This window comes from Callithrix jacchus, chromosome 1 (assembly GCF_049354715.1).
Source record: "Callithrix jacchus isolate 240 chromosome 1, calJac240_pri, whole genome shotgun sequence".
Lineage (NCBI taxonomy): Eukaryota > Metazoa > Chordata > Mammalia > Primates > Cebidae > Callithrix > Callithrix jacchus.
This window is the reverse complement of record NC_133502.1, coordinates 47924277-47996365: the sequence shown is the minus strand read 5'-3', so window position 1 is coordinate 47996365 and position 72089 is coordinate 47924277. Positions and strand designations below refer to the sequence as shown.

At 35.8% G+C, this 72089-nt stretch overlaps 1 long non-coding RNA gene across 1 annotated transcript; it reads right to left on the bottom strand.

Moving 5' to 3' along the window:
• Positions 1-28460: 28460 nt before the first annotated feature.
• On the bottom strand, positions 28461-59058 carry LOC128928298 (uncharacterized). Its single transcript, XR_008473160.2, has 4 exons — positions 58869-59058; positions 55892-55982; positions 52624-52675; positions 28461-28896 (listed from the first exon to the last, which is right to left on the bottom strand). It is a non-coding gene; the product is annotated as an uncharacterized LOC128928298 (long non-coding RNA).
• Positions 59059-72089: the final 13031 nt, after the last annotated feature.

Genomic DNA, 72089 nt, shown 5'->3' with positions numbered 1-72089 from the left:
TCCTTACTTACCATGTGATCTCTGGACATAACACTTTCCTTGGCTTTCCACCATGTGTGAAAGCAGCCTGAGACTCTCACAGAAGCCAATGAGAGTAGTCTCAGTTTTCTTGGAAATCCTACAGAATTATGAGGTAAATAATCCTCTTTTCTTTATAAATTGCCAAATTCAAATATTTATTTATAGCAACACAAAGGGCTAAGTGTCACTTAGTAAAACTGCCTTACTATTTTATGGAGAGATTTTTCTCTAGACGCTTGTTTATCATCTTTCCAGGTATTACCAGATCTGACTAATTTCTTGACAAGGTAATCCCTCTAAAATTTCTATCTTGTAATATATTACGTACTTTTCAGCCTTGTGGAATGTTTCTAAAAATGTTATTTCTGCTTGGCTCAAAACATATAGCTAAAATCAGTGGTTCCTGGATCTCTAAAAGATCAATGCTGACTTTGCCAATACATTTGCCATGCTACTATTGAGTATAAGAATAGTCTAGAAAAATTGTATTTGCATCCCCCATTTTATTTATTAGTAAATAAATATATTGCAATTGTATTGCATGCCCCATTTTATTTATTAGTAACTCACGAATTGTGTACATTCCAGTCGTAAAATCTACTCGGTCTATGTGTGCCATAAGAAATGCCAAATTAGAGTTTTTTTGGAGCTCTGTAAGAGAACATCAGCGAGAGTGTACCCTGTCTTATTCCTATGTTAGTCGCTCTCATTATGATCAACCTATTATCTTCCTCATTATGTTTCAAATCCTGTTATTAAGTTCATGCACATTCACATTATTATATTTGAAACAGCAAACGAGGCTCTGGCCTTTAGGCAAGCTGCAGCAATACAAAATCCCTCATATGCAGGCAACTGCTTCAACAACGTGTCATTCTGGTGCATAGATCACATGTGTACATGAAACTAATTATTACATAATAATAAATCTGTGCAATTCAAAGATAGTGTCTTCAGACCGAAGCATCAAAAAATAGATTAGTGAACATAATCTGTACACATTTACCCAAAAGAAGGTTCCAGTGACCAAAATTCAGTAAGGCCATTAGACAGTGTTACATCACATTTTTTTTTCAACCGGATTAACCAGAAAGAATTTTGGTAATTCTTTGGTAATTTTGAATCTTCAGTCCAAGTGACATTTCTCAAAAAGAAACAAGATTGCCGATCTGTGTCAGGGAACACAAACAAATTTTGATCATTCTATTGTATCGATACAATCTTGAGAGAATAAAAAATTAGTAAGCTTCCTGGTATTTTCACTCATTTCCAGTTTCCTTTCCTTTAAACTACAATGGTCTCCATTTTTACTTATCTCCTGACTCTTTCTACCTCAATTGCATTGAGGGGTTCAAGTACAGTGCTCAATCATAAAACTAGCAAAAGGAATATCTACACTGATGTCTTCTCTTGTATTCATCCTCATTCTTGGATTTGTGAGCAACAGATATTCTTCCCATCAAGCAATACAGACCAACAGAAGGTATTTTCAACCCACAAATTCCTTTGGAATAAGTACTACAAGGTTTAAAGGCTTTGAGTTAATGTCCTGTGCTAAAATGTCTTTCTTGATAGTAGCCAACCAAATGAAGCAACGTGCTGGTACTATGGGAGACCACAATAAAACAGAAACAACTTGTCAAACGATAAAGACAAAGAGTTTTATTATGACATAATATCCTACACATTTATTCTCACTTCTGTACTGCCAAGATTCTGATTTATATCATCCCAACTTAAGTCTTAAACCCAGTTGTCTGATCACGCAGACAAGTTCTCTATTCCCTTTTTTCATTTTTTAGCAATGTTTTAATTGCCCCTTCCAAGTTCCTATCAAATCACTACTCTGAGAGTGAGAATGAAATATAGTCAAACAATATGGTGCTTTTAGCCCATAACCATATCTCAGTCACTGGGAAGTAGGTCTCTTAAATCTGATAAAATATATATGTGTACTACAAATTGAAATATTCCACATTATCCTTATTCTTCTAAAAGTTTCTCAGCCATGGCTTTAGTAATGAGATTTACAATAAAAAAGTAGAGAATGTACCAATGTCCATCAAATCCTTAAAAATCCTCTGGAGGCTACAGGTAATGGTCTGATTGATCCACCAGATAATCATGGGCTGGGCTCTATCCCTGTGAAATTAATTCCATGACAAGTTTTTTTTCTTAAATCTTGTTTTATTCTGAAAAGTCATAGGCAACTATTGGTACAACAGAAATAAGGAAATATACCTTTATGCAACCCAAATGTTGGTGTTCAGGGGTTCAGGGGCACCCTCAGCTCCCTTGAGAGGAAGTTTCTCCAGGTTTTTGGTTCCTCACTCTCTCAAGAATGAGAGAGGAGACCACGGCACAGTGTGCTTGTAAATTAAATACTGGACTCCAAAACAGCGTTTGCAGAAAGTGATTTATTTAGGTAGAGAAAGAGAAAAAGGAGAGGAAGAGAGAAAGCTTCCACAAGAGAGAGAGTGTGTAGAAGGGGGCCCCAGAGGAGAAATGCAGGAGAAAGAAAGACAGCTTTCACGAAGGGAGTGTTCATGGAAGGGGGTCCAAACACAGAGTCCCAAAGGGGTGTGGAAGAAGGAGACTTTTAACCTGGGAGGAATTCCCACTTTCTCCAAGCTCCCTGGCCAATGAAAAGAGTTTTTTTAAACTTCAGCTGGAATGATTGACTTTTGACCCTTTCCTTTGCCCATGAAAATTAAAACAGAAACAGTTTATTCTCCCTGATGGAGACAGATTGGAGGAGGGGCATGTAAAAACCCACACACCACTCAGAATAGTTTTTGCACAAAACTAAATGTACAATGGCAAGTAATTCAACCTCTTGTACTACTCTTTTCTTCTTTTGCCATGACTTTTTTCTTTCACTAGATGAATTGGTAAAATCCCAAATTTTCTGAGAAGTGCTATACACCCTACCATACACCATGCTTCCAACATTGTTTGATCATGATTAGAGTTATATTGTCAGTTTGTTCTGCAATAGGATATGGGAGCTGGAAGGTGCTAGGGCTGGTTAATGGCTAGGTAAATGGTAGCCAAATCATGTGATTTCCCTTCTGAGGTACCACTTCAGTAGACATGCACATGCGCGCATGCGCACACACACACACACACACACACACACACACTTTTACTTGATACATTAACTGTTGGGAAGCCTCTTCATTAGACTAGCCATTGTTTTCATCATAGGCTCAGAGTGTCCTTGTCTTCATATGTCCTTTTTCTGAAATTTTCTAACCTTTTCCCGTCTTAAAACCCCAAGCAACATAATTTAAAGAGCAAATTCACTGTATCCTGTATTCCATTAGTGATGATTGCTGTTTCCACTAGAGCCTAACATCAAATCAATTGTTTTTATAGAAAGGAGAAACAGCATTTGGTAGCTCCCAGATGTATATCCTTAGTTACCTGTAGCATCTGACTTCTATTTAAAATCCCAAACAGTACGGTGATAAATTGATAGAATATCTAATATCATATGTTCATTTGGATCTTATGATCTCAGCGGTGCTGCACTTTTTACATCCCATATTGTGAAACTGCTCAGTTCTGCACTTGAATTGTCCTCTTCCTCGTCACTTAGTCGTTCTTTCACTGTACCTATTTTAAGTAGGCAATAAGATTGCAAAGATTAGGAATTGGTATAATCTAGAATGAAAAACAACCAATAGATGTTGAACTGTCTTCTTCATAGTCAAAGTCTAGTCATAAGTCTAGTACTTAGAAACAGTACTTTATCTCTAATTGTGGAAAGATTATCTGAGGTATCAGGCAAATGATTCTTAAAATTTCACAGGATTCTTGGCAAGTTCCTGAATTTTTGAAATGTTTGTCTATCAAGAATTATCTATAAGACTCAGATGTAGCTTTTGTGTCGAATTTTCTTTTGCTTCCTTTTCCCATTCCTCTACTGTTTAATGCCAACAACACAATATGATTCAGCCTGCTCTTCACCAATATCATGCCCCAAACTCTCCTCATAAAATTACAGCAGCACATGGTGCAATTTAAATACCTTTGACATTGTGTTGCTGGGAAGTGTGGAAGTCCTTGATTCTCATCTTACTTAGGAGAAAGAATTCAGCCAAGAGACAAATCTTCCAAAGAGAGCAGAGAATTTATTGAAGAAAAGTTGATTGCAGAAAGTTTACTCCAGGGAAGTAAGGAGGTGAGATTTGATTCCATGAGAGGAACAGGCTGGTTTGGCTGGTAAATAGTAGTAGCAGCAAGGGTTAAAAGATACAGGACACTCTGAAAGACAAGGTAGAGCAGACAGCTTAAAAGAGAATGATTCAGCAGTCCCAAGTGTTCTCCACTGTGGTTTTTATTATGAGGGACCCTTGCTTTATGTTCCCACCTCTGTCTCAAGTCTCCACTTTTGTCTTTGTCTAGTTTCCCACTTCTGCCTTAAATCCCCACCTTTTCTCCCAGCTAGTTCCCACCCCTAGATTTGTGGAATTCTCCCTTCCTGTCAGTCGATGCAAAAGTAAAGGCCCAGAGTTGGCTACAGATTTTACCTGATGGCAGCCATGCTCATCACTGCCACCCCAGGAAGGATGTATTGTGGTTAAACCTGTACTTACTGTGCCTGTGTTTCTCTTAGGAATTGCTCCTTGACCCTCCTTTCCCTCTTATCAGCATGTAGCTAAATACATTCTGACAGGTTAACAGTGGAGTGAGCAGTTACTGGGCTTTTTAAGGGGTGTTTTGAGGCATTCCTTTCTGCATAGGTATTTACCTTCCTCTCAGCTCATATCTAGCATACATGTTTGGGGTAATCTCTTGGTTGTGAAATTTTTCAGACCTCCTTTTCTCAGGTGCTCCCTCTCCTGCTCATGTCCTAGCTGTCTTCACACTCTACAATTATAATGAAAATATATTAAGTTTGTACCCACCTAGAGACAATCTGAGCTTTGCTTTCTTCTGCTGTAGGTACAAAAACAAGCCATCAGCCCAGTCACCTTTCCACTGTTCTTTGCTGCATCTTTTGAATAGTTTATCAGATGCTATAGCTCTTATAAAGTATACTGTATAATTCATTCCCCATTAGTCTCCCATCAGACTCCAAAACTTGCTTCTCAATTTCAGACTGTTATAAAATAAGTGCATTGATTATTATTACTCCTATTTCTATCATTTTAAGTTTAAGTTGAAATTTTCTGTTGGCTTTAGGGAATTCTATATTGCCTATTGGTTATCCCTAAATAAGGCTGAGGAAGTTTCACTTTGTATTTTCAATTTCTGCTGGTGGACAACAGATTTGGCTGAAACTTGACATGAAGGAGATAACAGCAATGTTACCACAATCATTGCAAATATGGATTGAGGTGAATACTTTGTAGGTTCTAGCATATCAATCTGTAACTTCATTTTTAACTGAATGCCTTTCAAGAAAGCATCTCTCTAACCACCCAGTTCAACTGGTATCCCTACAGTTTCTTTTCACTGTCACTGGCAGAGATGCTATTGTATTGGGGACCTTTATCCAATAAGCCAAAGAAGAATTGTTCCATATTCCCTTATCTTTAACCTAAAAGTTTCACAGAGACTTGATGTTCATGCTGGAAGTTTCAGTTAGGAATTCCTGGTCTAAATTGAACTACATAGATTAGATGAAATTCTGCAATATGTTTCAGCTCTTCTATTTAGTTCTTCTTTCAGTTTATCTATTTTAAATTCATCCCAGAAAAGACAGATTGAATGTGTCAAAATCCTTTAAGAGAGATGAATTGTAAAGTAGAGGCTCTGTGGGCACCCACCTATTTTTTTTCCACTTTAATCCCTTCCCACCCTATTTAATATACAGCAGAACAGTCCCAACTGACTTAATCTTTTTTTTCCCCAACATTGCCCTTAGGCTCAGAATTTTTCTTTGTTGTTTTTCAAATTGCTCTAACTTTTTGCACTTACTTAAACTCCATCAAAGATAATTGAAGACGCTATTCTACTACTGAGTTATAATGCTTTTTTGTCCCCTGAAATGAAAGACTGAAGTTTCCCTGAAGTATTGTTTCCATCATTGTTTGAGGAAGCAGCGTACCATTGGGGATAACTCTATTTTGATTATTATATAACCAATCCAGTGGGGTTGTTCCTCTTGGCACTTTAATTGTTCAACGGGCATGTTCCATTTTAACATAAAAAGGAAAGAGGAAAATTCTCATTTTTCCCCTGACTCTGGCTTTTAACACCTTAAAGGGGGGCAGATATGCTACATTTTTGTCATTAGTGAATTGAATGCCGAAACCGGAGCTAATTTTAACTAGGTACTCATTCCAAATAGATCGCTTTATTCTTTAATGCCTAAGCATCAAACTATTAAATTAACCTTAATTTTCTTTCAAATTCTTCCAAAGAGTACTGAAGCATCAATATGAAAACTTTTTCAGCTTTACTATACATAAAAATTATATACATATTCAAAGACATATAGATTATGAAATTATTACAATTAAGCAATATATCTATCATCAGATGTTTATAAAAATAGATCTTTTCTTATTTTCAAATACTCAGATTAATTAGCCAGTCTCCAGTTAATAGTTTTATTTTCCCAACACAGTCAACAGCAATCACTGTATTTTGGGGCAGGGGGGGATTTTCACTATTTATTTTCTACTCAATTGCAGTCCAATTTATATTATATAACTTGCATTAAAAAGACAGATCCCTGATCACATGTGGCAATATTTTCACCATCTGAGACCACAGATTGATTGGCAATCACCTAGGGATAGATACTTATCAGTTCCTTTCTCCCTGTGTTGTCTCTCACCTCATAAATCTTTCCCTGTATTTAATAGAGGTTATTGTGGCAGTTCCACTTCTGCCACTAATGTGCCTGCGACATAATCATTGATCCAACATTCACAAGAAATGTTACGTCTCCAACCGATTTTACTTCCATTGAATGACTCACAATAGGCAATACAGTACACAGACCTGCATTTGCTTTGGTAGGTAAAGCTCCATCTCAAGTACAATTTGCTGGCTTCAACCCACAGGTCCATGTCACTATAAAAGACAAAGTTGATGATGGTTTTGCCCATTTTAATTCATTAAACGTATCCCTGCCATTTGTTTCCCATCTTAAACTCTGCTTGTCAAACAGCCCATTAAGCAATATGTGTCAAGGCACATGATTTCCATTGCAACTAAGCTTTACCAGTCAGAAGTTCATAATAAGTAATTCTGACAATGACATGCAATTGCTCACCTTGGTAGAACATAAATGAGGCATCATTTCACATGTATCTCTGAAGGCAGTAGTCTTGGATCATATTTACAGGACTTCCTGAGTCTAGCATAATAGTTTTAAGCATCCGTTGTCTTTTTATTTGCATGTAGTATCTGAATATGTCATTGTAAACCAAAAATTATCTGAGACAGGTCTCAATGAATGTAGAGGTTTATCTGTCCAAGGTTGAGGATACACATAGGTAAAAGGAACACAAAACCACAGGAATATCTGTGATCTATGTTTCTCCAAAGAGGGTTTGGGAACTTAAATATTTTCAATATTTAAGGGAAAAAGAGCAGATAGCAGAGAAAAGAGGAGAAAAAAGCAGGGAGGGTAGGCAAAAAGGGGCAAGTGCTTGCCTTCTTTTGAAGCTTTGATCAGCGCTTACTGAAGTCATGCTTTACATATGAAATGATGGGGTAGAGGAGAAGTCTATTAAGTATTTGTCTGGTTGACTCAGTGAATCTACATTAATATACATTTGTCTCAGGTGGGTGGAGGAATGACTTGTGGTCCTGTCTTGTCTTGTACCTGTGAAGATAAGCTGTTGATTTACATTATCAGGGTGAAATTCAACAGAACTGTTTTATAGTAAAGACCTTGGTCCCTACAAGACATTTCCTCATTAAGCAAATTGTGAAAGTGGCTTCCTAGGATAATATGTGGCCTTTTATCTTTGTAGGAACAAAAGCGAGAGGCTGCTTAGCCTAATTCACTTCCCAAATTTGATTTCCTTTTGGCTTAGTCAGTTTGGGGTCAAGAGATTTTATTTTCCTCTATCATCATTGTTATGGTTATTCATCTTAAGATATATTTTGTCAAAGATATTTTGAAATTAGCAAGTTCAGAAATAGACTCAATATACAAGACGTGTCTGACTAGCAAAAACACAGAAGGCTTATTTGCCTGTTTCAGGGACAATTTTCTGCATATCAAGCTACTCCAAAACTTGCTAGCTTCAAACAACCACCATTTATTTCTAACAGTTGTCAGTTTGGACTCTCAATTGGCTAGCTCTTTTGCTGGTCTTGCCTGTAGTACCTTCTGCAGCTATGTAGACTAGATGATTCTAGCTGGAGTGGCTTTTGCTGGAGTGACTGGACATTTTCGGTCTGTGCAATATCTCTCTATGTGATTTAACATCTTCAAGGAGGCTAAACTGTTCTTATTTGCAGAATGAGGGTGTCAGGATTTTAAAAGGGCATATTCTTTTGATTAAAGAATACCATCCAAGATTCAAAATGAAAGAGAATAGGTTTATTGTCCAGCATGGTGACTATAGTTAATGCAATGTACTGTAATCTTGAAAAATGTTGAGTATACCTCTTAAGTGTTCTCAACACAAACTGATAATGATGTGAATTAATGTATTTGTTAATTAGGTAGGTATAAATTCTCCACAGGGATATACACTTTACAACATTATGTTGCTTGTGATAAATACATGGAATTTTATATGTTCATTTAAAATTTTTCTGTGCTTTATTGTATGATGTCATTCTGCTTTACTAGAAAAAAAGTATGCTGATCAAAGAGGTTGTGGTGGATTGCTTTGTCAATTTTTTTTTGGCTTCTCTGCCACCACAACCTCTTTGATCAGCATACTTTTTTTCTAGTAAAGCAGAATGACATCATACAATAAAGGACAGAAAAATGATTGAGACTGAAGACATGAAGACGCTGGAGCCTAACAACGAATGAGAGAACAATATTTAAAGCAGTGGAGCACTATGGGCAAGATCGCAGCGTTTAGAAGGAATCTGCCTAGGTATGAGTCTTGGTTTCTTCTTTTAATAATTGTATAACTTGGTGGGTTGCTGTGAGGATTAAGTGGCCTAATGTATAATATATGAAGTGCTGGGTCTAGCTTTTGAGGGATTTTAAGTGTTAACTAAATGTTATAAATCATTTTTGGACATACCTTATATTTGCACATTGCTTATCACAAAAATATTTACAACTTAGAGTTGGAAGTTTAAACTTTATCATTTTGCCCTAATAAAGTATTAATTTTATATGCTCACTTTGGCTTAAAAATATATTTTTGATTTCAGATTGTCATGCTATTAGAAATTACTCCAATATGTCTTTTACAACTGATAGAGTGACATACTTAAGGACTTGCTAAAAATGTTACTTAGCTTGTATTCACTTTCCAAAACAGCAAAGTACTACCAATGATTTTGTTTCTTTTGCCTCCTCTTGGATTAAACATTGTTTTTTCTCCTTCTACTTTTGCTATGTTGGAAAGCTATGTACTCTAAGCATATTCTTTAAGTAAATTTTTCCTACAATTTTAACAAGCTTACTTATTTTTTTATATATTTCGAAACCATCCAAGTTACTCAGTTAAACATGTTATGAAATTTGTCTAAATATTCCCCAACCATCTGCTCAGTTTTGATTTTGTAAAATTTCTACCTTGTTTTAAAACAAACAAAAATAGCTTATTTTATAATCTTTTCATACTTAAGATGATTTATTGACATGTTTTATTTATATTTTTGCTCATTATTATTTTTTCTCTTCACTTTTTGTGTTCACATATCTTGTAGTCCAAGTTGGTCATTGAATGTTTTCAGCAAACATCTGGAGCAGTAAACTATCAGTGAAAGTGTTTCTGTTTTCTTTTCTTCTTCTTTTTTATTTTAATTCAATAATGGTAGTTTAGCTAGATGTAGAAGAAAAGATGCATTTATTTCCTGTCACTCTAGTGACTTACAGCATCTATTACTCCTGATAGGAAGTCCTATGTCAGATTATAATCTTTTCATTTTTGTACTTTTTAATATTTTTCCAATTTCCTTCATTTTTAAATAATTTTTTCTAAGCATTTTTTAAAAAATTATATCTATTTAAAGTGTACAATGAAATTTTTCAATATACATATACAGTCATCCCTCGGTATCTGCAGGGGATTTGTTCTAGGACCTCATGAAAACAAAAACCAGGATGTTCTTCGTCTCCTAACCTGGTGGTTGGCCTGCCTCGGCTTCCGAAAGTGCTGAGATTACAGGCATAAGCCACCATGCCCAACCTTGATTTTGTTTTATAGATTTTTTTTTAATTCACTCTGAGCATTAAAAATACACTTACATTAACATCTTTGGTGTACTCTACTATTTTTAGTTCAACATTATTAATTGATAATGAGTAAGTCTGTTTAGTTTTCTCAGTTCTTCCTACTTGTATTTTTTTTCCATATATTGTCATTTTGTTCTGAGGGCCTGCAATTTCTATGACTTTTTTCTTATGTTTTCCTTTCTCTACACTGATTCCAACTCTCAGGCATTTTTATAATTATCTCACACCTCAGCTCCTTCCTAAGGATCATGACTCAGAGACAGTATTGCTTGTGGACACCTACAAGATAGGTGGACTGCATAATAATCTTCAAGAGTGCAGAACATGCACCAGTCTTCCGCACATGACATTAATTTCCTTCTCTTTCATTCCCAAAGGCAAATCCTGAATGACAGTCCCCCAAAATGGAGATATTTGGAACATCTTTTGCCTGCTTTCTCTTCTGGCCAGAGATGGCACCAGTCCTAGACTTCCCTAGGGCGCTTTTGCCTCCATTCTCTCACTCTACTTGGGTCCTGTTTTATCCTATTTTCCTGCCAGGATTGAATTTCCAGTCCCTTTTATCTTCTTCTCACAGTATTCAGAGATTTCTGCCTTCAGCTCCCACTCACTTCTGTGAGTCTGTCCTCTGACCCAAAACAATCAGTTCTGTGAGATGTAGAAGACCCTGGAATCCTTGAAAGTCACATTGAAGGACTGTGGTAGAGGAACTTTTCTGGTCTTTGGGGGGCTAGGGGCTTTTGTTTCCAGTTTTCCCTCCTGTGGCCCGCTAGGGGGCTTTTGTTTCCAGTTTTCCTGCCTCTGGCTCTTACAGGCTTTGTTTAGGGGCAGGAACCTTTCATGCCTCTGGCCCCTGGAGGTGGAGGCTCTGTGACACAAGGGTTTGAAAACAGTAGCTAATCTGTTAAAGGATTCTAAGATCAACTGATCCGGAGAAAGGTTGAAAGAACCTCTCTCACTGGACAAGGACGTGAAAGGGGAGGGAATAACTCAGGGGTAAAAGCTCTAGCCATGGAAGCCTAGAGCATCATCCCCTCTGGGTCCCTTCCACGGCATGGAAGCTGTCCTTTCACTCTGCCTGATAAACTGCACTCCCACACACTCTTTGGGTCCATGAGTTCTATCTGAGCGGTAGCACTCACATTGACAGTGAGGCCCTCTTTCTCATTCTTCAGGCTTAGGGAGGCCAAGAACCTGCAGCTGATCCAGCTACCACATGTTACAAATGCCAGAGGCTGTAGCAGTGAGAGTCTCTGATTTACTCTGTAAAGATCTCCCTCGTGGACCTGTTCAGTGGCTCACTATTGTTACGCAAGCAAGAGGCATACTGCTCTTAGACTGAACCTTCATATATTTGAGATATTGTTATCAGATGCTAGCTTATCTTGATAAATGAACTGTCTAACTTGAACGTTGTATGTCTTTTGGCAACTGCAACATTTCTTTAGGTAATAATTTTTTTATTGCATTATGCTGTTTAAAAGATGATTTTATTTTTTATTTTTTAGGGTGGAGGGTTCTCAGTAGTCATTTCTCTGTTGATGCCTACCTCAAACAAAATCCATCTGCATATGAAAATGTACAAATAATTATATCTCCTGTATAGTACTGTTTAACAGTCACAAAGTTAATTTAAAGTTAGATCAGTATCATTAATGTTAATTAACCTTATTATCCAAATGGAATAAGCTTGTCTTTGCCCCCACACAATCTGAAAATATTTATCCACTGTAGGAAATGTGAAAGACTTTTTACTATTGTTGATGTCCACCCAGAGGTCATAAATTCTTGTCATTCATCTCTAAATATAAGCATTCCTAAATTAGATGACATTTAGTAACATGTTATAAAAGCTTCAGAAGATTCTTTCTAGTACTATTCTAGGTGACCTTATATGTCTGTTTTGTTTTTGTTTTATGTTGCTCATTTGCCCTACATACAGTCTTTGAAGATTTTGTCTTAAAAGTTGGTACCTTTATAGTGATATGGGTATGTTATTTGAAGCATGTCATCCACGCTGTATTTTATATTTATTTGTGAACGTTTGTAATTTATTGCCAATGAGTTTTTTTAAATACACCTTATTCCTTTTGAAACATTAAAAAAAATCAGTACTTGAAACACAACTTCTTTTATCTGAACCTTTAGAAAGCTCTTTTACTTAATTACAAGAGATATTTTCACATTGTTATTTTTACTTTACTATTATAACTTCTAAGATATTATGACTATTACTTGTTGCATTTATTTTACTTTATTACCACTAATCTTTGTGTCTTTTTTTTAGGATTAAGTCTAATTTACGATTGTTCATTTTTGCTTCTCTAAATTTTTAGTTACCAATTACCATTTATTCAAGTTAGTGATGCTGGCAAATCTTGTTTTTAGCTTGTTCAAACTATTACAGAATATGAAGATATTTAAAACCTCTCATTTTGTTCAAAGAACATATCATTACATATATATTTTTAGCTGTGGTAGAAAAACAAGCATTTTGTCTGACCAAGCAGTCAGTACATAATGATGTAGTGTAGTTCAGATCTTTTTCCTTTTGTCCTTTTTAACATCTTATAGAATGCTTTATGCTTGTGAATTTTCATATTAATTCTCTTCATGCAGGTTTGTGTGTGCTTATGTCCTTACCCCAAATACTGGATGAATTATTCTTCAGAGAACATTCATGTGTCTGTATATTTGTTATGAATTCCATATACTAGAAACATTTGCAAGACAGTGGGGTGGATTGACAAATGAGCTTGGGCATCAACCCTTGACTAGCTATGAGCTCTAAATAAGTTACTAAACCTCTCTCAGACACTATTTGGGTAAATATATGTGGAGATATATATATATATATGTGTGTATATATTTAATATATGAATATATATATACACATACCCACATATATAGTGAATATGTACATGTCAATAAATTATAGAAATGTATAAGGTGTCTAGTAGGTCATATTACTTAATAAATATTAACTTTTTTATTTTCTATGAAGCTGTTAAATTTCCTATAGACAGAAATATAGACACCTGAACTATAGAATATTTTATTTTTTCTGTTATTCTCATCCAAAATCACTAAGTAAAATCATCACTTCTCCCCACTTGCATTTCTGATTTTACCTGGGTACACTTTTCTGTCTTCCTCAGCTTAAAATACTGTTGATTAGAAACCAACTTATAGCCAACAATTTCTCCTTCTGATTTTTTTCATAAACACTCCAGTTTTTACCTAGGACGAATTGGTTTCCGAGTATTACACTCTATCTTCTCTATTTTCACCTAAATACTTTTTCTGTATATTTTAACTTATTTTCTCTATATTTTTCAGTCCTAGAGATGGTGTATGAGTAGTAATAAAGTGATCTGTAGTCTGTTTATATAGACTTTTTCAACTTCTAAGATTTTTTTCTTTGCACCACAAAAGTTAATGAATAAATTAAATGACAACAAACTGATGCCGTTTGTTTTTTTTAAATAGAACTTAACAGTTTTTTATTACATTTCCAGCATTTAAAAAATTATTTTAAAATTCAATTTTTTTTGTAGAATGGACTTTAGAACTGAATAATATACTCATAAATATTGATCAGTTGTGTTTTTTTTTTTTTTTTTTGAGACGGAGTTTCGCCCTTTTTGCCCAGGCTGGAGTGCCACCACAAGATCTCAGCTCACCCCAACCTCCGCCTCCCAGGTTCAACCAACTCTCCTACCTCAGCATCCCTAGTAGCTGGGATTACAGGTGTGCACTACTAAGCCCAGCTATTTTTGTATTTTTTGTAGAGACGGAGTTTCTCCATGTTGGTCAGGCTGGTCTAGAACTCTTAAACTCAGGTGATCTGCCCGCCTCAGCCTCCCAAAGTTCTGGGATTACAGGTGTGAGCCACTCCACCCAGCTGTGTTGATCAGTTGTAACCACAGATGGCAGATTACTTTATATTACTTATATTTTGTACTCTCACTCACACAATACAGAACCCAGTTCCTTCCTATGAAGAAATCATTCACTGAACTCAAAGCAAGGAGAATCTATTATTGCACCCTCAGTAAAATATATAATGCCAAGTTTTATAGTCACTGAAAATGGTAATATCTTATGAAGTATATATATTTAAATATAAGTAAAATATATTGTATAATTTAAAGTTCTACAATAAATTGTGATTGGAAATGACCATTCACTCCCTGAAAATCTTTACCCACATCTACCCATTGTGAGCTAAAACAGGGAGGTAGACTCCAGCTTCATATTGGAGGCAATTTTTTTTAATAAATAACGTTTTCAAGTCAGGAAATTGGAATGTTTATGCAATATCAACACAGACTCAGAATCTATTAAGGACATATTACAGGAGACTGTTTATTGATTAAGAGAAGGTTGGGTCGGAATCTCCAAAATATATTTTCACTTTAGCCTTATGGCAATTGTGGTATTCTGATCTGTATTCTAGCAGTTTTTGTACTTGTCTCATTATTTCTCCCATAGATCGCATGTCTTTACACAGAAAAAAGGTGAGGAGGTGGGAATCCAAATATCTTTAAATTATTCATGACAGCTAACAGGATAGCTTACTAATATTGACCATTTAATATATTTTTCTCAAATGCTTTATCTATATAAATTAGAATAAAGTAAGTTAAAAGCAATATTTTAAAAATTTTAAAAATCTAATGGGAATATAAAAAGATTGGGAAGTATAAGATAAAAATTGCGTAAAGAATAATAAAACCAAACATCACACAGACACACAAACACACACACACACATAATTAAAATAAGTTAAGCATCTACTAATAACTACACAGATATGAGATTATTGGGCAGATATTAGTCCTCAAGCATATTGACCAAACCTACCGGTATATTTCAGAATAAATTAAAATGGATCCCAGTGCTTTGATATTATTGGGAAATCTATATTTACCTGTTTGTAGTGCTTTCTGACATTAAACGTTTCATAAATTTTGGGTGCCAATACATTTCTCAGTTTTTCAGAGAATTATGCAGATTATTTTTTTCAAAATTTTAACGTTTTTATGAAAGCAGAGCTGTCTAGTGACCTTAAAAGTATTTTGACCCCTAAATACTGTCAGCAATGACATTTATAGAATAAAATATTTTACATGATAGAAAAATATGACATTTTGATTAATTTCTTCTATTACTCAACTTCAAAAACAATTACTTTTGCATGCTTTTTCACAATTTTTCCTTTCCACTACATTGTGAGTGTACGCGTTTTTTAAAGTTTTCTCCAGAAGAAATGTTTTTTCTCTAACAAAGAAAATTAAAATGTCTCAATTATTTCATCTATCTTAAGTTTCAAAATTGTAATTAATTTTAATATTCCAAAGAATTCAGGTATTTCTAGTACTGTGCTGTATACAGTTGCACAACGTGGCATTTCTATTCTGCTTAACAGTGTGCAAAGTATCTTCACATGGACAATTTCTACAGAGACGTTTTCAAATATAGAAAATATCATCCTTGATGATAATATGGGGGTGATTATTCTGGCATCACTTGAAGAAGCAGTACTTTCAGAAAAAGGAAGTAACTGACTATATCAGCTCAAAATATCCTGATGCTCATATGTATAAAAACATGATTTCTTCTCTGAATATATGACCAAGTTTATGACAATTATTTTCCCCTTCCTTATAAGCCTCAGATTGAAATTTATAATTGCTTTTTAAAATTTAATTTACATTATTAAACTATACTTCACTTATTTAAAAATAGATATATTTAAATCACTAATTTGTTTAAAAAGTCTGAAATATATTGTAAACAAAATATGTACAGAAAATATGCTACCATTGGGAGGCACGAGTGAGAGTTTGGGAAAATGAAAGATCATTTCTCTGCCTCTGGAGGTGTCCTTGACAATAACAACAGCTGAGTAGGGTAACTGAAGGTGACTGCACGTGGCTGCAGACTGCAACTATAGCCATAGCTGCAACAGAAGCAGCAGGAAAACAGGATCCCTGCTCAGTAGCTATGGTGTGAAATAACTGAAGCCATGACAGCCTTATATAATTTCCAGCGACTCAAGCAGGACACGTGGGCTCACGTAGGGGTATATAGCAGCTTCCTGAGTTTGATGTAACTGCCTCTTTTCCCTTTTCCATCTTTGGTTTTTCCCTGCAGATAACTCCATTATGACCAATTCTCTTTCTACATGAAATATCAAAAGTGGTGTCTCATACCGACCTAAGCGAACATCAGCTGATACATGTGCTAATAGAAGTGGCACGGGGAAATAGACCTCTCAACTATTAGTCTGAGGATAGTTATCTGACCTGATTGTAAATGTTGGTCTCAACACATTTGGAAGATGAGACACAGGTAATCCATGGCATGCAAAGGCAAATGGTTACTTAAACTACTACCTGTTGCCAAAGATGAAGTTATCAGAAAGGTCAGGTTTACTTAACTGTGATGGCAGTAATGCCTATAAGGATTATGGATGTGCTGACTACTGACCTATACTGGAGGGTTCACTGAAGAATAATTACCATGATGTCAGGTTGTTTCACTCACAGATTAAGGCCTGATCAGAGAACAAATTAGTTAAATAAGATAAAATTATAATCCTGCAACACAGGCAGAATTCAAAGGCTCAGCTAGTGACTTCTGTGAAGTATTATTTGGAAGGAATTGGGATCTTGAATATGGCAGCTTCCTGAGTTTGATGTAACTGCCTCTTTACTCTTTTCTACCTTTGGATTGGTTATTTCCACCTGCAGATAATACCATTATGGCCAATTATCTTGCTACTTGAAATACAAAAGTGGTGTCTCATATTGCCAAATTGAAGACATTAGGATAGATTTCAATGAATTTAAGAACCTTTCAAACTTCAAGCCACTTGTTGTTTGTTTGTTTATCAAGAGAAGATCCTCTACCCTACAGAACATACTAGCTATTCATTGCCTAAAATTTGTATATTAATCTTATCCTAAGTAAGTACTTATAAGGTTTATTCATCCTTCAGTTTCCACAACCTACTTACTCTTATTCTTCAGACCCATAACTAGAGCAAATCTACAAATATTTTAACAACACAAATACTCTGAATAAACACAAAGAAAAATTGAGAGAAAAGAGCTTATGGACTAAAGGATTTACAAACCTTTGTTGCTTATGTAAACAGAAACCTAGATATTATTTGTGGGGATGGATCTTAAGAGTGTTAGATCAAGAAGGATAGAATAAAATACTGGATCAAGAAAATTCATCTCTACAGGTGCATGGAACAGTTTCTGATTCAGTCAGTTTCTGATTCAAAATGTTAACTCCACCAGCCTGACTACACCACTTTTCTGAATTTTTTTGGCTGAAAGCTAGTCTCAACCGTGGCCTACATTCAATGGATGTGATAGTCAAAATTTCCCTGCTACACTGGAGAAGAAGAAATCCGGATCTTTTTTTTTTTTTTTTTTTTTTTTTTCCTGAGACAGAGTCTCACTCTGTCACTAGGCTGGAGTGCAGTGGCGTGATCTCCGCTCATTGCAACCTCCGCCTCCGGGGTTCAAGCAATTCTTCCGCCTCAGCCTCCCTAGTAGCTGGGACTACAGGCATGCGCTACCACGCCCAACTAATTTTTGTATTTTTGATAGACAGGGTTTCACCATGTTGGCCAAGATGGTCTTGATCTCTTGACCTTGTGATCTGCTCACCTCGGCCTCCCAAATTGTTGGGATTATAGGCATGAGCCACGGCTCCCAGCATCAAAATTCAGATCTTTAGAGAGACAGCTATTTGGTGTATTTTGAGTTATGAATGCTATGTCCCATGTGAAGATTTAAAGAACACCACCTAAATGTCTCTCTAAATGTCTGGAAAATGTGCTGAAGAGAACTTCAACATCCGTACAAACTTCTTTGGCATCTGTTCTTCATAGGCCTGGGATGATGATGGCAGTGGCTGCCATTGACCTTCAGCTTTCTTATTTCAATATGTTTAATTTTAATCCTGAGCTGGCAGATGTGGTGACTGAGTGGACAAAGGACCAGACTGACAATTACAATATTTTTGCCTGCAGGGATAATTATCAATTGGTAATTAATCATGGTGTTATCAGCGGGAAGTCGATTATTGTATTTTTTGCTTAGATGATCAGAAAAACTGTAGGTCTGGTAAGCAGAACACCACTAAGTTACCACATTGGAAAATGAGCCAGAACTGAGCCAGTTAACATTTTAATGATTACCAGAAAATGGGGAGATCTTGTAATGATGTTATAATATGGTATTTGATCTTTATAAAATATTAAAGCAGGACTACAGTTATTATAGAAAGAGAAATTACTTCATTTGGAGAAGAATATAGTAACTGATATGACCTCATATACCTCTTTTTGGAAAGATGTGTACTTGTTCATTTTATGTGGAAAAATTACGTAATGTGAGACCTAAGCACAGGTTAGAGAAAGTTGTAGGAAAGTTTCAATATGGATAGAAGGATTTACAGAGCTATTGAGTAGCCAGAGGAAGGTTTCTACCAGAAAATGTCTCTTGTCTCTCACCTCCATATTCACCCACCTATACTTTTTCTGTGTTGTTTATTAATACAAAGTTTAGTGAGTGTGTGTGTGTGTGCATGCCTACTACTAGTTAATTTAATGAAAATAAATTACCATAGCACCCATGCAAAAGAATGAAATTGATAATTTTTTTGGACTCCCTATTTACTGATGAACAGAGTTTCTATATTTTACTTTTAAAATATAAGCATCATATAAATATTCCTGAATATTTCATGTATTATTTAATACAATAATATTCATAACAGCATTTAAATCTTCTTGGGAGCATCTGGAAATGTTTTGACAACAGATATTTAACTGGAAAGGATTATAAGCTGTTTACCAGGTAGACATGTGGGGAAGGAACAGAGAAAGATTTACTACAGGCAAATGCAGAGACAATCTCAATAATTAGAAATGAGGAAATCTCTGTGTTCACATTATACTTAGGATCTGCACAATTGTATGACTAGTACACCTTTGTATCAGTGATCACCCATGACAAAGACTGGAGTTGATATTTTTTTCTGCTTCCCTGTACACTTAGTGATGAACACAGTTTCTAAATTTTATTTTTAAAGATGTATGCATCATTTGGATAGTCCTGAAAACTTCTTATTGATGAAACAAGAGCTAAGATGGCTTTGGTATGCAATAATAAACCTTTCTAATAAGCTTTGTCTCCTTTCTAATTTCAGCTTTTAAAGCCACCATTTCTCTGCATCTGAAAATCAAAGTAATTTTTCTGTTACATTTTAATCTGACATGAATGAGCAACTTCCTGCTGTTTTAGGACAGGTTCCCGATAGTGCTTTCGAAGCCTTAGGAGCTTTCAATATTATCAGGTAATTACTCAGGCATTCACAAGACTCCTACTATAAATGACAAGTTTAGAAATACTCATTTTTTGTAGTTGTCTAGAGATTTAGAGACCTTTCTGACTTTCTAATGACCGTAGATTTTGACTCTTTTCATAATCAAGGAATCCCACAGTGCTTGTTCTAAACTATACCTCAACAGTTATTACTGATGATAACCAGATAAGATTGAGATTTATTTATTGTTTCTTACCATTATAGTCCCCACAAAAGGAGAGAGCTTTCATATATACTATTTAGGCATTATTTAGTAAGAGACTTACAAGTCAAATAAATTTAATTTTACATTATCCCTATCAGTCTTCCTGCAAATAAAATACCGCATTGCATTGAGTTCACTAATATACAAATGGTGATGGTGGTGGTGGGGTCATCTAAAGCAGCCTGACTTCCCATTTGCATTTCTATATAAGCAAAAGAAGTGAGTTAATCTAAAGAATTTAAATTTAGCATGTGATATTTATTACCACCTTTTTTGCATTCATAATCTATGTAAACATGTGAATGAAAATACCTACGTATAATGGTAAAGAATCTTCAATTGTCAAATGCTTATCAAATACCCAGGAGCCAATGAACACTTCCTAAAGTTTGACTGAGGGTGTCCAAATGCAATTCCATTAAAGATTGCTTCAGTCATCATTCTCCCAAGCCAGGTTCAAAAGGCCAAAGTCAGTTTTTTTTTTTAAAGAATTTTTAAATTATTGCATATGCCCTTTCAAGTCACTGAAAAACAATCACCTTTTCCACTCATCGGGTAATTGCGTTCAATGTCTCCAGAGGACACTAAGCACCAGTAGTTCCAACTGATACATAGACCAGTTATGCTGCTGTTGAATAATGTTCTTATTTTGTATGTGTCAAGGCCAAAGTAGCATGCTTAATTTAAACATCTAGCAAGGCTACAGTTTGTTTTCATTTTAAAGGAGAGTTACCAAATTGAAGGCCTTCTCTATAATAAAACTGCTAAAATAAATCGACAGTCAATATTCATAAACTTTAACTTGATTAATCATGCTCTCAGCAATTGCACGATTGCATTATATATTACCTTTCATTGCCCAGTGAAGAAATAAGAGTAGAATATTTCCTTAAGTGAATTTCAGTTTCATTTGGAATGTTGCAACATATTGATGCTATTCAGAGATTACATATCCAAACTCACAATACATATTATTGTATTTGTCATACTTAAAAACAGAATAAATATAAACATCCTCATGTTTATATATCTCCAATTTTAGAAGGTATAAATAAATGACCTAACTGTGTCATGAAATATAAGAAAATCTTTAATTTAAAAAATCACTAATAAAACTAATTATACTGCCGGTAGTAGTAAATAATTTTCAATTATAACAGCAAGAAGAATGACTTAAAAGATCCAATAGTCTTAGGTGATCAGAACAACTAATTTTCAAAACTAATGATCTCATGAACAAAGTCATACTACAGTTAATTAATAATTTATGATGATAGGGAGAAAATAAAAACATAAGTAATCTCAAAATGCTTCTTTCTACAGTGACATACTTATCATAACTGTGTTCATAAAAATTAACAATAATATATAATGCCTTGTGAATTAAGTACCCTGTTGTAATATTATGTTATTAATTATATATGCTATTACCTACTTTAATAAATAAAAATTTATTCAACTTAGTAAATTACTACCAATACAGAAAAACTAAACGTTGTACAAAGTCTGAGGCTATTGTATCAATATGAATATATTCAAGTTTAAGGCAATGATTCTGACAGATTAGAAGAGTAAATTCATCTAATAGAATGTCATAATCCAGACAAAACTGAGTTCACCTGAGGTAAAATTATGGTCTACCTATTATTACTAGAAATTTAAAGTAATATTTTTTTGAAAGTTAAATTATTTTCAGGGTGATTTTTCTATATGTATTTTTATTATAATATTTAACTAATGGGAAACAATACTGGTTTTCACTAACAAGGCCTGATGTGCAGGATGATTAGTTATATTTACACTACATTTGCCTTCATATTATGTATCTTTGAAAACCAGAACATGTACAATAAGTTGGTTTTCATTTATCTTTGTTATCCTTTATTTAATTATTTGTATCCTCCATTGATACATGATTGTATTACATAATTCTCACTAATAGGAGTATATTTAAAAAGGAAAAGAAGGCTGGGCATGGTGACTCATGTCTAAAATCCCAGCACTTTGGGAGGCTGAGGTGAGCAGATCACAAGGTCAAGAGTTCGAGACCAGCCTAGCCAATATGGTGAAACACCGTCTCTACTAAAAATACAAAAATTAGCCAAGTGTGGTGGGACATGCCTGTAGTCCCAGCTACTTGGGAGGTTGAGGCAGAAGAATCGCTTGGACCCAGAAGGCGGAGGTTGCAGTGAGCCAAGATTGCACCACTGCATTCCAGCCTGGGTGACAGAGTGAGAATTCTTCTCAAAAAACAAACAAACAACAACAACAACAATATGGACTTCAAGTACTTGAATTAAGCAGAAGCATTGTGTCTATTTATTTTGTTATGCCACCTGGGCTCCTCCTTGTTGAACAAGGTAATACAATGGTGCATGCAAACACAGCCACAAAGTAGCTTATTTTAGACATGCTTCTTGATTGACTATTAAGATATTCACAGAAAGCAACAACATCTTAAAATTATATAAGTACGTGTAGATGACTAATATATATTGTGCATATATATATAATTGTATATCGTCAACACTGACAATTTGCAGTACCTCAAATCATTAACATATTCTGTTGTATACAAATTTACATTTAAAAAAAGGAAATTTTAGGTTGAGGAGAAAGATGAGCCTAAATGAAATGGATAACAAAGACTTAAAATACTAAGCCAGTGGTAGTCTATTCTGGAAACATAGCCAAGGTGATTGTGAAGGATGCCAGGTCAAGGTGTTCTTTCTAGTTTTTCATGGGTAGAATTAAGCTGCGTATATGGGAAATGGAAATGAAGAATAGAATTTGTGTTCATATATCATTTTTCCTCTTAGTAAAGCCAACTAATGAATGCTAAGAAAAGATTAAGAAGTATTTGCCTTTGAAAAGGGTTTACCCTGTGTTTCTCTGTCTTTGAGAACTCTGTCACACTAGGGAGGGGCGTTATCAGTGAAGGCCTAACCCAGACTATGGCTAATTATCAGATGATTTGCATAGTTGTAATGATCTCCAAAAAGTTTAGACATGTTCTGGCCTTTGGGTTTCAATTCTATAAGTATATTCCATTCTGCCACATATATGCACATCTAAGTATCAATTGTATAGTAATGAAGTGTAAAAAAATCTCAAACCATGTTTCTGCTGGGTCTGGTTACAGCAGTCCCATAATGAGCACCTTTGAACACTTTTATTCCACTTCACAGTGTATAAATTCATAAATGTTTGGCCTTGTATCTTTTCTATGTTGTCAGCATTCTCATCATTTTGGGAGACAAATTGATATCTCCCTTAGAAATGACCAAATTGAGTGCCATCTGTTACAATGAAGGGCTACTTCAAGGAGAACTTTTATTGAATGTGAGTTGGAATTTTCACTGTAGCAGCAAAATTGAGAAGCATTTCTAGTGGGCCCAAGGGGTGGTGTTTTTCTTTCTAAAATCATTGTTCTCCATTTTTATAGGCTCTGTACTCAAAAACTGTCATTGACATGCAGCAGAATTTGTGTTATCTTTTTTTCAAATTATGTAAGTAGAAAGTGATTGTGAATCAAATTATAAGAGGGTCTAACAGATATTCCTGGAAATAAAATAATATTTTAACCATCAAATAATGAAACAGAGACATCTAGAGTAATCCCTCTAGGAAATAATAGCACTCGAGCAATCTTTTTTAAAATGCTTTTCAAATTTATTTTAATGACATTAATTCTTACATTTGATATCCTCTGTGTGACTAATTCTACAATAGATTATCAACCTTTAAAATGCAAATAATTTTTAAGTAAGCAAACAGAATTGTATACTAGCAATCCTAATTTAATATACATAAACTTAAAAGTTTCTTTTAAACTTGTTAAACATTTAAAATAAATGCTGTCTAGCACCTTTTCCTGCTACATATGGAGAATCTTATATGTAACTACTTTTAAAAAGTATTTATATCTGAAAGAGACAGTAGTATACATAATCAGTTTTTCTAGTAAGTGTATATGAACTACTTTGAAAGAAATAAACAAGAACAGAGTTCTACAAGCATACTGTAGATCCTGCTTCTTTAAGACTTACTCGGTAGGATCTTACATGAGTAGCATTTGACTAGCTATGACTTGTGGGTTTGACGTTATGATGCCGTGTTGAACTCAGTTCCATGTATTATATGAACAACAGGAAAATAAATAAAGAAAATCTAAAATAAGCAGTTATCTTGCCTCAGCCTCCCTAGTAGCTGGGACTACAGGAATGCACCACTATGCCTGGCTAATTTTGTATTTTAGTAGAGATTTTTAGTAGGGGTTTCTCCATGTTGACCAGGCTGGTCTAGAACTCCTGACCTCAAGTGATCTGCCCACCTTGGCCTCTCAAAGTGCTGAAATTACAGGTGTGAACCACTGTGCCCAGCCAAATAAACATGCTTGGTGAGATCATGGGGCACCTTTGATAATTCAACCCTATTTACTGTGATATAAAGCAATACACTTTATACTTAAAAACTGCACAGTTGTGTGACCTAACACCTTCATCTTTGTGAGGCATTTATTCATTTTCTTCTGCTAACAATTACTTGTTTTTGGCAGTTATATACGTAGCCTTTATATTTATTTCATACCAGTATTTTTTATTTTTACACTGAATCTGTATGAAAGTTTTAGCTTTCTTTTTTAAAGGTTGAGGAAAAATTAAGATTGAGGAAAAATTTAGCTAGATGCTAAAGAAATAAGAGGAAAACATGAGAGTTTTTTGTTTGTAGGTAGGCTCATTGTGTTTTATCTTTTGTGAGAGATAGCAGAACAAGAGTAGGGTGAAATGCAAGTGCCCTAAACTAAGCAAATTTGAGAACTTTTAAATGCTAAATTGAGAATTATGCCCTAAAAAGTATAGGCGATACACACACACACACACACACACACGCACGCGCGTATATACATACTTTTTAGGGCATAATTCTATATATGTATATATATTTCCTGTATTCTCAATGTTATCCTAGCAAATATCTTTGCAAATGCATCATATATATATATATATATGATAACACCGGGCTTTCAGAGGGCCAGAGGGCATAAGAAACAGGTATTTAGGGAGGGCTGAAAAACTGAAGAAAATTGAAGGCGGTAATATGTTTGCTACAGAAGGCTTGAGGTTTTCCAGATGGAAGACTGAGGTTCTCAAAGACAAAACATATCAGAAGGAAACATTCCTGCTGGCCTCTTGCTGCAAATCCCAGAAGTTGCATTAACATAGGAAGAAGGCAAGCCCCACATTATTAATAAGCTTAAAAACAGATTAAATTGATCTCTTTTAGGTTATCTGGCTTCTTTTGTATTCTATTCTCTCCCTTGTGTTTAGTTTCACTGGATTTTAATCAGATTACTTTAAAATGTTCTGAACCCAGGTTAGAATTCAGCATGCAAACAATCAAAGAAAAGAGAAAGGGAGTTTTCTGAGTAGGGTAAGTCAAATAACTCACCATAATTAAGATGATGAGGACGCCTGAAGGGCAGAGAGAAGAGGGGAGACTCATGCACTTGACACAAGAAAAGCTGAATAGCCAAAAGAGTTCATCAGAGGGAGGGCTCTGGGGATGAAAGGTTGGCAATGACTCCCTTAGGAATTGCACTCTGAAAACCCAAAGTTCAATATAAGCTACTTTCATTAGTATAAGTGTTTCTGCACAAATAACCTGTCCTTACAATTCAGTTCAATCTTAGAAATTGGAGGGGCCCAAGACCTGTTAGGTCATAGTGCTTGTCACTCCAGTGCAAAATATAAACAATGTCTCTCATAGATAAGAATGCAAAACTTAACATAGAGATGGAAAATATGGAACTATTTTTTTCTTTAAAAATCTTCAAAAAGTAAAATGTTCAGTTTAGATCTTTCAATAAATAATAATTGAGTTACTTGGGCATAGTAGAGCTCATCCACAAAGTCTGAGGGTGAGCAAGTGTTTGAATGTTTACCAGAGAGTAGGAATGGTAAATGGAAGGATAGGCAAGATCTCACAGAAAAGAGATTTATCTACTTTTTAACTTTGATAAAGATGCATAAGCCTTTTCTGCTGGGGTTGCCACTAAAAACAGCAGTAAGGGTAGGATGCAGTGGTTCATCCTTATCATGCCAGCACTTTGGGAGGCTGATGGGGAGGATTGCTTGAGTCATGAATTCAAGACCAGCCTGGGTAACATGGCAAGATCATATCTTTACAAAAAATAAGTATAAAAAAATCAGCAGTGCATGGTGGCACAAACCCTGTCCAAGCTACTCAGGAGGCTGAGGCAGAGGATTACTTAAGCCCAAGAGACAGAGGCTGCAGTGAGTCATGTTTGTGCCACTTTACTCTAACCTAGGCAACAAAATGAGACGCTGTCTCAAAAAAAAAAAATGCAAACAAACAAAACAGCAGGATGCTATCTCAGATCATTGCAATGATCCATAATGAATAAAAGGCAGAACATTAAACTATAAACTTCATTTCAAACTACCTTTTAAGTTCATACTGCTCAAAAATATCCAGATGGTGTAATTTATTTTCCTTCATATACAGTGGGAAGTAATTGGTGTAATTGATAAGAAAATATGATTGATTGATAGGCATACACTGATCCAGAATGCTCTGATCTTATGGTAGCTTTTGTATGCTACTTTACAGAGAAAAAAAAAAAAAAAACAAGAGTTGTTAAATTATTAACAAGATCTATTCAGCTTCCAAACTGCATAAATATGACAGAAGAGCAAATATATGAATTATCTGAAATTGTTTCTATGCTTTGGACTGTAAAACAATGTGGCATTCATAAATAATTTTACCTTTAGCATTACTTGGTCTTTTAAATTTTAAGTTGAAAAATCTCTTTTCTTCTCTAATTTCAGACCGCATTTATTTCCCTTACTTATTCATTTGTCTGACAGTGATAATATGGCTGTAAATATTGCATTTTGATCGCATGTTTGACAGACAGTTTTGTTTCTTTTCCTGTTTCTCCAGGCTTGCTCTCTATCTAGTGATGTGCCCCTGCTGATGGTGTCAGTCATCAGACACTCCAGCAATGACGGGAGATCAAAGGAAGCAAGGAATAGGTTAGGTTATCAATCAAATTTGTTGTGATTGTGCTTTTGTTTGAGACAGGGTCTCACTTTGTCACCCAGGCTGGAGTGGAATGGTGCCATCTCTGCTCTCTGCAGCCTTGACCTCCTGGGTTCAAGCAATCCTCCTGCCTCAGCCCCACCAAGTATTTGGGCCTCCAGGTGCATACTGCCATGCCTGGCTAATTTTTGTATTTCCGGTAGAGACTGGGTTCCACCATGTTGTCCAGGCAGGTCTCGAAGTCCTGAGCTCAAGTGATTCACCCACCTTGGCTGCACAAAGTGCTAGGATTACAGGTGTGAGCCACTGCACCGAGCCTCAACTTTATCTATACTTTTGTTGGGGCATTGGTGGAAATGTTCCAACCAACTGTAGCATCCAAGGCCAGATGTGGATATATTTTTTGTTTTATATGTATATATACACACACAAACACAAACATATATATACATATTTTTTGGTTAAACTCATTAGATTATATGTGCATTGCATATGTAATGAGCTTAACTGAGAAATATGATTTGATAACATATACTTTTTTTTCTTTTTATGCCAGTTTAATTAAACTACTACATTTCTGAGATTCCTTAAGATTGTTCCTTGGGAAATATAGTGATAGACCCAAAATTTCCCCTTCATTGGTTCAATTGAAGAGAATAGGCAAACCCATAGTTTGTATTTGCCAATACAGAAAACATTGCATGTTGACAATAATTTCTTTTTTAAATAGAAGGCATGCAAAGCTTGAAAGCATCACCGTTTAGTTTTCTAACTGAATTATAAGAACTTGTGAAGCAAAACTACAGAGAAGCCTAAGTAAGAGAAGAACTATTCACAAACCCCTATATTTTATTTCTAAGATAAATGCACACATAGGAAATTTTGATTTTAGAGAAATAATGCCAATTGCTAAGATCAGTGAGGTAAGGTTTTACAATTGCAAATGGAATAAGTGTTATTGAGCAAAGTCTGGAGAATAATTGTGAGTTTAAGTGATCAGAGTCTTCGAAGAGCAGCACTAGTTGCATATCAAAGAACAAGCATAAATTGTGATCAGCCTGGGATAGGCAGTTAGTTATTCATTGGTCTTTTCATCCTCACAGAGATAATGATCCTCATCTTAAGTATTCTAGTTGTATTAGAATAAATGCAATGTACCAAATAGATACGGACATTTTAAGTTATTTTGTAAAATCTGCTTAATTTAAATGACTTTTTTTAAAAAAAAGTTCAAATTCCACTGCTACACTGCTAACACAAAAAAGATTATTTACATTTATTTATTATTTGATAGGTTCTAATGTGGAGTGTCTTAGGTCCAGCTGCCTTTATTTGCCTTCTATTATGAATTCATGTGAATCAGAGCTCTCACAAAAGAAGCATAAATGGCAAGGCAGAGCCTGGGGGCTTGCTGTCTAATCTCCAAAACCTTCTGGATGTGGCTATTGGATCTTCTGCCTGTTACAGCTGAGTGAGCATGGAGCACTGCTCTGTTAGGGGTTTTCTTCTCAGTAACATATTAATAATTAACCTGATCTGAAACAAAGACTGCTAGATTTCACAAATTTGTCTCAAATATGACAGGAGTTAGGTATCCTGCATTCTATCTGATAAATGTAAGAAAAGCAAATACAAAATAAGAGGCTTGTTTCTCACTGGGAAAATAAATGGGGAGATTTCCATCTTCTTTATTCTAGAGTATTTCTCTTAGAAAACTTGTAAGTACTTTCCAATCTTTTGTAAATGTATATAAACAGTTTTAAAGACGAGATAGGTCTTTTCCAGCTGGTCTTTCGTGACTTTTATGACAAGAAATGTCTTCCTTAAGAACTTGGGAGTCACCTCTCTGGAACATAAACAGAAGAGACACCAGTGTTAGCGATAAAAGGCAGATACATTCTTAGGCGGACAGGGATGGGTCCCCAGTGAAATTCAATCTTCAAGCCAAAAACAGTCTAAAGCCTGAAAACCAAGCTAAAAATTCTGGATAAAATCCATGGGCTGGATTGAGAATGCCCATTCCCATATGGCATGCTGTCTCCCGATTGGTCCTTATCCTTCACCTATTTTACCTACACCTACCTTCCCTGGATTGTTCTCTCATGCTATTATGCCTCTTTCTAAATGGTGCTTTTTCCATGCCTACCACTAAACCAATCAGCATGCACTTCCCCATTCCAAGCCCATAAAAACCTCTGATCTCAGCCTCATGGCCAGCAATCCACTTTTGGATCCCTTCTTACTGCCAAGAGATTTTCTGTCACTCAATAAATTCTACTCTGCCTTACTCACTCTCCAGTGTCCACATGCCTTATTCTTCTCAGGGGTGGGACAAGAACTCAGAACTCACCGAACTACAGGAGTAAAAGAATTATAACAGCACACTTTATCTCCCAGTTTCTGTGGGAGGGGTAGGAGTCTAACTTTGGTGCACATCTTGCTCCAAGTTGCAAAATGACCTTCTGGTATAAAGATATAACAATTTTTCTATTTCAGGAAAAAGCCAATTAACTAATACAGATGGTCACCTCAATTACTAGGCAACTCTAGGATGAACTATGTGTTATAAATGATATTATCAAGTCCTCTTATTTGAGGTCTAGTTATCATTTATCTTGAAACAAATACATGTAATGGGATATTTTTGCTTGCCTATTAAAAGGGGGAGATTTCTTTCTGTCTTAACAGTCTGTTAACGGATGGCCTGAAATACACATTACATTCTGGTTTAATGCTTATTTAATGATTAAAGCAGCTTTTTTTCTCTACTACCATTGTGGAGAGGCATTTCCGGGTTAGCAAAAGATTCAGGTTTTAATTATACTTTCTCCACACAATCATACCTGAAATACTAAATTCAGATGAGTTTTCATTTTAGACTTTGAATATAATGGTTGTATAGGTGAGACTGACTCTAATTGGAGGCCTATCATAATACAGTCCCACTAATTTTCTTGTACTTTTTTATTTATCATAATATTTATGATGTTGAATGAAGAACAGAATTTATGAATAAAAAGTTACTCAATAAAGAGCCAATGATCCACTCAAAAGGGTTTGATGCCTTTGTTCTCAGACTTCTTTAAGGATCTCTTCACCTACTCAGCTAGAACTAATTTGACCTGAATATGGTTCTACGGCTAAAGCTGACTTTTTATATTGTATAATGTTATCTCAAAGAGGCCAATTAAGTCAAAGTCTCTTCTAAATTATCTGACCTACAATAATAATTGCTTAGAAAATTCTATGTAAATTGAACCATTTCCTTCTATCCAGAATGAGCTAGTTTCTATCTCAAGGATAACAAAATCTAAAACCTATATAAACAGCTGGCAAAATTTTAAAGTTTTAATTATAGAACAAACATGTCATAGTTTCAGAATAGTACAGGCATGCCTTCATTCTGTGGTGATGTCTTTATTATGCTTCACATATTGCAATTTTTACAAATTGAAGGTTTCTGACAACCTTGCATTGGGTAAGTCTATAGGCACCATTTTTCCAATGGTATGTGCTTACTTCATTTCTCAGTGTACCATTTGTTCATTCTCAAAGTATTTCAACTTTTTAAATTATTATTATATCTGTTATGGTGATCTGTGATTAGCGATATTTAATGTTACTATTGCAATTATTTTCAGTCCTATCAATGGTAAATTTAATCAATAAGTTTTTTGTACATTTTAACTGCTCCATCACCAAGCCCATTACTTATCTCTTTTTCTCTCCTTGAGCCTTCCATTAAAATAAAATAACATTTGGATGGTTAATAACACACACCACTAAGTGTTCAATTGAAAGGAAGGGTTGCATGTCTCTCATGTTAAATTAAAACAATAATAATAATTAAACTGAGGAAGGCATGTTGAAAGCTTAGACAGGCTAACAGCTAGACCTCTTGTGCCAAACAACCAAGTTGTGACTGCAAATCAAAACTCCTTAAAAGAAATTAATAATGCTACTCCAGTGAATGTACAAATGATAAGGAAGGAAATCAGCCTAACTGCTAATATGAAGACAGTTTCAGTTGTCTGGGTAGAAGACCAAACCAACCACAGCATTCCCTTCATCCAAAGCCTAATACAGAGCAAAGACCTATCACTCTTCAATTCTATGAAGGCTGAGAAAGGTGAAGAAGTTGGAGAATAAAAGTTTGAAGCCAGCAGAGTTTGATTCATAAGATTTAAGGAAAGAAGTCATCTCCATAGCATAAAAGTGCAAGTTTAAGCAGCAAGTGCTGATGTAGAATTGCAGCAAGTTATTCAGAAAATCTAGTTAACATCATTGATAAAAGTGGCTATACTAAACAAGACAGTTTCAATTTAGACAAAATAGCTGTTTTTTGGACAAAGATGTCATCCAAGACTTTCACAGCTACAAAAGAAAAGTCAATGCCTGGCTTCAAAGCTTCAAAGGGCAGAATGACTCTTTCGTTGGGGGCTAACATGGCTAGTGACTAAGCTGAAGCCATTGCACAATTATAGCATTGTAAAAATCTCAGGACCCTTTAAATTATGCTGAATCTACTCACTGCTCTATTAATGAAACAACAAAGGTTAGATGACAGCACATCTGTTTACAGCATGGTTTACTGGATATTTTAAGCTCAGTGTTGTTACCAAATGCTTAGATCATGATTCCTTTCAAAATATTACTGTCCATTGGCAATGCACCTGGTCAGCTACAAGTACGGATGAAGATGTGCAAGGAGATGAATGTTTCCATGTCTGCTAACACAACATCCATTCTACAGCCCGAAGATTATGGTGTAATTTTGACTTTCAAAAAAATGTAAAAGGTACATTTCATAATGCTGTAGCTGCCATAGATAGTGATTCCACTGATAAATCTAGACAAAAAAAATTGGAAATTTTTCACTATTGTAGGGAGGAGGTCAACCTATCAATATTAACAGGAGTTTGGAAGAAGTTAATCCCAATCCTTATGGATGACTTTAGAGCTTACAAGACTCAAGTGAAGGAAGTAACTGCAGATGTGGTAGAAATAACAAGAGAACTAGAATTCTCTTTTTCTAGGGCCTGAAAATTTGACTAAATTACTGCAATCTTGTGATAAAACTCGAAGTGATGAGGAGTTGCTTCTTATGGATAAGCAAAGAAAGTGGATTATTGAGATGGAATATACTTCTGGTGAGGATGCTGTGAACATTCTTGGAATAACAAGAAGATATTTAGAATATTAGATAAACATAGCTAACAAAGCAGTGGTGGGGTCTGACAGAATTGACTCCAATGTTTAAAGTTTTGCTGTGGCTAAGATGTTATTAAACAGCATTGCATGCTACATAGAAGTCTTTCATGAAAGGCAGTCTGTAAATAGAACCAGCTACATTGTCTTTTTATAAGAAATTGCCACAGCAAATTCACACTTTAATAACCACTACCCTGATCAGTAAACAGCTATCAACACAGAGATCCGACTCCACCAGCAAAAAGATTATGACTTGCTGCAGGCTAAGATTATTATTAGCATTTTTAGCAATTAAGTATTTTAAATTAAGATACGTGCGCTTGTTTTTAGACATAATGCTATTGCACAATAAACAGATTACAATATAGAGTAAATATAACTCCATATGCATTGGGAAACCAAAAATATCATGTGATTTGCTTTATCTCAATATTTGCTTTACTGTGGTGGTCAAACCTAGTACTGAATTTGGTACTGCAAATTCTCATTTTTTTTAATCTATAGATTTACTCCATGTATATGTATCCCTAATATTACATGGGCTAGTTGTATTCATTTTTACATTTTGTATAAATTACTTTAATGTAAATAGTTATATATCTATAAGGGAAATACTATGTCAACACATAATCTGGAAAAAGGACTTCCAGGTTTTCCAAATTTGTCCCAAATATAGCATGAAGTGTACTTATATTGAAAATCATAAATATATATATGTTTCCCTTAGAAATTACTTTTATTTCTCAATATTTTTTTGAGATTAACCTGTGCTCACGAATACTAATGTAGTTTTCACCACTCTGGAGGTCCTTTGGTTAGAATGGCCCTAATTTTTCAATATCCTTTACTAATGATAGAGAGTCTAACATGTCAATTAATTTATCTATGGTTTGAATATTTTAATATTAAATAAAACATTAAAAGTTTAAGGATACATGATGCTTACATATGAAATTAATGAATATTATAAGGCATCAATTCTATAAAATTTGATTCATAAGTAATGTAATTCCATTTCAGTAAAATTCCAAAAAGGTTTATTCATGGTACTTGATCCCCAGGTTCTAAACTTCTTTTGGAAGTGCAAACAGTCAAAGATAAAATAGTGCTTTTGCTATCAAAACTTGGGGAATGAAATATCTACATATTGATCTGTAAGTAATTTTGATCCAGTTTCTGGTTATTTACTAACTCAACAAATATTCAGCTTGGAGAATTCTATATTTCCAGGAATTTTTATCTATGTCCTCTATGTTTTCTAGTTTATGCATGTAAAACTGTTCATAGTAACCCTGAATGATCTTTTCTATTTTTGGGGTGTCAGTGGTAATACCTCCCATTTCATTTCTAACTGAGCTTATGTGGATATTCTTTCTTCTTTTCTTGGTTAATCTTGCTAATGGTCTATCAATTTCATTTATGTTCTCAAAGAACGAGCTTTCTGTTTAATTTATCTTTTGTGTTTTTTTTTGTTTCAATATCATTTAGTTCTGTTCTGATCTTAGTTATTTCTTTTTTCTGCTTGGTTTGAGTTTGATTTGTCCTTAATTCTCTAGTTCCTTGAGGTGTGGCCTTAGATTGTCTAATTGTACTCTTTCAGAAGTTTTGATGTAGGCCTTTAAGGCTGGGAACTTTCCTCTTAGCATCGCCTTTGCTGTATCCCACAGGTTTTGATAGGTTGTGTCACTATTGTCACTTATTCAAGTGGTTTAGAGTATACCCAGAGTACTAGTGACATGAAATAGAACCATGCAGGAGAGACAATAAAAAAATATTGTATTTTGTGGAAAAGTGTAGATTTAGGTTGTCTCAGAATATATGAATAAAATGAAACACAAAACTTGAGGAAGGATAATAGATTACAAAAGATGTGAGAAGAGTGGATATTAATCTCCTTAATTTATATGATTTGTATTAACTTTCTATTTGTTCTGCGACAAATTACCACACACTTTGTGACTTATAGCACCCCAAATTTTCTATCTTACAATTCGTAATCAGAACTGCAAATTGGATCTGACTGGGCTAAAACAAAGGAGCCAAAAGGGAAGCATGCCTTCAGAAGGTTCTAGACAAGAAACTCCTTCATTTAACTTGTATTTCCCAGCTTCTAGAAGCTACCCTCTATCCATTCCTTGACTCATATGTCCATTGCAATCAGCAACCAGCTCACTCAGGCCTCTGGTTCCATATTCACATCTTCTCTGACTTGCTTTTTTCCTTTTAAGAACCCTTGGGATTATATTGGGCCTAACTGGATAATCCAGGATGCACTCCCCATCTGAAATTTCATAATTAAACTGAAAAATTGTTATTTTCATGTATTGTAACATATTCATAGGTTTGGGGATTAGAATGTGGAAATTCTTCTGTCTATTAAAAGACCTAAGACTGAAAATAAACTATGAAATGTGTTACAATTGTATGAATTTCTAATCATACCAAGTTTCTAGTTATGTTAGTTACCATTGCTGCATAAGAAATTGCCACAAACTAGCAGTTAAAAATAAGCTACATTTATTCATTCATATGTTCTGTGGTTTGAAACCTTGGGCATAGAATAAATGGGTCTGTTGCTTTACAGTATCTCACAAGGCTGAAAGCAAGATATTGACAAGGTCAGTGGTCTCACATGAAGGCTCAGTGTGGGAAGGATCTACTTTCAATCTCACATAGTGGTTGGTGGAATTAAGTTTGTAGAGAGCTGTTTGTTGTCAGCCTTAGTCTCCAACTGGCTGTTCACCAGAGGCTGCACTCAGCTTCTTACCATGTGGGCCTGTGCACCCATGCACAGATTTATTGATGCATGAAATCTGAGAAGGCAATGGAGAATAATCTAGTATGAATGAAGTCACAATCATCTAACACATAAACTATAGACTCTCAACATTGCTGTATCTTGTCTTAGAAGTAACTTACTTAAGGACAAGACATTCCATGTTGTTACAACTGCCAAGAGGAAGGAATTAATGGTAATAATTTTACAGGCGGCCTATAACAATAATATTTTCTTCTACTATTATCCCTTCAGTGTATTTTTCACCTCGGATGTATTTTTAATTTCTATGAGTTCAATTTGGGTATTTTTATATCTTTCTTAACATGCTCATGCTTCCTGCTAACTTACTGAACATATGAAGAATATATATATATTAGCTAATCAATACCTTTGTCTATTAATTGTATCATAAATACCATATCCGAGTCTCTTTCTTTTGACTAATTTTTTTTTCACTTCCTTTCATAGCTGGGCAACAGATGATGGGCATTCTGAACTCTCTATTGTTGGGTGCAGATTTCTGTTGTTGTATTTCTTCAAATGATTTTGAACATTGTGCTTAGATTCGCTTATTTTTCTTGGAAATAGTTTCATACTTTCAAGGAAAGCTTTTAAGCTTTAAAGTGGAACCAGAGAAAACTTTAAATTAGCGTTAATTTGTCCCTACTAAGAAGTATTCTTCTCAAGTACTGTATATTATGATGTTTAACAATAGATCAGTTGGGAAAATGAATATCCTTACCCCTTTATGAGCTCCAAAAATTGTTTTGTCTGCTCCTTTCTGTGTGTCTTTCCCTGTCTTTATACTCATAGGCCAATCATCACTGAGGAGATTTCACGGGCATCCTCTGCATATCTTCAGAGCTCTCACTCTGTGCAGCTCTCCTCTTTTCAATACTTGGCATTGTGATATTGATTGCCTTCATCCTTTTAAACACACAACTCCATCTCTCCAAGACAGGGAGACCTGCATCCTATTTTGCTGAGCCTGGAAACTCATTGGTGGAAAAAGCAGAAGTTACCTTGTTTTTCTTTCACTCAGCAATCAATGTCCTTACCTGCCAATTGTTTATATTATAACTGCTTTTTTGAAACTTTTTTTCTGGATGTATAATTGTTTAATATGGGAAGGTTAAGTTCTGTACCTTAATTTATAAGACTTATATTAGTTCTCTATTGCTGTTGTAACAAATTGCCACAAAGGTTTTCCATCTTGGCTAGAGGTAAAAGTTTGGAATATTATTTTCATTATTTTTAGCATTTTGTTTTAAATTAGTATACAAAGCTCTTTCTCTCTTTCCAACCACTCTCTAGCACATAGTTTAGTAGATTATTCATTTTTAAGCTGAAATAAATTATTTTAAATTAATATCCAATTTTTACTATCTCCTCAAAGATAAAAAAATAATTTTGCTGGGGCTTTTTATTGGTAATCCCTTATTTGCATAGATGCAAATGACTGTTTCTTTCATCTTATTAGGATATAACTGAACAAATCAATAGTTCAGCCAAGGCCATAATTGAAGTGTTAAATTTGGGGAAATCTTGCTTAATAAGTATTCAAACCCATATTAAGAGATAGAGATCAACTTTATATTTGGAGACAAACTCCTTAAATCTAAAATTAACTTGTAACCTGGATTACAAGGTCAACCACACAGGTGGTAAGAAATTCACTAATTTAGTAAGTTGAGGACCTTAAAAAAACTCAAAGAATTTTAATTTGAGATAAATGTATACAAATATATAATTTTGAAATCTGAAGGAAAGTGTGTCATGGGCTTTGCTTCCCAGTCTCAGACATCTGAGAGTAAGTCAGAGTGTTTGTGAGCCAATCTGTGATTTTCTTTGAACTTTATCCCCAGAGAGTAAACATTTAGGATTATTAGTTGTCAGAACAGTTTGAGTCTAATTTGCAGAACAAATTCAAGAAGGCATGTTAAGGTAAGTAACACTGTTGCTTTATCTACGAAAATAAACAAGCCAAATCTAATAAGACCAGCTTTTTATGTGATCAAGGATAATCTTTGGAGATTGTGACCATAAGAGGGAAAACTGTCAAAACAAAAATGTTCACTGCTTGTATATAGGTAAGCGAGTTTACTGTGTGTTTTTTAGTGCAGTGCTGGCCTTATTTACTGAGTGACTTTCAGCCTTTTACAGTGATGGTTAACCTGTAAAATTCTATCTCGTAGAGATGTGATACTTATCTGTCCAGTGAAGGAGATAACCTGAAGTTTTATGTTTTTTAAAATTATTTATTTATTCATTTAACTTTTTATTTCCATTGGTTTTAGGGGAACAGGTGGCATTTGGTTAAATAAGTAAGTTCTTCGTGGTGATCTGTGAGACTTTGGTGCACCCATCTCCAGAGAAGTATATTATGGTTTATAACCTTGTTGGACATTAGCCAGTTTTACATTTAATTCAGCAACCTATCAAATGCTGTGTTTATTTCCAGGTTTATTTTATATATATTCTCAAATGTTCTTTATACTATTCATAACATGCTACTGATTCTATCATTAAGTAGTGAGTCAAATATAAACTTTTGACAAATGTTAATTTTATATTTGAATGAGTCACAATTTTTAACCTTTTGAAAATCACGGGTTAAGAAATCTTATTAGAAAGTTTTTATTATTATCCTGGTTTCAAAGATAAATATATTGATGTAGTATCAGGCTTTGCAACTAGCTCAAGGTCACATATTTCAGAATAGATTGGGTAGGGTTCTAATAAAGACATTTGGTTTTACAGAATGTTCCCTTAGTCAGCATTCTATAACTGTATTTTTCTGTTTCCATGCTACTGATAAAGACATAAGACTGGGAAGAAAAAGATATTTAATTGGACTTACAGTACCACGTGGCTTGGGAGGCCTCAGAATCACAGCAGGAGGCAAAATGTATTTCTTACATGGTGGCAGCAAAAGAAAATGAGAAAGACGCAAAAGCAGAAATCCCTGATAAACCCATCAGATCTCATGATACTTATTTATTATCACGCGAATTGCAAGGTAAAGACCAGACCCCATGATTCAGTTACCTCCCCTTGGGCTCTCCCACAACACATGAGAATTCTGGAAGATACAATCCAACTTGAGATTTGGGTGGGAACATAGGCAAACTGTATTGTTCTGCCCCTGGCCCCTCCAAATTTCATGTCCTCACATTTCAAAACCAATCATGTCTTCTCAACAATCCTCCAAAGTCTGAAAGGAGTTATCATTTCAGCACTAACTCAAAGGTCCACAGTCCAAAGTCTCATCTGAGACAAGGCAAGTCCTTTCCACCTATGAGCCTGCACAGTCAACGGCAAGCTAGTTATTTCCCAGATACAATGGGGGTTGCAGGCATTGGGTGAATACAGCCATTACAAATGGGAAAAAACTCCCAAAGCAAAGGGGTTACAGGACCCATGCACATCTGAAATTCAGCAGGACAGTCAAATTTTAAGGCTCAAAAATGATCTCCTTTGACACCAGTTCTCACATCCAGATCATGATGATGCAAGAGGTGGGTTCCCATGGTCTTGGGCAGCTCCACTCCTGGGGCTTTGCAGGGTATAGCCTTCCTCCAGGCTGTTTTCACCGGCTGGGATTGAGTGTCTGCAGCTTTTTCAGGAGCACAGTGCAGCTGTCAGTGGATCTACCATTCTGGTGTCTGGAGGATGGTGGCCCTCTTTTCACAGCTCCAATTGGCAGTGTCCCAGTAGGGACTCTGTGTGGGGGCTCTGACCCCATATTTCCCTTCCACATTACCTTATCAGAGGTTCTCCATGAGGGCCTTGTCCCTGCAGCAAACTTTTGCCTGGGCATCCAGACATTTCCATACATCTTCTGAAATCTAAACAGAAGTTTCCAAACCTCAATTCTTGACTTCTGTGCACCCGCAGTCTCAGCACCACATGAAAGCTGCCAAGGTTTGGGGCTTTCACCCTCTGAAACCACAGCCTGAGCTGTATGTTTGCCCCTTTCAGCCATGGCTGAATTGGCTAGGACAGAAGGCACCAAGTCCCTAGGCTGCAGACAGCATGGGAACCCTGGGACCAGCCTGTAGAACCACTTTTTCCCCTGGGTCTCTGGGCCTGCAGCAAGAGGGGCTGCTGTGAAGGTCTCTGACATTGCTTGGAGACATTTTTCCTGTGGTCTTGGGGATTAACATACGACTCTTTGCTACTTATAAAATTTCTGCAGCCAGCTTGAATTTCTCCCCCAAAAATGGGTTTTTCTTTTCCATCATATAGTCAGGCTGTAAATTTTCCAAACTTTTATGCTCTTCTTCCCTTGTAAAACAGAATGACTAACAATACCCAAGTCACCTCATGAATGCCTTGCTGCTTAGAAATGTCTTTCACCAGATATCCTAAATCATCTTTCTCAAGTTCAAAGTTCTGTAAATCTCTACAGCAGGGGCAAAATGCCACTAGTCTCTTTGCTAAAACATAACAAGAGTCATCTTTCCTCCAGTTTCCAAAAGTTCCTCATCTTCATCTGAAACTGTCTCAGCCTGAGCCTTATTATCCATATTGCTATCAGCATTTTGGGCAAAGCCATTCAACACATTTCTAAGAAATTCCAAACTTTTCCATATTTTCCTGACTTCTTCTGATCCCTCCAAATTGTTACAGCCTTTGCCTACTACCCAGTTCTAAAGTCCCTTCCATATTTTTTGGAATCCTTCATCAGCACCCCACTCTTCTGGTACCAATTTACTATATTGGTTGATTTTCACACTGCTGATGAAGACATACCTGAGACTAGGAAGAAAAAGCAGTTTAATTGGACTTACATTTCCACATGGCTGGAGAGGTCTCAGAATCATGGCAGGAGGCAAAAGGCACTTCTTACGTGATGGTCACAGGAGAAAATGAACAAGAAGCAAAAGCAGAAACCCCTGGAAAACCCATCAGATTTCATGAGACTTATTCACTCTCATGAGAGTAGCATGGAAAAGACTGGCCTCATGATTCAATTACCTCCCACTGGGTCTCTCCTACAACAATTGGGAATTCTGGGGGATACAATTCAAGTTGAGATTTGAGTGGGGACACAGCCAAACCATATCAATATAAATAAACAGTCACCTCAGAACATAGAACACATTTCGTAATACTATTCTAATGAAAAAATTGGAATTAAAAAACAGGCACATTTGCCAAATTCTTACCCTGCACATGATTATAGTATGCTTTACTCTCAATGAAATTGGTAAGCTTAGTTTCCAATGTGATTTTGAAAGCATTTTTCAAAAGAAATTATAAAAGCACAGGTCTCATTTGATAATTGAATGTGGTACTTGAATTTACACATGGTTCTTTAAATATTTTTTTGAATACAAAGTCATCTTCAGATCAAACATATTGTTTTTATTAAATAAGTTGATAAAAATTATTCATTGGATGGAACAATGCTGGAGTCTTGTTGGTTTCTGCTACAACCAACAAGACTTGAGCATTTTTGCTCTCTGAATAAGCATGAATTGTATAGAGACAGTCAATATTAATTATATCAAACAGTAAATGTCATAATTGACCTGACTTTGAATGCAAAATCATTTCAATTATCAAATAAAATATTCACAGAAGACACAAAAAGAAATAAACTCATCACAGTGGTTCCACAGAAATATAAAGTAAATATATTTAAAATCAAGCAATGTAAATTTCTTCAGGAAAATACCTAAGTAATAACACATTTCTTTTAACAAAATTAATATTGTTAAGCTACTTCTATGAGGTATTTTCCATTAGGAGGGCATATAACACTGATATTTAAAACTCAGTTTTGTAAGAAGAGGTATAAAAATTTGAATAAAAATGTCTTTTTATTTTGTTCAAGTATACTCCTTTGTTTACAATCCTATAAATGAGACCACAATTATGAGTCTTCAATTTTATATATTTAAAAAAAATCAAATTGATTTTTCCAAAAATATTGATGGAGTTTTGGAACTCTGACAGCATCCATGTAATCCTTAGTGCAAAAAATAATGAATAAATATAACATTGACTTGCTGAATGAACTCGGAAGTAACAGTAACTTCTGAATGGCCTCTACAGTATATTTCTTATGTAAAGTGAAGGGGATATAGACTGTTCTTGTACTATATCACAAGAATTAGTTTCTTGGGATTAGCATAATGCAATTTTCTCAATTCTCCTTTCCACTTTACTGTTTCTATGTGCCTGTTTGTTTATAAGAAAGCACTATCATTCACTCCAATTCATTAAAGAAATGCCTAAGCAGCATAGTTCTGTATAATTTTGAGCATCGTTTTAAAAATTGTGCATGAGAAAACTGGATCCGTGCAATTTTTTATTCAGCTTTAACACTTTCCATTGAGACATATACTAGATTTACTTCAGTGCTGATTATGCCAAAATATGATCAAACTGCTATAAAAGTGTGTAAAAGCAGCCTCACTTTTCATTAAATAGGTTCATTTTGATATGAATATTGTTTGTTATGGGCTAACAGGGAAGATGTTTTGCTATTTCTATTATGGAAAAATTATATCCAACTGTTATCTAGCATTTTACTGCAAAATATAGCTAAAAGTGGGGTATACATTGCCAACGGGAGTGAAAACCAAACCTGGATATTTTGATCAACTGTAGCTCATAAAGAGAAAAAGTGCAAAATATTCTTTTGATTTTTCAGAGTATCAGTCTGTGTTGATCATTTATAGGGACCACCTTTGAACATTCACTTTTTTATACAGAACTTAGCTTTGTTTATGTAGCTGCCATTTAATTAGCTTTATTTTCTATTGGGTTTTATATATCCAATCTAATCTTGCATAAAACTGCTTCAGTTAGATCTTAAAACAGTCCAACTATCTATACATATTGTGTCTGAGACAACACACATTTTCAGACAAATGGTCACTTAAATTCAGTTATTGGATTGTCAATAGATTCATGGTAGCTACTCCAAAAAGTGGTGGAAAATCTGAAAAAAAAAATATTCGGATTAATTTCAAATTAGATTGCTAACACTACTTGCTATATTTTTACTCTGATATTTCTGATGATTGCTAAATATCTAACAATAAACTCAGCTTTAAACAAATTAAAACAACTTGTTTTTTGTCTCTCCTTACCTCTGGTCTGAAATATTCTATCTGAATTTGCTATCTCTTTAATGATCTTCTGCTGACCTTGCATAACCAATCCATGTTAATTCACTATGTTACCAGTCAATTGCATATTTGTGTGTGTTGCATGTACTCAAGCCATTTATTCAAAAACATTCTATGAAAATTACCTGGTCTTTATCTCTAATGAAATTACCATCTAGATTAAAAAGAGTTTATGTATATGTGATATGAATGTACATATAAAAATACAAAGAAAACAACTATAAAAATTATATTATGCTTGATACAAATTCATTCACTTAAAAAATTTTAACATCTATTTTTTAACAAAGTTTCTTCTAAACTTAGGTGTTAAAAAGAAAAACAATCCTCAAAGAACACAGAAGTCATTAATTCTGTATTGAAAAAACTTAACAGAGATGTTATATGATAAATAGCATTTTAACTAATTCTAGAAGACAAAGTAAGATTTTTCCAGAAAATAAAATGATAAGAGAAAAGTTATTTCAGGCAATGGAAATATGTAAGCAGTACAAAAAAATGGAAGAGGAATAATAACCTGAATTTTGATGGATTACAGAAATAATAACAGGGAAAAGAATTGCAAATTAATTGTGTGGGATTCACAGTCAAATCATTATTGCCAGAACAACATTTTCAAAGGAGCACAATAAAGCAAGGACGTTTTAAATCCTTCCTTCTGATCTATTAGCCCATGAATCATAGAATGGAGGTGGAAGAAAAGAGATAGTTAGATTTTGCTAAAGAGTAAACACAACAGGCTTATTCCAAGGAGTGTAGAAAGGGCAAGGTATTGAAAAAGGAATACAACTAGATAGTGAAACAAGTGTGGAAAGTTCATGTACATTTATAAGATATGTGATCATATTCTTTACAGAAAAGGAGGCCCAACAATTCAAACAGAAAGAAAAAACAAACGTTGAAACATTATCAGTGCATGAAAATAAATAATGAAATATTACTATGTTCAACATTATCAGTAAATGCAAATTGAATTATAAAACATAAAGAACGGCGAAGCAAAAGGGTTGAAAACAAGGCTGCACCATTCTTCCCCTGTAGGAATGCCAAATTTAACAACTATCTACACACAAATTAAGCACCTTCACAAGAACCAAAAATCAGGTGAGCACTTATAGTAACTGGTTTTAACTGCATATTGTTGAAAGAGGCACTAACAAGGGTAGAAAAAACAGTCTAGAATTGCCAATGTCACCCTTCCCCCATTGCCTGGCAGTAGCCACAGGAAAGAGTCTGTGCACTTGGAAGAGGGAGAGCACAGCAATTTTGAGACATGGTATTGAACTCTGTGATTCCTTGTCATAGCAGACTGTGCCAAACTCAGTCAAAGTCAGTCCATGGAGTGAGTATTTAAATCAGCCATAGCCAGAGGGGGAACTGTCTATCCCAGCAGTTGTAATTTGAGTTCTGGTAAGCCTCACCACCACAGGCTAAAGGGATTGGAAGCCCCAAATATACTTGAAAGGCAGTTTAGGTCATAAGGATAGCAACTGGTAGGTGAGTCCTTGTGCTGAATTGGATTCAGAGCCAGTGGACTAGAAGGGCATGGGACCTACTGAGACATGAGAAAAGGAGAGGGAAAGCACATTGTCTTGTGACTTGGATATCAGTTCAGCCAAAGTAGGATAGGGCACCAGTCAAAGTCATGAGGCCCCCTTCCCAGGCCCAAGCTCCTGGAAGACATTCCTAGAAACACCCTGGGCTGGAAGGGAATCTGCTGCCTTGAAGGGAAGGATAAAGTCCTGAAATGACCCATTACATGCTGACAAAAGAGCCCTTGGCCCCTGAATAACCAGCAGCAATACACAAGTAGTACACCATAATCCTTGGGTAAGACTCTGAGTCTTGCTGCCTTCAGGTGAGACTCAGCACATTCCCAGCTATGAGGATACTGGGAGAAATTCCTTCTATTTGAGAAAAGTGGAGGTAAAGTGAAGGGGACTTTGTACTAGCTCAAACACAGGAGTGTAGAACAGCACACAGGCACTTGAGTTCCCAGTTTTATGCCTTGGTTCATAAATTGCATTTCTGGGTGAGTGCTGGGTCAAAGAGGAGCCCACTGTCCTGAAGGGTGAGTCCCAGATGAGGCAATATTCATCATAAGCTGACTGAAGAACTCTTGGGCCTTAAGGGAACATTGAGAGTACCTGGCAGTACTCCAAATGGGCATGTGGTGACGGTGGCCACTAGGTAAGCCTCTTCTGCTTGTGTTAAAATAAGGGGAGAGTGGGAAGGACTGTATCTCATGGTTTGAGTCCCAGCTAAGCCATAGTGCAATAGGATACAAGATAGACTTCTAAGGTTTTTTTTACTCCAGGTCTTGGCTCAAGAATGGCACCTCTGGACCCTCCTGGGACATGAGGGAACTCACCACCCTGAAGTGAAGGAAGCACACCTTGCTGGTTTCAACACCTGCTGATTAGAGATCCCCAGGGCCTTGAGCAAACATAGCCAGTAGTCAGGGATTAGTTACAAAATGCCTTGGATGAGACTCAGTACTATGCTTACTTCAGGTTTGACCTAGTGCACTTCCAGTGATAGTAGCCACAGGGATGCTCATGTCCCACCACCTCCAGCACCAGGTGCCTCAGAAAAAAGAGAGAGAGAGACTTTGATTGTTTTGGAGAAAGAGAGAACAAGTTTTTCCCTGATAATGCAGATAATTCTTCCAGATCATCAAGATCATCAAAGATCATCAAGGTGATACCCCTATGAGTCTGCAACAACCACAGTATTGCTGGGTTTGAGATGCCTCCTAATTCAGATGTGGTTTAGATAACAATGCTCATTTCCTTCTGCATATCTGGAAAGTCATCCCAAGAAGGATAGGTGCAAACAAGACCAGATTATGAAGACTATAACAAATACCTAACTCCTCAATGCCCAGACATAGACAAACACCTAGAGCATCAAGACCATCCAAAAAACATGACTCATGAAATAGACTAAAAAAGCCTCCAGGGACCAATTCTAGAGAAACAGATATATGACCTTTTAGGCTGACAATTCAAAATAGCTGTTTAAAAAAAGACTTTCCCAAATTCAAGATAATACAGAGAAGGAATTCACAATTTTATCAGATAAATTTAACAAATAGATTGAAATAATGTAAAAGAATCAAGCAGAAAGTCTAGAGTTGAAAAATGCAACTGACACACTGAAGAATGCATCAGAGTCCTTTAATAGCAGAATTGATCATGCAAAAGAAGGTATTAGTGAGATTGAGACAGGCTGTTTGAAAATACAGTCAGATGAGACAAAAAAAAAAAAGAATGAAGCATGCCGAGAGGATAAAGAAAAATAGTCTCAAAAGGGCAAATCTAAGAGTTATTGGCCTTGAAGAGGAGGTAGAGAAAGAGATTAGGCTAGAATGTGTATTCAAAGGAATAATAACAGAGAACTCCCAAGCCTAAGAAAATATCCAAGTAAAAGAAGGTTATGGAATACCAAGCAGATTTAACCCAAAGAAGATTACCTCAGGGCATTTAATAATCAAACTTCCAAAGATCAAGGATTAAAGAAAAACACAAAATGAATCTTAAAAACAGCAAGAGAAAAGAAAAAAATAACATACAATGGAACTCCAATATGTCCTGCAGCAGACTCTTCAGTGCAAACCTTACAGATCAGTACAGAGTGGCATGACATTTAAAATGCTGACAGAAAAAACTTTTATCCTAAAATAGCATACACAGGGCCCTTCAAACATAATTAATAAAGACTTTCTCAGACAAACAGAACCTGAGAAATTTCATCAACAGCAGACCTTTTCTACAAGAAATTCTAAAAGAAATACTTCAATCAAAATAAAAGAATAAGACATTATCTGCAGGTGTAAAAGTCATCAATGATAAGCACACAGCAAAATACTGAATTTTATAACACTATAACTATGTTGTCTAAACTACCCATACCTTAAGTAGAAATACTAAAAGATGAACCAATCAAAAATATTAACTACAACAACTTTTCAAGATGTAGAAAGTACAAGACATAAAAATGCACAAGAAAAAGTTAAAAAGTGGGGAGATGAAGTTAAACTGTAGATTTTTTATCAGTTTCTTTTTGCTTGTTTATGCAAACAGTGTTAGGTTGTTACCAGCTTAATATAATGAGTTATACAATAGTATCTGCAAGCCCCATGGTACCATCAAATCAAAAAACATAAAACAGACAGACACAAAAAAATGAAAATTAAAAGCAAGACATTAAATCATGCCAGGAGTGAAAATCACCTACAGTAAAAGAAAGACAGAAAGTAAGGAAACAAGGAAAAGTAGACCACAAGATAACTAGACAACAAATAACAAAATCGCAGGAGTAGGTTCTTACTTATCAGTTATAACATTGAAACTAAATGAACTAAAAATGTCCAATAAAAGACACAGACTGGCTAAATATATTTAAAAACAAAACAAAAACCTCAAAAGACTCAATGATTTGTTGTCTCCAAGAAACACACTTCACGTATAGGGACAAACATAGACTAAAAAGAAAGGAATGGAAAAAAATATTCTGTGCCTACTGGAACCAAAAAGGAGAAGGAGTCGCTAAACATATGTCAGATAAAATAGATTACAAGACAAAAAAATATAAGAAGAGTCAAAGGAGTTCACCAAATAATGATCAAATGACCAATTCAGCAAGAGGATATCACAATTGAAAAAATATATCCATCCAACACTGGCGCACCTGACTGCATAAAGGAAATATTACAGCTAGAGAGAGACAGACCTCAATAGAATAATGGCTGGACTTCAACACTCCACTTTCAGCATTGAACAGATTTTTTAGACAGAGAATGAACAAAGAACTTAATCTGTTCTATAGAAAAAATGAACCTAATAGATATTTACAGAGCAGCTTATCCAATGGCAGCAGAATACACATTCTTGTTGGAGGCAAATGAATCATTGTCAAAGATAGACTGTATGTTAGACCACAAAACAAGTCTTAAAACATTCAAAAATATTAAAATAATATTAAAAATATTATCTGAACACTACTGAATAAAACTAGAAATGAATGGTGAGAAAATTTGAAAATTATATAAATACATGAGAATCCAACAATATGCTTCTGAATAACCAGTGGGTCAATGAATTAATTAAGAACATTGCCAATTTTCTTGAAACAAATGAAAATGGAAACACAACACACAAAAACCTATGGGATGCAGCAAGTAATACAAAAAGAAAAGTTTACAGCTATAAGTGTCTCTTTTAAAAAAAACAAATAAAAAATCTAGAGACACATCTTAAATAAGTAAAAAATCAAAAAGCAAAGCAAACCCAAAATTAGTAGAAAAAAAGAAATGATAAAAATAAGAGTAGAAATAAATTGGAAATGATAGAAACAATACAAGAGATCAATGAAATATAAAGTTGGTTTTTGAAAACAGAAAATTGACAAATTTAGCCAGAGTAAGCAAGCAAAAAAGAGAAAAGACTGAAATAAACAAAATCTGATGAAAAAGGACATACTACAACTAATACCATGGAAATTCAGAGATCATTAGTGGCTTCTGTAAGCAATTACATGCCAAGAAATTGGAAAATCTAGATGAAATGAATGCATTCCTAGATACATACAACCTAGCAGAACCATAAAGATATCTAAAACCTGAACAGACCAATAACAAGTAACAAAATCAAAATGCTAATAAAAATGTCTCACAGCAAAGTAAGAGGAAAACCAGCAGATAATAGGATGGACTAACTTGCCTCCCACTCAGATGGACAGAGCCACATGTGGAGACTCATATCATGAAACTTTTGCTCCAAGACCTACTGCAGAAACATACCAAGAACACTGAGAGGGTCTACAGATCCTTTGAAGGAAGTGGATTGCTGCTGCAGGCTCCAGGAGACAACCAACAAGCTGAGTACCAAAAGCATAAATGTATGAAAAGGGGATCATCTGCCCCCCAAACACACATCCTCACTAGGGAACCTGAAAGTCTAGATAATAGGAGAATTTGACCTTACCTGGAGCTGAGACAAACTTAGAAAGCTAAGCAAAACACAGAGGTAGAGAAAGTATCAGGAAGAACCCTATGGGTACTCTCAGTCCCTAGGGAAGCCATTTCTGACTTTGTCTTACAGAGGTCCTTGGGAGAGATGCCAGTGGAATTGGGGTAAAACCTCAGGGATAAGAAAACTTCCAGTTAAACTTTGTTACAATTTTGACCCAGTGTGAAGTTTCCTGGACAGAACCTGAGGAGGGGGCAAACCAGGGGTGCAGACACAGGACAGAAATTGTGGCAGGTGGGGAGGTGTGAAATCTGAAAGCCCTGCTTGCTTTCTCAGCTGAATGGCCTATAGCCTGGGCAAAGATCTCAGCCCTCCTCAACTGCTCCCTGGAAATAAACTCAGCACTGTTGTGGGGGCAGAGTGGAAGTGAGACTGGCCTTTAGGGCTGTGTGGGAGCTGAGTGAGGCCTGTAACTGCTGACTTTTCTCCACTTCCCTGGAAACTGCATGATGCAGCAGAGACAGCTATAATTCCCTTGAAAACATAACTCTGTTGGCCTGAGAACCACATCCTCATCTCCCACAGTAGCTGAAGCAAGCTCTGCCTTAGGAAAACCTGAGCTCAGACAGGCCTAACCCTGATCTCACCTGATGGTTTTCTCCACCCATGCTGGTAGTGGAAGACAAAGAACATAATGTTTGGGAGCTCCATGGCCCTGCCCACCTGAGAAACTTATCCAAGCGACCTAGGGCAAGCCTGTATCCCTCCTACACTACTGCAGCTGATTCTCTTTTGAAAGCACAACCTAGAGTAAACAGACAACCCAAAGAGTCAGGGAAAATCTTTGTAATCTATACACCTGACAAAGAACTAATATCCAGAATCTACAAGGTACTCAAACAAATCCACAAGAAAAAATAAATCTCAACAAAAAATGGATTAAGGACATGAATAGACAATTCACATAAGAAGATGTGCAAATGACCATAAAACATATGAAAAAATGCTCAACACCACTAATGATCAGAAAAATGCAAATCAAAACCACAATGCAATACCACCTTACTCCTGCAAGAATGGCCATAATCAGAATACAGTGAATGTTGGGATAGATCTGGTGAAAAGGAAACACTTTTACACTGCTCATGTGAATGTAAGCTAGTACAACCACTATGAAAAACAGGGTGGAGATTCCGTAAAGGACTAAAAGTAGATCTACATTTTGATCCAGCAATCATACTACCGGGTGTCTGCTCAAAGGAATAGAAGTCATTATAAGAAAAAGATACTTGCACTTGTATGTTTATAGCAGCACAATTTGAAATTACAAAACTATGGAACCAGCCCAAATGTACATCAACCAACAAGTGGATAAAGAAAATGTAGTCTATATGTACATACCATGGAATACTACTCAGACACACACACACACACACACACACATGCATGCACACACACACAAAGTAGTGGCATTTGCAGAATGCTGGATGAATTTGAAGACCATTATTCTAAATGAAATAACTCAGAAATGGAAAACCAAACACCATATGTTTTCTCTTATAGTGGAAACTAAGCTATGAAGATGAAAATGCATAAAAATAGTACAATGGGCTTTGGGTAGTAAGGGGAAAGGGTCGGGGAGTATGAGGGATAAAAGACTACACACTGGGTTCAGAGTACACTACTTACGTAATGGGTGCAACAAAATCTCAGAAATCACCACTAAAGGAGTTATTCATGTAACCAAATGCCACCTGTTCCCCCAAAACCTATTAAAATAAAAAATTTAAAAATAAAGACAAGAAAAGAAAGAGGAAGAAATAGAATTGATGTTGAATTCTGTCTCATTCTTATAGTAAGTGATATTTATTTAAAAATACATAATGTAATTGGAACCAAAGCCTACTCATATCATTAAATACATTTGCCACAACATTTTATTTTAAAATTAATAAATATAATTATTTGGAATTTGTGAAAAGAAAAATCTCCCAGCAACAAAAAGCCTGGCTTCACTGCTGAATTCTACCAAACGTTTAAAGACAAACTAATATAAATCCTACTCAAACCATTCTGAAAATTAGAGGAGAAGGACATACTTCCAAACACATTCTACAAAACAAGTATTACCCTGATATCAAAACCAGACAAAGACATAAAAAACGGATAGGCCAATATTACTGATGAATATTGATAGAAAAATCCTAAACAAAACATTAGCAAACTTAATTCAACAATACATTGAAAAGATAATTTATCATGACCAAGTACCATTTATCTCAGGGATGCTAAGATGGTTAAAATTAGTCAGTGTGGTACCTCATATTGACAGTATGAAAGATAAAAACCATATGATCATTTATATATTATGGAAGGCATGTGCTATAGGGAATTTTTTAAATGAATTACATGTAACTCCTGTCTTGGAGGAGCTGATACAATGTTGGGAACACAAACATACTTAAACCTCTCATTATAGTGGAAAGACAAACGAGTAAATACACTTCTAAATTACGTGTTTTGAAGGCAGTAAAGAGGAGAAGAAATTTACATATAAGAAAACTAAACTTTAGAGCTAGCTCACAAAATATTATCTCTCTAAGACTAAGTCTCCTCATCTGTACAATGGATAAAATAAGATAATGACAGTGAGGAATAAGGCACCCAGTAGAGTGTGGTCCCACATTGTTACAATGTGATAGGTATACTATAGGAATACTAAGATAAAGTGCTATAGGGCACAGTAGAAAATGTGATTAATTTTGTCTGAGAAAGTTTAATAAACAGATTATATTAGATCTGAACCATGAAGGTTCAGATGTATATAAAATCACCAGACATTAAAAGGGAGGAAAAGCAGCACATAAATAATGCTGTAAAAGCATTTGTCAGACTTAGGAATACAGATATCACGAGAAAGGTGGAGGCTGTGGGAAGGTGAAGGCACTGGAAAGGTGTGCTGAACCAGGAGGTGAAGTGTTTGTTATGACATGGTTGGGCTTTCTTGTGTGTTGAAAATAGAAATTCACCTTATGATCAAAAGCAAATTCTGTATTTTAGAAATGTAACCTTACTAACTTGGTACTAGGTAGACTGAAGGAAAAAAAGGATACAATCAGATATATCAGTTAAGGATGTATTACAATTGCTTGGTCAAGAGGTATTTAATGCATAGGGCAAGTCAATACTAGTAAATCATAAGGAAAAAAGAGATCAGTAGGTATTTAGAAATTAAATATAAGTAAAAAATGCTGGGCTGGGCGCGGTGGCTCAAGCCTGTAATCCCAGCACTTTGGGAGGCCGCGACGGGTGGATCACGAGGTCAACAGATCGAGACCATTCTGGTCAACATGGTGAAACCCTGTCTCTATTAAAAATACAAAAAAATTAGCTAGGCACGGTGGCACGTGCCTGTAATCCCAGCTACTCAGGAGGCTGAGGCAGGAGAATTGCCTGAACCCAGGAGGCGGAGATCGCGCCATTGCACCTCAGCCTGGGTAACAAGAGCGGAAACTCCATCTCAAAAAAAAAAAAAAAATGCTTTCTAGGTATAAGGTGAAAAGAGTTTAGCTATTTTGTTTTGAGATGCTTTTGAAACATCCAGATGGAGATATCTTATTTGTAGTTTGAGATAAGTGGAAATACGACCTTGTGACTGCTTAGCTGTTCGGGGAGAACTGAAAAATTGAAAAATAAACCATGACCTGTACAATGCACCCTGACTTTGAAATAAATTAACCAAATCAAACCAAAACATAATAGTTTTCACAAAATATCTAAACTGCTTTTTAAAAAATACCAATTCATTCAGAGCCAGATGGTCCAAAATATTCACAGACAAATTAGTCTAAAATGTACTCTGTACAAATGCATATATTCTGACAGACTGATTATAAAAATGGGCAGTGGTCAAGTCATGATGACAATAGCATGTTAACTCATAACTTCTGCAGCAATCAGGCCAAAATGGTCACTGACTGCATAATTTTTGTCAGTACCTCCAAGCAGAGAAAGACAAATATGTTCCCTAAACCAATCACAGAGAATGCCTCACTTCCAGTACTCCGCCTCTAGCTTTCCTCTACAAGCAATCTCCAATCACAGAACATCCTAAGCCTCCCCCTTCCTTTTTAAAAGTGTAAAAAATGTCTTCCCATTTCCCTGCCTGTCTCTGAGTCTCCACACAACTCAAGTGATGGTGACCGACTCCCTTGTTATAAGCAGTTCTGAAAAAACAATCTTTATTGTTCTCATTTGAGTTGTCTTTGTTTATGACCATAGGGTTAAAGGAAGAACACTGACTTCTGCAGTTGGAAATTCTAAATCATACATTTCAGTAGTCTCCTATAACTCTCTAGCACAAAAACAAAGTATCCTTTCCTAACTTTCCTCCTAGTAAGAGTCCCCACAAGTTCATTTTGAAGTTTTGCTTGTTAAAGCAATGAGTCTAACTTCGTTGACAATACCTGTGTTCCTGACGTAGTATTTGATTGATGGGAGTCAACAGTTGAATTAGTCCTATGGAAGAAAATAGAGATATTGGGTGAAAAGATAAATGGTATAAAGAAGTCAAATATAGAGATTATTTTAGAAAGTTTAGTTACCATTTCCTGAGTGTTTAGTATGTGTCAGGTAGTATAAAATATCCTTTCTATATATTATCTCATTTAATCACTAAAACCACCCAATGACTGTGGCTCACTACTATCATTTTATATATAAGGGAAATGAGAATCCAAAAAGTTTAAGGTACCTAGAAGTTATGCACAAATAGTAATACAAGTAGCTTCTGTGCAGGGATTATCTGACTTCATAGAATTTAGCGAAAAGACCAAAATTCTTCAGAAAGTCAAAATAGAATACAATCTAAAGAAAGAACACCTTCTACTCAGCTGTAAGTCATCAGTAAATTTGGTGAGAGTAATTTCAGAAGTACAGTGGGGGCTGAGACCAGACTGCTCTCGAGGACCCAAGGGAAATGAGAAAGTGAAAGTTAGATATACTAACTAATATCTCACCATATCTGGTCAGGCAGAAAAAGAAAATGGTATCTTGATAAGAGACATGACTATAGTCAGTAATTGCTGGGTAAGAGGTAACTGAAGATGATTATAAGTAGAAAAAAATGGAACCAGTCAAAATGGAGTAACTGAAGATACTGAAAAACGAAAGTATTATATTATTAGAGAGATTGTTGAAAAAGCCTGTGGAGCAAGGAGGAATGAACAATTAATAAGAGGGTTTTATATTTATTCTTGTTAAATAGGAACAAAGCTGTTTTTTAAGTGGAAATTTGATTTTTGGAAATATCAAAATACTGGTAATCAATTTTGATCAATATGTTTGATGATTTTTATGAATATTATCATTTGAAGTTCAAATCAGATATGATAATAATATGATCTATGTTATGTTAAGTGATTTTTAATCTTCAGAAATCACAGATATTTTTAGTATTTTTACTATTATAGGAGCACTATATATGATTTCCTAGCAAGTGAACAATTAATGTTGATACATAAATTCAAATATATCCACATGCATATATTTAGCACAAGCCTTCAGGAATATTCAGGTCATAAGATGCTAAGTAATATATAATTGTATTTATGAATATAAATATATATTGTATATGTAAAATATGTCTTAATTATTTATATTGACCATGTGTGTATCTCCCAAGACAAAGAATCTTGCATTTTATTTATCTTTGTGTAAAGTTGTAACCATTGCAAATCCATACCTTGAGGCTTGAAGTCTTGATATTTAACTTATTTGTATTTTTTTAAATATGCAAATACAAATTCTAACATTATTAATATTATTTCAACATACAGATCTATACTACATAAAGGCTGATAGGGTATGACAAACTGAGATCCAAATGTTTTCTGTAAGAGCTAGGTGATTATTTTCTTTTTGAAATAGAAATATCAGCATAATGACACCTGCTTCAAGTTTTCTTGGTTAGGAGAGAATTTGAGTTTCAATCCCGTGCTTATCAAATAGCAGCATTTATAGGATGTCTAGAATGTGTAAAATTTTAGCAATAATAATTAGAATCTGAAAGAGAAAGTCACTTTTATAAAACAAAATAATGAAGAAACGTTTTCCTTTTTTATGGCCCAGACCTGATTCTGTTTATACATTCATTGTGAGTATTTATTGTTGTTGAACTAAAAAAGCTTACCGGTGATTGAGTTTTTCCTCTCATCTTATTTATTGTAAGGAAAACTTAAAATGACTACTAGGCTGCCAAAAAGTCTTTATTGTTAACTATAATTTGTTAGCATAATAAACTATGAATATTGCAAGCTTCAATTTCCAAAATAAGCATAAAAGATGACTGAATACCAAAAGGCAACTAATAGAAAGATACACTGCACTGATAATTGGAGAAAACACTCTGAAATGTATTCACTTCAGAATGAAAATAAAATCTTACAAAGGTAGACTGCTTCAGTTTCAAAGGAAATGATTTCAATGGAGCACTTCATATCGTAAAATAACCTTGGGATGTACTCCTTATGTCATTCTTAAGTGTCTGATTCATGCTGTAGTCAAAATAACAACTATTGACAGATACTGCCATAGGCCATTTACCCTGCTAAAGAGTTTGATCTCTTTCAGGAGTTTTACATATCATTCTTATTAGCACTTATTTTTAAAATCAATCTCTTTGTGCCTATTAGTCAGAAGTGTGATGTGGTGAAGAAGAACGCAGCCAATAACACTTGTTTTGTGTTTTAGCATGCTAAAACCACAAACAAAATAAATCCACTATATAAACGTTTTTGCCAAGATAAGAAAGCATCCCAATTGTTACAAAATTTATTTTGTTTTTACAAAATCTATTCTTTACTTGTTGACTCTCATTTTTCAAATGCTATCATGTTATTTTCAAGTAATTTTAGATTTGTAGATGATGATGATGATGATTTGAGATTTAGCATCATACTTTGAGGAGGAATAAAAACCACATTTGCTTTGGTGACATCTCCCATATGTGAGCTCTGAAAATTCTTGGGGTGCTACGACATTTTTTTTTTTTGAGACACAGTCTCACTTTGTCACCAGGCACCAGGCTGCAGTGCAGTGGCTAAATATGAGGATCCCAGTGTGCCACCATTCTCTCCACTTCCCATCATTTGGTGGTAATGTATCATGTTAGTAGCAATTAATGCATCCAGGGATAATTATCCCTGAACTCCACACTTTTCTATGATGACAGAAAACATTTTTTGTTTTAATGCATATTATATCTCTAGTAAATACTGCATCATGCTTACTAGAAGCAAATATCCCTAAATGATGCAAATCACAAAGTTAGTGAGTTTCTTAAATTATATATCTCCACATAGTTGATTTTATTAAATTTTTCATTTATGAAGAGAAAATTTACCACAAAAAATGCATATATAAAGACTTTAGGGAAGTACATCAAGATGTATTTATAATTTTTGAAATAACCAATGTAATAATAAACTATTTTTATAAATCAGAACAGAAAAATTTGGCTAATTTTCTCAAACTCACACAGCTAACAGGTAAAAGACAGGATTTGCTGGGCACAGTGGCTCACAGCTGTAATCCTACCACTTTGGGAGGCCGAAGTGGGTGGATTGCCTGACCTCAGGGTTTGAGACCAGCCCGGGCAACATGATAAAAACCAGTCTCTACTAAAATACAAAAAATTAGCCGGGCATAGAGGCTTGCATCTGTAGTCCTACCTACTTGGGAGGCTGAGGCAGGAGAATTGCTAGATCTTGAGAGCCGAGATCATTCCACTGCACTCCAGCCTGAGCGACAGAGTGAGACTCCATCTCTAAAAAGAAAAAAAAGACAGGATTTAAGACCAGGAAATATGTAGGAAATTCTTAAATTGATCTTATCCCCTTTCCCAAATCTTTCAGGTCACAGAAATGAAAATGTGAGTTAATATAATAGCATTATTATTTTAACCATTTTATAGTTCAAATATGATTTTGTGTGCCCAATATCCCCCAATCAAGCTACTGTTTCATTAGAAAATGTGTCTTGAATTCTGAACAATCAATATGCAAACACTTATTGGTCACAATTCGTAGATATGGCATGCTATATGCTCTGATTAAAAGATAGACCCAATATAACTGTTCAATATGGGAAATCAAATAACCCTGAAAATTACATCATTTAAGAGTGAGTCATCAGCAGGCATGTTTCACAGGGAATGGATTTTAAGGCTTTCAGCTATAACTTGTTTTACGGCAAGTTGTTAATACTGTAAGCACATCAGAGACAATATGATGTTGTTATGAATAAAATCTTGGCAGAATCTTAGCATTCAAATTTCCTGTACTGAAACCAGTAAGGAAGATATTTTACTTTAAAGTGTGCTAAAGAAAAAGGAGACAGTAAAACTACTTAAGCAGGGAGTAAAAGGAAGTTGAAATAGAAGAATACAGATAATGCTTGCTGATATAGAGCAGGTATATGCTATTCCAATTTCAAACAATACTCTTTAACTACAATTTATCGTTTCACCCGAGATGAATGAAATTTCCCCTTTTACATATATTTAGTTTGGCTATAGAACTGTCTCTGGAGTTACTTAAATCTCACACAAAAAATCACACATTAAGTCTGATGCAAATAATTATGTTTTTAAACATATAATATTTGATGTTTTCTGAGAATAAATGTGCCAAATGTAAATTATTTCAAGTTAAACTATTTCAACTTTCATTTGGGTAAGTTTCTCTAAATGTTTCTGTATGTATATCTGGTAATTTCTGAAAACAAAATAAAAAGTAAACATGATTTACTCTGAGTTAATAATACAATATAAATTATAGTTCAGATTATATAAAACTATTGATTATCAATGTGACTAACACTTGAAAATAATCTCTTTCATTTATAGATACCCACAGACTACACTCTCATAGCTTCATACTCTAAACTCTTGACATATTATGATATTTATTTTAATAAATTAATAATCAATTGTATTTACTATGTGTATTTAAGGTATCCAACCAGATGTTATGGGATACATATGTATAGTAAAATGGTTACTATAGTAAGCAAATTTACAAATTCATCATCTCACAAGCTACCCATGTCCCCTGTGGCAAGAGCAGCTGTAATCAACTCATTTAGCAAAAATCCTCAATATAATACACTGTTATGTTTTACATACAGTCCTTATGTTTTGGATTACATCTCCTGGATATAATACCCAAAAGGAATAAAGTCACTACTTCATAAATACAACTCTATGCCAATGGTTGTTGCAGCGTTATTAGCCAAGATACAGAATCAACCCAGATGTCCATCAATGGAAAAATGAATAAAGAAACTTATGGACATTATGAAATATTATGTAGTTATGTATATATGTATGCATGTCAATGTAATGACAATATATAATGTATATATATGTGTGTGTATTTATGTCAATATAATGCAATTTTATTCAGACTTAAGAAGAAAAGAAGATTCTGCTACAGGCCACAATATGAATAGGCCTGGTGTTGCAGGACGATCCACGGACAAAAACCCTCATGTGTCCATCCTCATCCACCCCAGTACATTGTTGCTCTCTTAAGGGTGTCTGCACCTGTGTTTGGGCTGCAGACAGGCCACCAAGGAGAGGGTTTCCTCAAGTGGGGCACTGCCCTTCTCATCTATTCTGGATGGCCTGGGGGTTCTGGGACTGGGTGGTCACTCTGATGCTTTGGGCTCTGGCCTTTCCTCTTCATAGTGGGGAGGGTCTAGCAGAACAAGAGGTGCTATGAGAATGGGTGCCATTTCCTCAGGCCAGTTACCTTTCAATTCCAGATCAACTGGAACCTTAGGCTTTTGCTTCCTGCAGCAAGTGGAATGCAAATCTCCTTTTCCTAAACTGTCCCTTCACTATAAGCACTGCTGTGGCCTGTCCTCTTAGCCACTGTGGGGGATTTAACACCAGCCGAAGCCAACTGTCTATATAGAGAAACTGGTGTGGATGCCCTGGCTTGCCTATAACCTGATACCATACTTTAGAAACCAAAGACCTGTCTAGACTCCCCTCTACTGGCCATCCTACCTCCAAAGCAGGCCAATCTATCTCACACACAGTACACAACCTCTCTAGGGTCACAGAGACTCCATAATAGCCACTATACCCCTTCGTGAAGTTCTTTAACATGGTCCACAACAGGGTGGGTTTTCTCTGTGTTTCCATTCTCTCTCCCTCAACAAAACATCACTCATGCCACAAAAAGGAAAAAGAAAACAGGGTCGACACTCGCTCCTCCTGTCACTGCCGTCCACTCCCTTCCCTCCCCCAGTGGGAGTCTTGGACCCTCTTGGCTTAGACAGGTTGGTACAACGCACCAACACAGTCTGCCACTTTGCCATACAAGGCATCCTATGGAACCGCAGCTCGAGGGGCACACTCACTTCGAGCAGTGAGAAGGAACCAGAGTCCTCACTTGGTGCCCCTCTCCATCTTGCCTTTCCTCTGGGATGCACTTTCACTTTCCTCCCTCCAACCAAGTCAGAAGCAGAAACAAGCTCAAGGTGCCAGAAATGGCTTGCAAGGAAACAAAATCAAAACCAAGGTACTGAGATCGGCACACACGAGGACAGAATCAAGATCAAGGTGCCAAGATTGGCACACTGTGGGTGATCAGGCCATGCTTCCACTCAGGTGGAGTGGGCTAGCTTCTAGGATTGACTCTACCATTTTCCAGTAGTCTGGACATCACCAAGTGTCAATTCCTTCCCGGTGTTCAGCTACTGCATTGATCACCACGGGGTCTGCCAGATCTCGCTCCAGGGATGTGGTCCACTGAGAAAGCGAAAGTGCCTTCTCAGAGGTGCCTTAAGGGCTCGTTGCCTGGGCCAGCCAGAGCCAAGCACAGGGATGCTCTGCAGCGAGGGCCAAAGCTGCCTAAGGGCTGTCCTGGTCATCTGCCAAAGCAAGTTTTGCTTCCTAGTCAGGGAACCAGAAATGCTGCAGGATGAGACACGGGAGTGGGGAAAGAAGAAACTTTATTTGTCCTTGGAGCATCGGCCAACTTGCATCCCAAAGGCCGAGCTCCCCGAAGAGCAAGCAGTTCCTTTCCGTTTTACGAGCTTACAACTTTAAAGGGGAAGCAGAGGTGAAACTGTGTCATTGCCTATTTGCCTGGCAACTGACCTTACAGTCTTTGGCTGTCATTGATTTGCTAATTTATATTTGGTGCACATGGGAACTGAAGAAGGGGAAGGCTGAACAAAGGCAGTGAATTACTTGGTGGCAGATGCAACTCTAAGGGGAGATCTGGATTGTGCAAACATGGAGTAAGTAATTCAGAGCAGGGCTCTGGGCAGCTGGAACAACACTCTTTGCAACATTTTCAAGGTTTATAGATAACATAGGCACCAGTTACAGAGGCACCAGTTACAGAGATGGGAGTTATTTTCCCAGCCTCTGGGCCCTACTGTGGTTGGGCCAGTGGCATCAGCAAGATGCCTGACCGCTGATTTCAACTTCTTGCTATTTTATCTCTCCTCCTCCCTTCTATCAAAAGGCAGGCAAGGGGAGAGAAATGGTCTCCTCTCTCACTGGAAGGCATTATGCTAAGAGAAATAAGCAAGATGCAGAAAGTAAATGTTACAAAAGCCCACATATATGTGGAATCTAAAGGAAAAAAATGACTTAAATATACAGAAACAGAGAACACACTAGTTGGGTACTATGGTTGGGGTAGCGGAGAAGGAGGCAATGGAATGGAGGTCAAAGGATACAGTGCAGCAGATAGAAAGAATGAACAATTCTAAATATCTAATGTACAACATATTATTTTATGGTTTTATCTCTTAGAATTAGGGACTCATAACAAATTTAGTTGATATCAAATAATAAAATAATCATATACATATTTAAGTCATAGATTGACATATTAAATTATTGACAAAATGATTGCTACACATTTAAATATCATATTCAATTTTTTAAATTACATATTGAACAACAGGTAGGTTTTTACAAAATAAGCAATCAGGAGTCAAATGAAATAGAACTGTGGAACTGGTAATTTTAATTTTACCAAAAACAATTAATGTTACATAAAGAAGGAACTGCTTTAAGAATGTCCACACACCCCCCATTTTTGAAAATTGTTGAATATATTCTCATTAATGATATCTTTAGCCTAGGTGGTATCAATATTTAGGCTTTAGCCAGAATATTACATTCAATAGGCCTCCAAAATTCAGCAAGAATATGGTATTGATAAATTAAAAATGTAGTAGTTTCTTATGTGTAAAAAACCGGGCATATATTTTAATTTCATTATCAAAAATACATTTATAATTGTAATTATCCTACATTGATTTCTGATAAATATCAAAACATCTGTAAATGTAGAAATATGAAAATAAAAAAAGGTTACCCTTCATTTTCCCAACATCAAACTCTTCATCCCGTAAGTAAGAATTTAATAATTTGATATATATCCCTCTGGACATTTTCAAAATGTTTAGGTTTGGATGTGTTTCTGTTCATAAATTTAGAAGATGCCAATAAAATAATACATGCTGTTAGGCAATTGGCTTTTTAAAAACAATTTTTTGTGGACATTTTTCATGTTGTTGATACATACCTTCTTCATTTCAATCCTTCTTCATTTCATATATGGTATAGTATAGCATTTTACACCATAATCATACCATTTCCTTTTTACTTTTGTATTACGATGAATGCTACAACCATTCATCCTCAAGTATATAATGCAGATTTGTCTATGGGACAGATTTTAAGAAGGATAATTTCTAGTGACACAGAGGATGTGCATTTAAATTCTCATGCATTAGAGTTCTCATGCAGGTAGGTAGGTTTGTTCAGCTTTTAAAAAATGTCTTTTTTTTCTGAGCCAATCTAATCCCATCTGCCTCCTATTTCTAGAAAAATTTATTAAAATTTTGTGCAAAAGATGATATAATTTTGTGATCTTGTTACCAAAACACCAAGAGTTTTGTTTAGGTCCTGTTACTCACTGCAGGAAAAGCCAGTCACTGAGAGGATGAGTATTGCCAAGGAAGAAGGCTTTAATCAGGTGCTGCAGCCTAGGATATAGGAGCTCAGTCTCTTTCTCTGACCAATAAAAAGTAGGAGCTTATATAGCAGGTAATATGGTTTGGCTCTGTGTCCCTACTCACATTTCATCTCAAATTGTAATCCCCACATGTCAGGGGAGTACCTGGTAGGAGGTGATTGGATCATGGCATTGGTTTTCCCCATGCTATTCTCATGATGGATTTCTCAGGATATCTAGTTGTTTGGTTAAGTGTGTGGCTTATACCCTTCTCCCTTTCTCTGCTGCTGCCTTGTGAAGAAGGCGCTTCCTTCTCCTTTTCCTTCTGCCATGATTCTAAGTTTCCTGCAGCATCCCCACATGGAACTGTAAGTAAATTAAACCTCTCTTGTGTATAAATTACCAATCCCCAGGTAGTTCTTTATAGCAATGTAAAAATTAGCTGATACAGCAAGGAAGAAAGGTAACAATGTATAAGAAAACAGGAACTAGGGAGGGGCAAGAGGGCAATCAAAATGAATAAGTGGTCCTGCATCTCACTGTCTGGATGTGGTGATCTGATGAATTTCAGTTCTTTGGTACTCTTTTTTAAGAGGACTGAAGGTCATTTTGATCGCAGCAAGAAGCAGACAAATTCCTAGGTAGATAGGGGTGGGTCCCTGGTGAAACCCACCTTCAGGCCAGAGACGCTTGAAGCCTGAAATCCAGGCTGTTAGTTCCAGGTGAAATTCACAACTGGAGTGAGAACTTCCTTGTTGCCCTTCGGCCAATCAGATGATGTTCTTTCCAGGCCCATCTATGGACCAATCAGCATTCATTTCCTCCATTCTGAGCCCATAGAAACCCCAGACTCAGCCATTCTCAGCCACATACTGGGACTACATTCCTACAAGTAGGAGAGCTAGCAGCTTCATGTCCCTTCTCTACTGAGAGTAGTTCTATTGCTACATAAAACTCTTCTCTGCCTTTTTCACCCTCCAGTTGTCCATGTAACCTCATTCTTCCTGGTCTTGAGACAACAATAAATTTTAAGAAGAAATCGTATTTCAGTATTCTTACACATATATACTTTACTTTTCTTGAGATTACATAGTCAAATAGCTTCATAATCGCAAGAAAATATAAGTAAACATATTATAAAGTTGAATGCATTTTGGCTTGAAATGTTATATTTTAATAGAAATATGTTTGTCACATTTTCAACTTATGCTTTTGACACCCTCACTATGAAGCAGATATGCAAATATAATAAAGTTGAGAAAATTTTAATGTAGGGTGCTTACAATGACAAAATTGCCCTTTTTGAGGTGATAAACTATTTGAAAGTTACAGTCACCAGATTAGTTGTGTAAATGTTATCTCTAACAGCATTTCACAGGAATGAAGTAGTCACAATAATCATAGCTAACTTTTATTGAGTGCTTCTTATGTGACAGTCACTATATATAGCACTATACACATATTATCACATTCCCCAAGCAAGCTTAGAAGGAAATTATTTCTTTCATGTTTTGCTACCTCCTCTCCCTGTTTTATGTATGAGAATATTGAGGTTAACTCAAGTAAACAGAATTATTGTGTTATGAGGCAAGCAGGGACCTTGATTTTGAATAATTCCATTATAAAGTGAAAGAGTTTGAAATAAGGAACAGTGGTGATTAACTGAATTTAGACAGAAAGGTAGGTAGGGCCAGATAAGGGGCTCATACGCCATGGTAAAAATGTCAGCTATCATTCTGTAGATGATCAAAAACTATTTTAGGGATATGAAAAATGGAGTTGTAGGATGAGATTTTAATGAACAAGACAAATTGAGTCCAAAATATTAAAAAGTGATAAGTTCTATGAAGAAAATAAAGCAGACAATAGTAGAGAGAGTGACAAATGGTGATGACATTGGGGAATGTAATTTGAATATTGTAGTTAAGAAGGAATCCTTTGAAGAGGTGACATTTTAGCAGCAGAGACTTTAATAATGAGAGACATTTGAGGTGAGAACTGAATATTGGAAAGGAATAAGTCATCCGAAAATTTGGTTCAGTGAAGTTGTAGGTCGAGGTCAAGGGCAAGGACAAGATCAAATATGCTGAGACTAAGAAAAGGATAGTGTACCTTAAGAACAAGCAGATGCCACATACATACAAAACAATGAAAGAGAGGAAATATAACATTATATGATGTCTGAGATGAAGGAGAAGATAGATCATGTATACGTTCTTGATGATACCCTCACAATATGGAGTTTGAATTTTATTCTAAAAATAAGAGTGGAAAACATAGGCGATAATGGTTTCTCAATGACTCCCCTTTCCTCAGCTATTAGGTGTATGATAAAGGTCATCAATCAGAAGTAACACAAGGGAAAACAGCAGATTGGGTCCGTGCTGAAATTTGCAGGTAAACAACAAAGAAAATGAGTTGTTTTGAATATATTGAGTTTTAAGTGCCATTGAGGCAATTAACTAGAAATCTCCTAAGGAGAAATTACATACTCTGTAGGTTTGTAACACAAGGAATGAAGTTTGAAATTTTGGAAATGTGAGCAAATACCCAAGGAATGAGATCTGAGGGTGAAACTTTCAGGAATCAAATTTTAAGTAGTATCAAGAGAAATGAAGAGTTAATTGTCAAAGAAGTAAAAAAAATCAGCTGGAGTGTGTAGAGTGAAGAAATACTGAAAACCAATACAATTAAAAAGAATATTAAAAGGCGTTAAGAGCTAAAGAAACTTTAAATAAGATAAGGCAAATATTATTTGCCAGTTTTGGTAATAGAGGATCAGGAGTGAGCTTAGATATTTTAAGAAGGTACAGACATTAATAATAATCTAAAATACCACTTCTTCAGAAAATTTTCAGAACTTTTAACAATTCATAGGGGAATCAAGAGGATTTTTGGCTCTGTTTCATGTAAGGCAAAAAAACATGGGATAGGTATGGAGAGAGCTGTTTCCTGGCCTTGGGAATGTAGCAAGCCTGTTTCTGTATTATGCTATAGAGAATAATACAGAATAGTACATAATATATTTTATTATGAAAACATAAAGGATGTCAATTTATGTCTTAAGTAAAATTAGTAGTTTCACTGTTTCCTTAAGTCACACACACACACACACACACACACACACACAATCTTCCACCCCTCCCCCCCGTTCTTCTACTCCCTCTTATTTTATTTCTGTAATTCTCTAGCTTTATATTTTGTCAACCTAAATACCTGTTATGGGCTGAATTTGTCCCTTCAAAATTCATATGCTAAAGCCTTAAACCCTAGTACTGCACAATGTGACCCAATTTGGAGACAGGGCCTTTAAAGAAGTGATTATGTTAAAACAAAGATTTTAGGGTGCGACTGAAAATTCTCACTGATATCCTAATAAGAAGAGACAGAGACACCAGGGATGCATGCACAGGGGAAAGGCCATGTGGAAAAGGCTGTGCGAAGGCAGCCATCTGCAAGTCAGAGAGAGGCCTCAGAGGAAACCGACTCAGCTAGCTCCTTGGAATTCCAGGCTCCAGAACTGTAAGAAAATAAATTTTTGTGGTTCCAGTCACTCTGTCCGTAGCATTCTGTTATGGTGGTCCTGGAGAATTAGTACAGTGTCCTTCCTTGTTTGTGTGATATTTCGCATTATTGCCTCTGGTTTCAGTCCATATTTGTCCCTACTTGTCTCCCTCTTTTGTGTTTTCTATCATGCATGTTAGTTAATTCTGATAATCCTAAATATCTGATTTCATTTATTTGGATCTTCTCCTTTTTTATATTAGTCTGGGTAAAGGTTTGTCAATTTTGTTTAACTTTTCAAAAAACCAACTTTTTGTTTCATTAGTCTTTTGTATTTTTACATTTCAATTTGATTTATTTCTCCTCTAATTTTACTTCTTTTTTCCTGCTAATTTTAGGTTCAGTTTGCTCTTGCTTTTTTTTTTTTAGCTCTTTAAGATGCATCATTAGACTGCATATTAGAAGTTTTTTGGTCTTCTTTGAAGTAAGCACTTAAAACTATAAACTTCCCTGTAAGTACTCTTTTTGCTGTATCCCACAGATTTTGGCATGTTGTGTTTTCATTATCATTTGTTTGAATACATTTTTAAATTTACTTCTTGATTTATTCATTGACCCAGTGGTCACTCAGGAGCATATTGTTTAATTTCCATGTATTTATCTAGTTTCTAGAATTCCTCTGGTTAGTAATTTCTAGTGTTATTCCACTGTGGTCAGAGAAGATGCTTAATATCATTTCAGGTTCTTTTGGATGTTTTAAGACTTAATGATTTAACATATGGTCTATCCTGAGAATAATCCATGTGCTGAGAAAAAGAATATGTATTCTGTAGCTGTTGGATGGAATATTCTTGTAAATATCTATTAGATTCATTTTGTCTATAGTGTAGACTAAGTCTGATGTTTCTTTGTTTGTTTTCTCTCTGGAAGATCTGTTCAATACTGAAAGTGGGGTTTTGAAGTCTGCAGCTATTACTGTACAGCAGCACATATCCCTCTTTGGCTGGTTCTAATAATATTTCCTTTAGGTATCTGGATGCTCCAGTTTGGGGTGCATATATATTTCAAACTTTTGTATCCTCTTCCTTAATTGACCCTTTTATCATTATATGATGACCTTCTCTTTCTTTTCTTATAGTTATTATTTGGAAATCTATCTTGTCAGATATAAGTATAGTGACTCCTGCTCTTTTTTGGTTTCCAAAGCCATGTTATATCTTATGTCATGCCTTTATTTTCAGTCTATGTGTGTCTTTATAGATGAAGTATGTTGCTTGCAGACAACAGATCAGTGGGTCTGGTATTTTCATTCATTCAGCCAGTCTACATTATATTATATTATAAATTATTATTATATTATATTATAATAAATATATTATTATGAAATAATAGTTTAAAAGATAGTATTTACATCTTTTAAACTATTATTTTAAACTGTTAATAATGCTATTTGCATAAACAAACAAGCAAAGGGAAAAATAATAAAAGCTTGCCTTAACTTTGTCCCTCCTGCTTCCTAACTTTGTGTGGTTTCTATTTATATCTCGCCGTACTATGACTTAATAAGTTGCTGAAGTTATTATTTTTGATTGGTTCATTGTTTCAGCATTCTACTTAGGATAAGAATAATTTACACACCACAGTTACAGTGTTATAATGTTCTGTGTTTTTCTGTGTACTATTACCAGTAAGTTTTATTCCTTCAGGGGATTATTTATTGCTCAGTAATGTCTTTTTCTTTCCCACTGAAGCATTCCACCTAGCATTTCTTTAGGATGAAACTGGTATTGATAAAATCATTCAGATTTTATCTGGGAAGTCTTTATTTCTCCTTCATGTTTGAAGAATATTTTTGCAAAATATGATACACTAGGGTAAAATATATTTTTTTTTACTTCAGTACTTTAAATATGTTATGCCACTCTCTCCTGGCCTATAAGGTTTTCACTAAAAAGTCTTCTGCCAGACGTATTGAAGCTCCCTTTCACCACTATGACTGTGCTGGGTCAGACCTGAAGCCAGCACAGTTCTGGGTCTTGCCTAGAGCCTGCTGTCCACACTCCCTGGCTATTGCCTAAGCTTGCTCTAGGCCCTAGGATTATACATTCATCAGGTGGCAAAGCAAGCCAAGCCTGTGTCTTTCCCTTGAGAGTAGCAAGGTTGCCAGGGCCCCAGAGTGCCTTTGGGAGTCAGGGAAGGGAGCCATAATCCTTATACATCTACCTGGTTGTGTTAGTCCATTTTTCACACTGCTATAAAGAACTACTTGAGACTGAGTCATTTATAAAGAGAAGAAAGTTAAATGACTCACAGTTCTGCATGGCTGGGGAGGCTTCAGAAAACTTACACTCATGGTAGAAGGTAAGGGGGAAATGAGGCACGTCTTACATAGTGGCAAGGAAGAGAGCGAGAGCAAGGGGATAACCTCCAAACACTTTAAACCATCAGATCTTGTGAGAACTCACTCACTATCATGAAAACAACATGGGCAAACTGTCCCCATAAACCAATTGCCTCCCAACAGGCCCCTCCCTCAACACATGGGGAATAGAATTCGAGATGAGATTTGGGTGGGGACACAGAATCAAACCATTTCACTGGTATTCTATTGTATTGTGAGTGAGCTGGCACTCCAACCACAAGATGCAGTCCTTCCCACTCTTCCCTCCACTTTCCAAAGGCAGGGGAGCCTCACCCCATAGCCACTGCCACTCATGGCCATGAAGACTATGGCCAGATTACCACCACTGTTTCCTTAAGCCCCAAGGTCTCTTATGTCCGCTTGTGGTAAATGCTGCACGCCTGGGACTCACCCTTTAGGCCAGTGGGCTTTCCTCTGGCGCAGGGCAGGTCCAGAAATGCTGTCCAAGAGTCAAGTCCTGAAGTTGGACACCCCAAAAGCATGGTGGGTGCTCTACCTTCCTGTGATGATTTTGGTACCTGAGGTGCAAGACAAAGTCCCATTTACTTTTCCCTCTGCTTTTCTCAAGCGGAAGTTTTGTACTATAGCCAGCACAGCTGGGAATGTGCTGAGTCTCAATTGAAGCCAGCAAGTCTTAGAGGCTTACTAAGGTCCTTGTAGTACCTGGGTATTGCTGCTGGTTATTCAGGGCCCAAGGGCTCTTCAATTAGCAGGTGATGAAGGTTTCCAGGACTGGATCTTCTCCTTCAAGGTAGTGGATTTTCTTCTGGCCTAGGGCATGCTTAGAAATGTCATCTGGCAACTAGGGCCGGTAACAGGAGCCTCAGGACTGATCTCCCTGTCTTGCTGTGGCTGAGCTGGTATCCAAGATGCCAGACAAAGTTCTCTCCACTCTTCCCTCTCCTCTCTTTAAGTGTAAAGAAAGGATCAATTTTGGAGCCACAAGCTCTGCAGTCTGGGTTTAGGGGAACGGGTGATGCCAGCACTTTCTTGGCTGCCCCAGCTGGTGTCTCAGTATTTCAAATGTCCCCCGAGTCCGCTGTTTCTGGGTCTAGTTCAGCCCTAGGACTCACCTAAGAATTGTTGCAATCCTTATGTTTAGACTGGGAGCACTTTGGCCCTTGGTTTGCAGGCACTCAAGTTCAGAGTGCCTCTCTAGCAATGCCTCTCTGACTCCGGCTGATTTAAATACTCACTTTGTGGGCGGACAGCAGCTGTGTTTACATGACGTATCTGTTACATCTCTTTGTTTCTGCTGTAACAGGACAGCACTAACTTCAATGTCTCACAATTTTTATGCTCTTCCTCCCCCAGTGCCCAGAGATGCTCTCCATACCATGTCCCACCTGCAGAAGAAGAGGGGAGAGAGGGGTGGTGATGGGAGTTCAGGACTGATTTTATGTAATTTTCTCAGTGTTTCAGCAATATGAAGTTAAAATCAGATACTATGAATGCTCACCTGATTTTGGTTCTTATGCAGGTGTTTTTCTCTGTGTATGTAGTTGTAACTTGGTGTCCTTACAGGGGACAATCAATCAGTGGAGCTTTCTATTCTGCTGTCTTGCTCCATCTGCTCCTCTGAATCTGCATTGGTGTTTTGAGCAATACAGATTTTAAGTTCCTGATGTCATCTAAACGTAACCATCTATACATATTTTAGATATTAACTATGCTGACTGAGATGGTGGTAATAATTCCATGATGATAAAATATACTGATTCATGTATTTAGATATAGCAATGTAGGGAATGTGCTACATGACTGAAGAGGTATCCAAATACCTCTTTGGGAAGAAGCCAAATACGATAAAGTAAGATTAAATAAGAATAAATGTAAAACCTTACATTTTAATCTCAAGACTCAATTTCTAAATATAAAGAAGAGATGATACAACCAAACTACCCACTGTGATGCCAAAAAAGCTAAAACAAAATTAGACATTTTAATTGTTACTGAAATATTTTTCAATGCTGTTAAGTTTGCAGTAAAGGTTAATACAAACTTAGATGCAAGAAAAGTAATTTTCTAGGCTACTCATACCACACTTAAGTACTTCTAGTTGTCAGACTTTAAGAGAGATCAGGTCTAGATGACAGGCCCAATGGTACAAGGAGCTCTGACTTTAACTTGAGTTTTGGATGGACACAGTTCAGCCCATAATATATGCTAAGTTTAACAACAAAATATGAAGCTAGAGAATTACAGAAATAAAAGAAGCGAGAGAAGGGGAATAAGGAGGGAGAGAGAGAGATTAATGGCTTGAGCAAGCAAACAGTCAGAAAACTAATTGAGTAGACTTAATTCCATTGTGTACAAGGAAAGACCTAGGGTAATTTTGTATTGAAGATGAAAACAAAATAAAATAAAAAATCTCCACAACAAGTGTCTTGACATATTTAAGGGTCCTTATGCAAGAGAGAAATCAAATTTTTTTTCCTAAGCAGTCACAAATCTTTAGACAAATGGGGAAATCTTATAATAGTAGAATGATATATTTAAGAGTTTATTAAGAAATATTCTCAGCATTTTGGGAGGCTGAGGTGGGCGGATCACTTGACGCCAAGAGTTCAAGACCAGCCTGGCCAACATGGAGAAATCCTGTCTCTACTAAAAACACAAAATTAGCTGGGAATGGTGGCACACACCTATAATCCCAGCTACTCAATCACTTGAACCCAGGAGTTGAAGGTTGCAGTGAGTGAGCTGAGATCACACACCACAGCACACTTTAGCCTGAGTGACAGAGGGAAACCCTGTCTCAGAAAAAAAGACAATAAATAAATTTGCTTAAGGAATATAATGCTCTAAGAAGTTAAGAAGTTTTTCTATTGTCAGGACTCAAATTCTCGTTGGAGAACGTTGTTGCTCAGGTTCAAGGGTATATTAAAACATCTTTTGAGTATTTTAAATTATGGTCCATGGCACTTGAGTGATTTTCTCGAGCTGCTTAACAAACCATACACTAATGCAGAAGCAATATGAAATGGGATAAGTAGTTTGCATTCTTATTTCTCAAGTTTGTCTTATTTAAAACATAACAGGCTAGATTTTATTGGCATTGCATATTGGACTTCTGAATATGACTATATCACACTCGCTTCTCTTCCTCAGACTTCATACATTATTGTAACTCTAAGGATACAGGTGAAAAACAGAAGCTACCACTCTAGGTATTTTGAGCAGAAGGCTTTTTTTTCCTTTCTTTTTTTGTAAGGGACTAGGTTACAACATTGTAGGAAGAACTGAAATATTTAAAAAGGGAGGGTAGTGTTACCCAACAGTCAATAACTTTAGGAAACCGCTATACTCCTAAAAGAGCAGAAGTTTGATGCAGCTGCCGCAGGAACCCAGGCTTGTATTTTATGCCTTCAAAAGCTCTGATGTGGTGGCTCACGCCTGTAATCCCAGCATTTTGGAAAGTCAAGGCAGACAGATCACAAGGTCAGGAGTTTGAGAACTAACTAATATGGTGAAAACCCATCTCTACTAAGAGTACAAAAATTAGCCTGGCGTGGGGCACGTACCTGCAGTCCCAGCTACTCAGGAGGCTGAGGCAGAATTGCTTGAACCTGGGGAAGGGGAAGTTGCAGTGAGCCAAGTCCCACCTCTACACTCCAGCCTGGGCGAAAGAGTGAGACTCCTTCTAAAACAAAAAAAGAAAAGAAAAAAAGCTCTTCTACTGCTGCCTGCTCTTGTCACCAGCACTGGGGATCTCCCACTGCAAAAACATACCAAAACTATGATGGCAAAGATGCTAGAAAAGAGCATTGAAAAGGTAAGAATTGTGCTGAAAACACAGGAAATGATTTGGTTTCAATCTCACTTCCTAATCTCAGTTGACATAATTTAATCTATTATGATGAAAACAAAAGTAATCAGATGTGAACTACTTCCTATGACTACCCAAAATGCCTCAACCTATGACCATCCTTATTCATGATCTTCCTTCTCTGCTTTTAGAGTGTAAGAACAATTCTAGCTATAATTACAGGTCAATTCCTTCTCTGCTGCTATACAGAACAGCCTCCTTCAATTTTCCCCATTATCAATATTTTAATTTCTCTTAACCGAGTTATTTTCATATGGAATGCAACATACAGTAACATTTCCTAGATGAACAATGTCTTTTCACAGTAGAATCCCTCTCTGCCTACCACTATGGATCTTTGGACTCCTGTATTTAAAAAAAAAGTTCTTAAAAATGTTAACTATAGAAACTATATCTATGTCCTCATTTCACATTCTCTCTTTAATCTACCATAATCACCCTTCCATTCCATCAAAATCAAAGAACTTTATGTTTCCAAATTCAAAAGTTAATTCTTGGTTTTTGTTCTTAATCTGCCATGAGCATTAGAAACAGCTAACTCTTTTCTTTATAAAAATAATCTTTATTCTCCTGGCTTTCTTTGCACCAAATTCACAATTTAGACTGTTCGATTTCTTGCACCTTGACCCCAATTTTTGTACTAAGTTTTTTTCCTTTGATCCTTAAATGCTGTATGTGTCATTCTGGGTCTCCTTCTATTTTCTACCTTGGCATAAATTTGATTTTATCTCATCTAGTCCCACATCTTCCAGTACAACTATCACAATTTATATCTCTAACACAGATCTCTTGGAACTGCAGCTGAATAGCAAATTTCTTAAGCAACTTCCCTACTATGATATAAAGCAGGCTTTTCTGATATTTTTCTTAATATTGAAAGAAAAAATCCCTGATTTCTAAATTGCTCATGTCAAAACCACATGTTATTATTTGTGTATAGTTCTTATCCCTACTTCATTTCATCAGCAAAGCCTATTACCACTTGTCTTAAAAAACAAATAAACAAACCTTAAAGTGGTTCAATTTTCTCCATCTCTACAATGCACTTACTCTATACCACACTCAACTCTAGCTTTGGAAATTGCAATAGTTTTCTAACTTCTCTCCCTGCTTCTCCTCTTAGCACCT